This window comes from Protopterus annectens, chromosome 11.part0 (assembly GCF_019279795.1).
Source record: "Protopterus annectens isolate FY-2018-M chromosome 11.part0, PAN1.0, whole genome shotgun sequence".
NCBI classification, from domain to species: Eukaryota; Metazoa; Chordata; order Ceratodontiformes; family Protopteridae; genus Protopterus; species Protopterus annectens.
Window position 1 is genome coordinate 1,113,783,503 of NC_056745.1, and position 72,089 is coordinate 1,113,855,591.

General features: G+C 37.1%; 1 protein-coding gene across 2 annotated transcripts; it reads right to left on the minus strand.

Annotated features, from left to right (window-relative positions):
• Positions 1 to 4,559: 4,559 nt before the first annotated feature.
• Positions 4,560 to 29,239, minus strand: LOC122815722. Of its 2 annotated transcripts, XM_044088472.1 has the most exons (3): positions 27,648 to 29,239; positions 18,302 to 18,428; positions 4,560 to 8,233 (listed from the first exon to the last, which is right to left on the minus strand). In XM_044088472.1, exons 1-3 carry the CDS (start codon positions 29,178 to 29,180, stop codon positions 8,202 to 8,204), a joined length of 1,692 nt encoding a protein of 563 aa, XP_043944407.1. In that variant the 5' UTR covers positions 29,181 to 29,239; the 3' UTR covers positions 4,560 to 8,201. The 2 variants fall into 2 exon arrangements, with proteins under 2 accessions (XP_043944407.1, XP_043944408.1); XM_044088473.1 differs by lacking the exon at positions 18,302 to 18,428.
• Between the last annotated feature and the right edge of the window lie 42,850 nt (positions 29,240 to 72,089).

Below are 72,089 nucleotides of genomic sequence, written 5' to 3' on the forward strand. Positions count from 1 at the left end.
TCTTTGCCTCTCATTATGTTTTGCCTTTGTCCTTGATTCTTATGCTTAGAAATTGAGAGCTTAATCTTTTCTCTCAATTAGATGAGGTTTACACATCAAAGTGGCTATAACTGCATGGTGGAGGTGGGCCTTCCTGTGAATTAAGGTAACTTACACTCTTGTTTACTCAATTTAAATGATCTGGCTTTGTTGGAGTAATGTCCATTTATGTGAAATAAATTCTATTTTGAACACTGTCAGACATCTGAGGTGTACACCTTCCACAACGGTAGTATAATTGTTGGGTATGGGGGATATCTCTGGAAACTATGATCAGATTAAACAGTCATTAATCTGGCTTTTCATCACTAGTGTACATTTGCATAAAGCAAGTTGGAATACTTTGCTGTGGACATTTTTATCATCATAATCAGATACTTGAGGTGTATACAGTCAACTGGCTATACTTAATCGGTGCAGACACTGTTAGAATATAATAATAGCATAGACCTAAAAGTGTGTGTAACAGGCCCATGATTTTATAAACTGCCCAAGGTCCTAGATGTTCTTAACCTCCCACTGTCTGTAGCCATGTCTGACTGCCAAGAACACAAGGAGAAATGTCAATAACTCACCAAGTTTATTTTAGCTTTCCCTCCTTAAAAAATCACCTTGTTATATCTGAGCTGGAAAAACCCTTGATAATTGAGCTCAGATTTACAAACCAAGTCAGTCTGATCAGTATGCAGTGTCTATAATAATGAGCCATAACCAGATTATGTACTGCAAAACCAACATGCACATTTTTTATTTATTTATTTTTTACATAAACTAGTCATTCATCTCAAAATCATTCTGATCCTTCGCTTAAATCTTCAGTTAGCGTAGTGCATATTTTGAGGTGTGGCCTTCAAACTTAATACTATAGTCCATCCATGCTTTTCTTATAGCACCATAGTAGTCTTCTTCTTCATTCAGCTGCTCCTATTAGGGGGTCACCACAGCTGATCATCTGGTTCCCTTTCTTCCAGTCCTCTGCATCTTGCTGTGTCACACCAACCACCTGCATGTCCTCTCTCACCACATCCATAAACCTTCTCTTAGTCCTTCCTCTTTTCTTCCTGCCTGGCATTTCCATCCTTAGCATCCTTCTCCCAATAAGCCCAACATAACTCCTCTGGACATGTCCAAACCAACACAATCTCACCTTTCTGGCTTTATTTTCAAACCATCCAACCTGTGCTGACCCTCTGATATACTCATTCCTAATCCTGTCCATCTTTGTCACACCCAATGCAAATCTTAAACGCTTTAACTCTGCTACCTCCAACTCAGCATCTGTATTTTCATCAGAGCCACTGTTTCCAACCCATGTAACATAGCTGGTCTAACTACCATCTTGTAAACCTTCCCTTTCACTCTTGATGCACCTGTCTATCACAAATCACTCCTGAAACTCTTCTTCACCCACACTACCCTGCCTGCACTCTCTTCTTCACCTCTCTTCCATACTCCCCATTACTCTGTACTGTTGATCCCAAGTATTTAAACTCATCTACCTTAGCCAACTCTACTCCCTGCATCCTCACCATTCCTCCATTCTCCCTGTCATTTACACACATATATTCTGTTTTGGTCCTACTGACCTTCATTCCTTTCCTCTCTAGAGCATATCTCCAACTCTACAGGGTCTCCTCAACCTGCCTGCTCTCATTATAGATCACAATGTCATCTGCAAACATCATGGTCCAGGGAGACTCCTGTCTGATCTCATCTGTCAACCTGTCCATCACCATTGCAAATAAGAAAGGGCTCAGGGCTGATCCTTGATGTAATCCCACCTCCACCTTAAATGCATCCATCACTCCTACTGCAGACCTCACCATTATCACATTGCCCTCGTACATATTCTGTACCACTCTTGCATACTTCTCTGCCACTCCTGATTTCCTCATACAATACCACAACTCCTTTCTAGGCAGCCTGTCTTATGCTATATCTAAATCTACAAAAATACAACGGATCTCCTGCTGACCTTCTCTATACTTTTCCAGCAACACCCTCAGAGTAAACATTGCATCTGTAGTGCTCTTTCTCTGCATGAAACCATACTGCTGCTCACTAATCATCACCTTCCTTCTTAACCTAGCTTTCATTACTCTTTCCCATAACTTCATGCTGTTGCTGATCAATGTTATCCCTCTGTAGTTACTACAGATCTGCACATCACCCTTATTCTTAAAAATTGGTACCAGTGCACTTATTCTCCACTCCTCGGCATCCTCTCATTTCCAAGATTGTGTTAAATAATTTGGTTAAAAACTCCACTGCCATCTCTCCTAAACACCTCCATGCTTCCACAGGTATGTCATCTGGACCAACAACCTTTCCATTCTTCATCCTCTTCATGGCTGTCCTTACTTCCTCCTTGCTAATCTGTTGCACTTCCTGATTCACTATCCCCACATCATCCAACCTTCTCTCTCGCTCTCTCTCTCTCTCTCTCATTGTCTTCATTCATCGGCCACTCAGAGTACTCTTTGCATCTGTTCAATTCACTCTCCTTGCTTGTGAGTACATTTCCTTTGTTATCCTTTATCACCCTAATCTGCCTCACATCATTCCCAGCTCAGTCTGCTTCTTAGCCAATCGGTACAGGTCATTTCTCCCTCATTAGTGTCTAACCTTTCAGACAACTCACCATGTGCCCTATCCTTAGTCTTCCCAACCTCTCTCTTCACCTTATGCCTCATCTCCTTGTAGTCCTATCTACTTTCTTCATCTCTCTATCCCACTTCTTCTTCGCCAACCTCTTCCTCTGTATACTCTCATATACTTCCTCATTCCAGCACTAGGTCTCCTTGTCCTCCTTTCTCAATCCAGATGTCACACCAAGCACCTTTCTAGCTGACTGCATTACCACTTCTGCTGTAGTTGCCCAGGTATCTGGTAACTCTGCACTGCCACCCAATGCCTGTCTTAACTCTTCCCTAAACTCTACCTTACATTCTTCCTTTTTCCCCTTCCACCATTTGATCTTTGGCACTGTCCTCACTCTCCTCCTCCTCTTCTTGATCTCCAACTCATCCTACAGACCACCATCCTATGCTGCCTAACTATGTTTTCCTCTGTTACCACTTTGCAGTCTCCAATCTCCTTCAGACTAGCCCTCCTGCATAAGATATAATAAACTTGTGTGCATCTTCCTGCACTCTTGTATGTCACCCTATGCTCATCCCTCTTCTTAAAATATGTATTCACCACAGCCATGTCCATCCTTTTCACAAAATCAACTACCATCTGACCTCCTATAGTCCTCTCCTTGACACCATACCCATCATCTTCTCACCCCCTCTGTTCCCTTCAACATACCCATTAAAATCCACTCCAGTCACCACTCTGTCTCTCAATGGTACACTCCACCACTTCATCCAACTCACTCCAAAATTTTTCTTTCTCATCCATTGCACACCCAACTTGCGGAGCATATGCATGAACAACATTCATCATCATAACATCAATTTCCAGCTTCACAATCATCACTCTGTCTGATACTCTTTAAACACTCTTGACATACTGTTCTTTCAGGATAACCCCTACCCCATTTCTCCTCCCATCCCCACCATGGTAAAACAATTTGAAACTGCCTCTGATAGACCTGGCCTTACTCCCCTTCCATCTGGTCTCTTGCACTCACAACATATCAACCTTCCTTCTCTCCATCATATCTAGTGTGAGGCAATCATAGTAATCTAAGGCCATTAAAAGTCACCCAAATTTTTGAGGTTTTTCTTTCTGTTCTGGTCACTGCTTTTCAGTTCCTGGTAAATGATTCAGGTTGGGCAAGAAGGCAACTGTTAAATCCCATTCTCACCATGTTCTAACACAACCAAATCAAAGCTGTACTCCTTACTACTTTTCTGTCTGCTGCAGGCCACCTATTTCTAATTTTGACCCCCCCCCCCCCGCTTCTTGCTGCCTCCCTGTCTTAGTACTGGGCCTTTTCTCTATCTGTTTCCCCTGTCTCTGATGTTGACATGTCCCTCTGCTGCTCCTGTTCTCTACTACTTGCTCCTGGACCCCATCTTCTTTTGACTCCCCCACCACCTTGTTACAACCACTCTCCCTTACTAATTATCCTAACCTCTTGCTGTTGGCCCTACCCTCGGCTGCTCACCTTTTTCAAGATTTGTTCCTTAGTACTGGGAGTTATTTGTCAGGTGACATTAATTAGCTCATTGGCATATACTGATGAATAGTTTTCCCTGGTATTAAGGCCACCACAAGTCCCAGTTTATAAAATTTCTCCTATAGCGCACTTCATGTTTAACATGCAAGCACACATACTGCAAAAGCTTAGTATGTCTTTTCTTGTATTTTGTATATAAAGCTTTATTTATGTTTGTACATGGAGATTTTTTTCTCTGGGAATCTGTTGAAAAGTGTCTGTCATCCCTGTCAGGATATCTCAACACATAAAAATAAAGAAATAAACTGAAGAATGCAAAATGGAAAAATATCACAGTCTTAAAGCACATAAATTTAAGTGTGCACTTAGAGATGTAGTTCAACACAAAGGATATTTGCAAACTACTTTTTATTGCATCACTTAGATAAAAGTAACATGTTGACATAGTTTTCGCAATATGTGTCAAATATAATCAGCACATACATGAAGAAAAACAAAAAGAAAAAGGCAGTGCAAAATTAGCCTCAGTATCACAATATTTTTTTTTATAAATAGCAAAGAAAACATTTGCATACAACTCTAAACTGGCATCAGTTACACTGTTTCCTGGCAATAAAATGTATATACAGACCACCCATACATTTCCAAAAGTGATTTTCAAATGTACAGTTGTTAAACAGTTATGAAATTATACTGTAGGAAACAAATGAACATTCTAGATAAGTTTACAGACTTCATATAAATGATTATAGGAAACTACAAAACTGATTTTCTGATTTTAGCATTTCTTTTCTGTCTAATAAGCAAAATTATAAATGGGTGCAACTTCATTTGCCTTTTAATACAATTTAGTGTGGAAGCATGAACACATATATTTCATATCATTATCATACATCCATATCATGTAATACAATAAGTGTAAAATATTAGAAATGTTAATGTAATAATAAATATGCATTGGTAATAAATTAAAGTACCAGGCATTATTTTCAATAGTAATATTCACTGCCAGAATATCAACATATCCATTGTTGTTTTACATTTTGAAATTGATATACATTTATTTTCATTGCTTATCCTCGTGTTTATCTATTGTGAAAATAACAACTAAATTCCTGTGGTACTGTTTTAGTACATGGGCTCTTTTTTTTTTATTTTTCTCTGAAGACGACATACTTGTAAAAAAGTAATGTAAATGCTAACTTGCAATGGTAAACATAATAGCATGTATCCAGCAGAATCTGCTTGCTGCAAAAGCTCTTTTATCACTGCAATTCAAATAAGATAATAAAATGTCAATATTCTCCATTGTAATCTCTGAATCTATGTGTGCTCGCAGATTTAATTTAGTAAGACGATTTGAGCATAACCAATGTGTTTTTTAAGATTTGTATACCTTCGTACTCATTCAGAACCCTAATGGAATAGTTAGTGGCACTTATGTAATGGGAGTGAAAAAAAAAATCACTTTTTAGGGAATGACAGAAATTTGATGGGAATGGGCGTGCAAAGAGTCCCTGCCCTTCTCAGGGAAGGAGGAATCCAAAGGTGGGAACAGATTTGGCTCCTAGAAGATGAAAGAATGTGATATAGCAGCAGATCATGTTCCTAGTGCATGTATGATGTCATGAGGCACCAGATAATAACAGACTGAACATCCCATGAATAATAAAAACCTCTTCTGCAAGTTGCTGATTGTAACCCTGATTCTCCAGTTCCTCATTAGTGTTGTCGTAAGTATATAAAATTTAACATTTAAGATTCTGGCTTACTTTTATGCACATGTATTATTAATCTCTCAGCATAGTTATCAAGCTACAATTTCATTATTTATATAGTAAAACACATGGGAACTGTTTATATAAAATCATATTACTCTACCTTGCTACTTCGTTATTCTGAAAAACTGCACTCTACTTGAACTGTTGGTGTTATAGACAGGAATATCTGGGTTGTAAGGGGTAGCACAGACATTTAAAAATCTTTTGAAAATGACCAGATGTTTCAGTCCTCACAGAGTATCATACTGTATGTATGTCCTACCGTATATATTAAAATTGCATTATGGGAAGTGGCAAGTAATAGTACATTTAAACGTTGAAAAAATACAGAATATTCTGAGACAGGATTGTGAGAAAATGAAATAAGTTAATATGATACAATATGATATGAATGAGTTGGTGACAGAAAAGAAGATTACTAGTCATAATTCTTAAAGTCTAGGGTGTAATTTCTTCTTGAACCATTACAAACTAATAAATATTGTTTCTACACATTTTAAAACAAACTTTTATTCTTATTTTATTTGTTAGGGGTATAAATAGCTATACACTAAGTGTGTCTATACTTTAGACGGGTAGTAGTTGGATCAGAACCTTAAACGCCTGTTAATTACTGGATATGTACCATTCAATGGTAACTTTTGTTTGGCAGTCCAGCCTGAAAACTTCTTCATCTCCTGAATAATTATGATTCAAGGTGAAATACACAGAAATAAATATCTTCTTAATTTGGTTAATATGATTAACTGATGCAGTATTTTCAGTACACTGTTTAAAGGTATAATAAAACTACAACAGAAAGTATTCTCTTTTGTTGCAGTTTATCTTCTATAAGTGACTGACATTTTTTATGTTTCACTTTCAAAGCCTGAACCATAATAAAAGGGACTGGTACCAAGAAGTAGGGATGTAAACTGTATCCCACATGCAAACTCTTTCAGACCTTCAATGCATATTAAATGATTAGATAAAGTTCATCTTTTAAACAGATTGTTAAATATACCTTGCATCCTCTAAAACCCACCACATCTAAGGTAACTTCCTATCATTGGTTAAATTCTCACCTCATCACCAAATGCAGTTATTCTGCCACTTTAATGGAAATTTAAGTGCCATTGAATATGCTGTGCATGAATGTTACGTCTGAACAAAAATGAGATGGACCAGAGTAATATCAGCCATTCTTCCAGTGTATGTACAATCCCAGCCTTACTGGGGGAACTGTGTATAAAGCACAGTGTACTAAATATGATATACTGAGCCTTTGACCCTTAGTGTAGTTTGTTGACTGGAAACAACACACTGTGCCTTTAGTGCTTTTTTTGTGGATGTTCTAGGGAAATTCCTTGATCTTTATTGACAAGTGCTTGAGAATGTTAACATCCATGTGAATTACCTCCACAACAGAGGAAATCCCAAGTTTAACATCTCATCTCTAAGGCAACACTTCAGGTATACATCACATCCCCTCATATTAAATTGCAGTGTCTGTACTGGAACATGCAAGAAGCTGGTGTGGGGATAGAACCTTCAACCTGTTAATCTTTCAGCATTAAAGTAAAATATATAACCTGCTTTGCTACTGATACTGACATGTGTATATGAAAACATGACATATTGCATGAAACTTGTACAACATGAATTCTTATGTTGGCAGTAGTCCTTTAGGAGGTGCACATCCTAGCCATACCTGATCCTGCAGCTTACAGAGACCATGTATTATTTCACTGAGCTGTGTCATTCTGTATGAAGCAGTGTACATTACTGCCTTCCCAGGCTGGCTGCCACACAGCATGTGAGCATTTGAAAATATGGCATATACGTTATCCACAGCAATGGGTGATATATCTTCATGTTGGCTTCAGTCTGTGTGTGATACATCACTTTGTAAAATTGCACGCTTTATCTTCTAGTATAAATATGACACCACAGGTTATTTTTATCATCTTTTTTAAATGCTAAGTAGGAGAGGGTATCTGTAAATATATATAGCTTTTTCAAAAGAGACAAAGCTGGATGCAAATATAATGGCATATCTTAGCTGAATTGTACCATCTGTCCCAGGCAAATGCCATGTGCTGATGGATGTGGGTCCACACAGAAGAATAGGAAGAACAGACAAGTATAAAGACTTGGCTTAGAATTTCATTCATGCTTATTTACAAAAAGGCAGGATTCCAAGTTGTAGTGCAATAAGAAAGCTTTCTGTTTCAGTGCATATCCCAACAACACACAAAAGAGGAAGATAAGCTTCATGTGGTCAAAAGGCTCTGTTGAAACGAACCTGTAGGATATGTAAGAAAAAATTTAGACTATATTACACGAGGTGACATTTTTTTTTGCATAATAATCTGTTTAACTTTTCACATTTGTTTTTGAATGTACGGCTTTAGAATGATCTGACCCATGTAGACCAATGTTCAACCATGGTTAACAAATGCATACATACATAAATAAAAAAGTAAATAAATAAATCTAAAACTGTGGTAAACAGTTGCACTACATCTGTTTGAAGATACCCAAGCTTATAATACAAAAGCTTGGTGATAATTACTCATATTGCATGGGAGCTTGAGTATTCAGCAACTTATACAACAAATACTTCAACTCATGAGGAGTACCAGTAATATGAGCACAAGCAATAACTTTGTAACATTATTTTGGGTAGTAAGCACCCCCCACCCCCAAAGCTTAATTATTCTCATCCTCAGAGAAACAGTGATTGCTGTCAGGTGATATAACACTTCCCTTACTGTTTGTCTAGGAGACTGGAACAGTTATGCAGTGAACACATAGGGATATCTTGCATCTATGAGTCTTGGGGAAAAGATGGACAAGCATCTGAAAACATGAGCTTTTATGCTTCTTGTACAACTGCGACATGAGCTTGAGTGATCTAACCAATTGACTGTAGGCTGAAATAATCAGGTGCATAAGCATTAAATAAATATAACTAGGTAAATACAATTACTGATAAAGTGAAACTATCAATATCAAATATAATTCACACTATACTGTTCCTGGAAATCCACAGTCCCCAAACAATACCTGCCATGTTCCTCAGGGGTAACATGTTTGGCATATACAGGCTACCATTATGAGCAGATTATCAGAGAATGTGAGCTGAATTTACATTTCCTTACAGATGCCAAGTTTATATATATATATATATATATATATATATATATATATATATATATATATATATATATATATACATATTACATCATGAAAGTTAGAAAACTCAAAAATCCGAAATAGTAGGGCAAAAAAAAAGAGAGACTCACAAAACACTGAGTGACTCATAAGACTGAATCCTAAAACACTGAATACTTCTCTTCCACTAAAAAAATCCTTTATCAGTAAACTCCAGCTACAAACAAAGAGATCAAGTGTTGTCTTCGTAGTGATACTGTTAAGGCAAGGATTTTTACTAATGTAATGTGCAGGGTTAGGATTAGGGGCAGACCTAGGGTTAGGGTTATGGTTAAGGTTAGCACGATTGAGTAAGATAGTGCAGGGGAAGAAGCATTACTCTTTTAAAAATGTTATCCATATTTTACCTGATCCCACTTGAGAATTTGTCATCTGTGGTATGTAGCTTTGCCACCTCCTATCCGGATTAGGTCTGCTGCAGGTTCTTTGTGTGAGGTGTGACTGTTTGTCACTACTGCACATTTCTGCAGCATGGTTCCTAACTGGGAATGTGGCATACCCACACTGTGTATGTGTAGTCACTCCAAGCAATGCAGCAGATTACATTCTGGCTAACTAATTTAGCTTCTTAGGTCCTGTGTGAAATGGCACTGGATCTTTTGAAAGATCTGGTAATTCTTTATGCTTGTGCAGTATTGCAGTGATTCATTGGTAAGGGGAAGCTAGAGATATTCCAGATGTATTTGGAAACTTCAGGTTGTGGGTTATTTATATGTGCTGATACAGCTGTGACTTTTTTGCATTGGATAAGGGACTGTAACATTATTATTTCAGTCAAAAGTATTATAAAGACCTATTTGTATATTAAGGTCAAAGACATACCTGAATTTTTAGTTTCTAATATAATTTAATGTCGAATATTACATGGTAATTTTTAACTGATTTAGTATTTATGTGATATTATGTTTTATAAATTTGTGTCATCCTGAATTTATGCATTAAGCTTCTAGCAAAATTTTACATATGAGTCTGATTTTTAAAATAACTGTTGCCTTTTCACTCATGTTTTATGTAGTTGAACTATTTGAAAAGTTAGTTGTTACCTAGCTCAGATCAATGATCAGTTAGTGCAGATGATTCAGGCTGGGGGCTCTAGTTCCTACTGTACAGGGTTTGGTTCCTTCAGCTCTCATTTACCTACTGTGTGACCTTGAGCAAGTCACTTAACCAAACGTTGCTCTCAGATTGTCCCTGAAATGGTTCTGTGAATCCAGTGGGCATACCTGGTTAACAAATTGATGTTACTTATTAGTGCGGATTTAATGGTTATCGTTGCTTATTTAAACCTATGAAATGTCCATTTGGTTTCTCTTTTATTAACATTAGTGACATTCATTTAATGCTGTTCTTCCTTTTTTTCTTTTAATAGTCTCCATATGTATGAGCCTGCAAAGCAGATAATCTGAGTACATCACTGACTGTGAGAACTTTTTGACTTTATTAACAGAATTGGTTATGTTTTGGGTAGGTGCAGTGCATAAAAATGGCATCAAAACTGATCTCAAGATAGATTTTCTGTGCGCCGACAAATCTGGTATGTGATTTCATTTTGAGGACAGTATAAACTTTTTGTACAATGACAGTAGGCGGATGTTCTGCTGTGGCACCAAGATCTTGATTGTATGTACTGAGTTAAAGCACGGTAGTGAGTACACTGCCATCAAATGGCAAAATAATATTGTCTGGAGAGCAGTACATTTTCAGAACCATAGCACTAAAGTTATGTGACTCAGGGTTGTGTCAGTTGCCAAGCAAAGTAGGATCCTGTTTTGTTTACATTTCCATTTGGTTTCCCTTTCAATAATATCCGTGTCATTTGTTTTATGATGTTCTACTATTCCTCTGACTTTTTTATTCTCTATCAGTATAAGTGACTTTGCATAAAAGGTGATTCCAGTAGATTGCACTCTCTAATATGTTTCTGACTTCAGTCAGCAGAAGTGGCTATATACTGAGTGAGTGTGGTATCTAACAATGGCAGCACAATCCAGTCCTGACAGACTGTCATGCTACAGTTTCCTTAAAAGGACAACTATACCCCAAAAATTAATATTTCTTCTTCCTTGACTTTATTTCCCCCCTACAAAATTATTCCTCTACACGTCGGCATATTTATTTATTTATTTTTTACTTATGTATTTATCTTACATTTATTGACTGGGCTAGTCTATCTGGATATATGTCCATTTTCAGTAGAGGCCCAGGGAGAAAAGCTGCACATAAAAACAATGCAGAATATTGCAACTACAGATACAGTTCACTTGTCGTACATAAACAGCTGTTTACATGGTAACACAGTAGTCATGATAGATGTTGTTGTTTGTCTTTTGGATTTTTCCTGGTAAGGGGTCGCCACAGCGGAACTCCGGTCCGCTAATGATTTACAGTAGATTTTTACAAAACGCTGAGGTGCCAGTTCAATGCCCAGCCTTCAACAAAGGCACACCCATTTACGCATGCATGTATTTCAAACGCTACCCAACCGTGGGGAGGACATGCAGACTCCACACAGTCATGATAGATAATAAACAAAAAACAAAACAAAGTTGTTTTTTTTTTTTTTTTTTTACATTCCAATATCCAGGTTGTATATGTCAGAGAAGAACAGGTAATTATTTACAAGTCAGGGACACATTATATAAAAGGCAGTAACTCATCTATAAGGCAGTGACATATTCATATGGCCCTTGTTGGGTACGATCATCCTAACTTGTAATAGAATCTGAGAAGAATTGGTTTTGAACAGTCTCAAGTAGCTAACTGATAACAATAAGAGGATAACAGGATGAGGAATCTTAGTCTGGGTTGGTACAAGGACATAGCCAGTGGGTTGTAAGGTATATTTTGAATTTCTTTTTGAATAGTGGATTTGAAGAAAGAGATGTGAGTTCACCAGGAAGAAGGTTCCAGATTTTTCCCACAGAGTTAGAGAAAAGAGAATCTCCTGCTTTATTGTTGGGTTTTTGTCTAGATACAAGTAGTTTATTTGCTGAGCGTAGGTTTGTAAGATTTTTATATGGGGTAATTAGACTCATGAGTATAGGTGAATTGCTTGGATGATAAAGGGCCTTGTGGGCAATAATAAGTTGGTGGAATTGTATTTGATTTCACAGCTCAAGCCAACCCAGTAGTTTCAGATTTAGGCAGTGGTGGGTTTTAAAATGGGTGCTGGTTGCAAATCTGGCAATGTTATTGTAGGATGTTGCCAGCTTGTTGAAGTTGCTTTTTGATAGATTAGTGTATATAGGAGAGGCATAGAGGAGAGTTGAGATGAGGTGGGTGTGGGCAATAGTAGTTCTAACTATGTGAGTAAGGAAGGGTTTAATCTTATAGAGGGAGCCTAGTTTTCTGTTGAATGATTTTATTGTGGTATTGATATGAGTATCGTAGTTAAGGTTATGGTCTATTGTTACTCCTAAGAGTTTGGTGGTAGTGTCAGGAGATATGGCCGTGCCATTAATAGATTTGATAATGAAGTCAATTGGGGTGGACTTTTGTGTGGGAGTGATGAACAATAATTTAGTCTTCTTGGGGTTAAGGAGGAGACAGCACTGTAAGAACAATTTTTCTACTAATTCAAAGACATTTTGGGTGAGGGACTGCAGTTCAGATGGACAAGGAGCAGAGCATATTAATGTGGAGTTGTCTGCATATTGTATGCATGTAGCTTGAGGGATGTTTACATTCAGATCATTAATAAAAATTGAGAATAGAAGAGGGCCCAATATACAACCTTGGGGTACACCAAGGGTGACAGGAAGGTGGTTAGACTATTTTCCCAAAGCACTGCTTGTTGCTTGTTATCTAAGTAGGACTTGAACCACAGTAGTGCCTGTGTATCAAGGGAGAGGGACTTAAGTATATTTAACAGTAATTGACGGTTGACCATGTCAAATGCTTTTGAGAGATCAATAAAGATTGCAGAAGAAAAAGTGTTATTGTTACGTTTTTTGTTAATGTGGTCAGAAAATGATAGGAGGGCAGTGGTAGTGCTATGGAAAGGTCTAAAGCCATGCTGAGAGTTTGCTAATAGGCTATTTTGGAGAAGGTGGTCTAATAGTTGACGGTGGATGCATTTTTCCATAATTTTAGCTAAGGGAGAGAGTAGGGCAATTGGACAAATGTTAGAGAGTTCTGTTGCTTTACCATCTTTGTGTAAGGGGATTATATGGGAGATTTTCCAAATGGATGGGATGGTGCCTTCTGTTATGGTTCTATTTATTAGGATAGAAATGGGATAGGCTATTGATTTTGCTGCAATTTTAAGGTATTCGGCTGGTAATAGGTCAGCAGAGGGGGCAGATTGTTTAAGTTTTTGAAGAAGGGTACAGATTAGCTATGTAGGAACAGGTTGTGGTTGAAATGAAGGCGGTAGGTTAGTAGAGGAGGAAAGCAGATTGGAGGACACAAGTGGTAATGAGTTGGCAAGTGATTGAATGGCTTCAGTAAAGAAGGTGTTAAATATATATATTTATATAAATATAATATATTTATATAAATAAATATATATATATATATATATATATATATATATAAACTTAGTGTCTTCTTCCCCTCTGTTACATTTAGTTGCTATTCTGATTCCTCATATCACATGTTGGGTTTAGATGGCATTTTGAAATGTATTTTTAAAGAACTTATCTCTTGTGCTACTACATCTTACTAGCTATAACAGTTTAAGATTTTTAGCACAGGGAAAACTGTCACAGAAATGTGCTTGTACCACTGTAGCACCCTTTCCTCTGAATTTGTAGGATCAGAACAGATGGTAAAGGAGACAGCTAGAAAGGTGCTTGGTGTGACATCTGGACAGAGGAAGGAGGGCGGGGAGACCTGGTGATGGAATGAGGAAGTAGAGGAGAGTATACAGAGGAAGAGGCTGGCGAAGAAGAAGTGGGATTGTCAGAGAGATGAAGAAAGTAGACAGGAGTATAAGGAGATGAGAAGCATGGCAAAGAGAGGTGGTGAAGGCTAAGGATAAGGCATATGGAGAGTTGTATGAAGGGTTGGACACTAAAGAGGGAGAAAAGGACCTGCACTGATTGGCTAGACAGAGGGACCGAGCTGGGAAAGATGTGCAGCAGGTAAGGGTGATAAAGGATAGTGAGGAAAATGTACTCACAAGTTAGGAGAGTGTGTTGAGCAGATAGAAAGAGTAATTTGAGGGGTTGATGAATGAAGTGAATGAGAGCGAGAGAAGGTTGGATGATGTGGGGATAGTGAATCAGGAAGTGAAACAGATTAGCAAGGAGGAAGTATGGACAGCTATGAAGAAGATATAGAATGGAAAGGCTGTTGGTCCAGATGACATACCAGTGGAAGCATGGATGTGCTTAGGAGAAATGGCAGTGGAATTTTTAACCAGATTGTTTAATGAAATCTTGGAAAGTCAGAGGATGCCTAAGGAGTGGAGAAAAAGTCTTTTTGTACCTATTTTTAAGAATAAGGGTGATGTGCAGAGCTGTAGTAACTACAGAGGGGGTTATGGGAAAGTGTGGAGGAAGCTAGGTTAAGAAGGGAGGTGATGATTAATGATCAGCAGTATGGTTTCATGCCAGGAAGGAGCACTACAGATGCGATGTTTGCTCTGAGAGTGTTAATGGAGAAATATAGAGAAGGTCAGAAGGAGTTGCATTATGTCTTTGTGGACTTGGAGAAAGCATATGATAGGGTGCCTAGAGAGGAGTTGTGGTATTGTATGAGGAAGTCAGGAGTGACAGAAAAATATGTAAGAGTGGTACAGGATATGTAGGAGGGTAGTGTGACAGTGGTGAAGTCTGCAGTGGGAGTGACAGATGCATTTAAGGTGGAGGTGGGATTACATCAAGGATCAGCTCTGAGCCCTTCCTTATTTGTAATGGTGATGGACAGGTTGACAGACAAGATCAGACAGGAGGCCCCATGGACTATGATGTTTGCAGATGACATTGTGATCTGCAGCGGGAGTAGGGACCAGGTTGAGGAGCCCCTGGAGAGGTGGAGATATGCTCTAGAAAGGAGAGGAATGAAGGTCAGCAGGACTAAGACAGAATATGTGTGTGTGAATGACATGGAGGATAGAGAAATGGTGAGGATGCAGGGAGTAGAGTTGGCGAAGGTGGATGAGTTTAAGTACTTGGGATCAACAGTTCAAAGTAATGGTGAGTGTGGAAGAGAGGTGAAGAAGAGAGTACAAACAGGGTGGAATGGGTGGAGAAGAGTGTCAGGAGTGATTTGTGACAGACTGGTACCAGTAAGAGTGAAAGGAAAGGTCTACAAGAGAGTAGTGAGGCCAGCTATGTTGTATGGGTTGGAGATGGTGGCATTGACAATAAGGCAGGAGTCAGAACTGGAAGTGGCAGAGTTAAAGATGTTAAGATTTGCACTGGGTGTGACAAGGATGGACAGGATTAGGAATCAGTATATTAGAGGGTCGGGTCAGGTTGGACGGTTTGGAGACAAAGTCAGAGAGGCGAGATTGCATTGGTTTGGACATGTGCTGAGGAGGGATGCTGGGCATATTGGGAAAAGGATGCTAAGGATGGAGCTGCCATGTAAGAGGAAAAGAGGAAGGCCTAAGATAAGGTTTATGGATGTGGTGAGAGAGGACATGCAGGTGGTTGGTGTGACAGAGCAAGATACAGAGGACAGGAAGAAATGGAAAGAGATGATTTGCTGTGGCAACCTCTAACAGGAACAGCCGAAAGGGAAACAGAAGAAGAGAAGAGAAGAATCTGGGTTCTATTCCTACTCCAAGTGCTTGAACTCATTTTTAATACTGACACTGCAGTACCAATGCCAAATTCTGCTATATTATAGCAACTTTCTAAGTCTATCAGAACAACATTTAAAATCTGTTCTTGGCCTTTGCCCCCCCCCCCCCCCACACACACACACACACAGACATTATTTTTTGGCTTTGTCCAGCTTTCTTGCACTTAGCGGTATGTGCAGAAGAACACTTCATATATCAAGAAAGGTACTGAGATCAGTGACACCATTAAAAGGCATGCATGTGCAACGCATGTTTAAAGGTATATCGTAAAAATATATAATGTCAGAATCTTTTCAAGATTTTAAATTGCTGAATTTTGCCCACTGCCAACTTACTCGTGTACTAACCCTAACCCTAACCTTATCCCTACCCCTGCCCTTGTTCCTAACTCTGCACGTTACATTACTAAAACCCATTACCCATTTCTTTAACAGTATCACTAATCAAGGCAAATGGTTACAAAACATAGAACATGAAATTTATATGTTTGTGGCTTTTTCAATTTTTACCTGTTTCTGTGTGTTTTATTTCTTTATGAACTAATCTATAATAATGAGTGTAATGTTATTTGTAAATAGTGCTAGATTCTGCTTTCATTTGCTACTTTTTTTTATTTGTTTATTTATTCCATTGTCTTGATCAGGTAGACTTATGTCAATACACCAAAGGTAGTCTAGACAAATTCACATACTATAAATTAAAATCATTGAAAAAAACACTTTCAGCAGTCTATAAAGAAAGTTTTTTTTGTCTTTCTTGAGTGACTGCCCCTGCACCCCCTATGTGGTTAGAGAACTCCAACTAAAAATTCCAAGGCCACAGTACCAATAGGGAAAAGGGCAACGTCAATGATTGATGCAGGTTATTTTCAGTGAAGTTGACTCACGCTGTTTAGACTTACTGTAAAAGTTATCATATAGCTGTTATATTCCTGATAAGCCATTGCTGAAAATGGATACTTGTGACATGTCTGGTTAACTGCATGAATAAATTAATAAAATAACTTAAGCCCCCGATATGAAATGCAGTGAAAATTGTATGAATGACATATAGCTGTGCATTTTTTTTTTATTTTCTATTTATGTTAGCAATACAATTTAAATATACATTTGTATCAAATTATAATACAAATACATCATAAGCATATGACAATAATCGTCATGCTCATTTCAAACTAACTTGAATAATGACTGAAGGATCTTTACAGTCACCCCTCCCCCATAACAGTCTGTATACATTCAGCTGCTCTAGCTTGATATTTCCTGCACTGGGACATTTGATAGTAACCTCAGGTATCCTTATGTTTATTTCTTAACTAACCCTTATATATGCTATTTTTTAACTGCCAGAAACTCACTTTGTGGTTCAAGAACAAAGATTCAGTAGTCTTTCAGCATTTTGTCATCTTCTTCCTACATTTGTCTTCTGCATGTGGTCTGATAGAAGAAAGATCAAAACAATAAAAGAAAACACAATTCTAACCAAAGGTATGAAATATAATAGTACATCACCCTGGTGCCTATACATAACTTTTGCTAACCCTACCTGGAAGTGCCTAATTATCACCTCCAGTTTTCTATTAACATAATTACTTACTCTACTGATTCTATTTCCGTAATTTAACAAGTTTAACAAGTTTAAACAGGTCCAAAGTTAACTCAGCAGATCTCTGGGAATATTACAAGGGCATCATAGTTCATCAAGTTGAGTATCAAGTCTAATTCCCCAAACTTGTTTTTCTAGAAGAAGTTTTAATTAGTATAAACTATAACTCCTTGCTCCTATGGGAGCAGTGCTTCTTACCATTCGAATCCACGTATTTTTTTTTTTTTTTGCAGGAAATTTCACAGCTATAAGTGCCCATATTTAGTGAAGCAATCCTTGCATCCAGAATCACACAAGTGCTCAGTGAAATATGGCTTGATAAAGCATATTTCAGCAACCCAACCTGCTCCCTACTTTATTTCAGGTGTTACACTTGTTACTGTTAGAATTTTCACTGAAATAATACATTTTCCCAGTTTACTTTTTCAATTAAAATATGTTCTCCTGTCAACATTTACATATTTTTTATCTGATCAATTGTGTTTGTGTGCTTATTTTAAAACATAGCAAATCATTATATCGAAAAAGACATAAATTTCATTTTTGGTTTTCATGTCTGCCTGCCTTGTAAAAGCACACATCTGTTATTCAATTGTACAATGCTTATTGCTATACGCAATTGCCCCAATGTTTTATAAGCTAAACTGTAGGCTATGAAGTAATATACTCCCATAATTCTGCTCACCTGGCTGCACTTTGCGTATTTTTAAGGACACCCCCTCTTACTCATAACATTTGTCATCTACCTGAGAGAGGTTTTATCTTGAAACACAGTACCTGTGTTCCTGGTGACACTTTTGAAGTCACATTTTCCTTTGGAGATGTTGCAAGTATACAGGCCCAAGCATCCATCACAGTCTGAGTTTTTCCTACAAGACTTCATTTGAATCCCTGCACACAAGTGCTGCAAAAAAGGATAAAAATCAAAAGACAGGTCTGTTATAGTACTTGCTTATATGAATAAACAGAAAAGGTCAATCATAAATGTGAATTAAATGCAATTAATTTTCCTCGCAGATGAATATAACTGTCTATGCTCTATGGCAAGAAATCATTATTTCTAGCCTTTTTAACAATAATGTGTGAGCAAGCATAATTTCCAATAAAATGTTATTGTTCCCTTAAATTGCTTAAATACTGTAAAGACCATGCATGGAAAATGCTAATTATAACACATGAATGCTAAAATGTTGGACTGGATAATAACTGTTGCTGTAATTTGCTCTTGTATTACATGTTTACGCTTCCCCTGTATGATATATGACAAAGAACAGTTTTGTTCTGTTGTTGTACTTGAGCTGTGTCGCAACAACTAGCATACACTGAGTATTTTCCTGTAAAATGCAAGACCTGAACATGAAAATGAATGCTGCATAAATTTCTGTTCATGCTTAAGGTGATCACATATTTGAGTACAGCCAATGTGCAGGTCTTCTACTGGTCTATAAGCATTTATGTTCTGATTTGTTCTACCAGCTGTTTATCTGACTAATGACTGTGTATGCTCACATACGTTCAAGCACATGCATGCATGAACACACACTCACACACGCACACACATGCACTTGGACGCACACACACACACACACACACACACACACACACACACACACACACACACACACACACACACACACACATACACACACACACACACACACACACACACACACACAAACGTATACATCATATATTCATGTATACTTATCCGATACTGCCAGGCTAGTCTGGCAGATAGCAAACAGAATTAAGTCTTTAAGCTGCTTCCTCTAACCAAGGGTACAGGGTTTGATTTCTTCCATCTCCATTTGCCTTCTGTGTGACCCTGAGCAAGTAACTTATTCAGCCAGTGTTTCCCAGTTAGACCCTTAAAATGATCACCTTTGTCCAGTGAGCTCACCCAGTTAACAAATGCATAAACAAAATACATAAGCAAACTACAAGCAAAATGGGAATGCCTTTGTCAGTGCAGCCTGTTGTCTACATTCTCTCAGGAAGCATTTGCCTGTGCAGTGAAGAAGAGAATTGTATGGAAAAAAAAAAAAAAATATATATATATATATATATATATATATATATATATATATATATATATATATAAGGATCACGAGGCCCTGCTTTCACAGTCTGTATTCATGCTGAAAATCAAGATCAAGCGAGCTTTTGCCCTTCTGCTCCATGGGAGGTTTCTGTCCTCCCAGAGCTCGCCTTAGGACACCTGCATTACTCTTTGACAGGTGTACTGACCCAGTCAAACTCCCCACCTGACACTGCCTAGATATGTGTGTGTGTGTGTGTGTGTGTGTGTGTGTGTGTGTGTGTGTGTGTGTGTGCGCACGCATGTGTGTTTGTGTGTACATGTGTGTAAAACAGAGATCAGCAATGTCATGTATGTGAAGTGTGGAACAGTGTGTTATGATGATATCTCCTCCAATAAATTAAAACAACAGTTGTCAATCATCTATTAATCTTTATGGCCTTCATCAAATAATTTCTACCCCTAAAAAGATAGACAAAACATTAAACAAACATAGCCTACTTGACTGGATGTTTACAAGTAATCCTACCTATCTCTCTCTCTCTGGAGTTCTCTCTGACTTTGTTAGTGATCCCAACCCTACTTATGCTATCTGGTTACCTGTAAGACTACCAAAAACAAAAAAACACTTCTCTGCCACTTACTATAGTACCCTACTCAAGCAATGTAATTGGCAATCTATAAAAACCCTTCTCCTAGATGATCCTGTCACATTTTCTAACAGCACTTTTTTAACCATACTAAAATGTATAGCCCACCCCCTACACACATAATCACATACAAGGAAAGTTAAAAGCGACCCTCCCATGGGTGTCCTCAGATGTCAAAAACTGATGAAACTGAGAGACAAAGCTTGGAGAACATGGAAACTAAACAACTCTTCTGTAACCCTTCAGCAGTATAGATATCAAAAATGCAATACAGAATGAAAAGGAAAACGTGTTACCATAATCTATAAATGACTACCTCTAATAATCCTAAACAGTTCTGCATGACTATCAATAAACTCATGAAACCAGGAAAAAACAGTCAATAAAACCCAATCCTAGGTAAAACTAACTTTAACCTCACATGCAAAACCAAAGATTTCTTTACCTAGACAGCCAGCTTGTTACTTACACCACTAACTTTAGCAACAATAACCCACCTTTGGGAAACCACTAACAAATAGCTACAACCTCTAATAGACTAAATCCATATCACATTCTCACAAATAACTCCACCCTTCACCCTGTCCCCATTGTTCATATCAAGAGTCTTCTCAGCACACTGAAACCAACTACACTTGCCCCAGATCAATTCCCATCAGAATATATTTGAAATGCTCCTGACCCACTAGCCTATCCGATAGCCATCCTTATCAGTACAGTCATTGCAATGGAATGCAGTACCTTAGTTTGGAAAGAATCAAATATTATCTCTACTCTCAAACGTTGCCAAGACTATTCCATATCCAGTCACAGACCTATTGTCATTCTGTCCTCCTTCTCCAAAATACTAGAAACATTTATTCACAAGAAATTACTATACCATCTAATTGCCAACAATCTCCTCTGCCCCACACAAAATGGCTTTAGACCAGGCCAAAGCAAAGACACAGCCATCTTGTCATTCCTTAATGCACCTTACACTCACCTTGATCAGCACTCACTAACTGCATCCTTAACGACGTTTCTTAAGCATTCACCACTGTCTCCAAAAAACTTCTGCTGACAAAACTCACCACTTTTGGACTCTCTGTCTCAGTTATATCATGGCTCACCAGCTACCTCTTTAACAGGATTCAGTCTGTATTCTGGAAAGGCACCTACTTATCCTTCTTACCCAACAACCTAGGAGTCCCGCAAGGCTCAGTCCTCTGCCCCTTCTTTTCAACATTTTCATAAATTAAATAAATAAAGTAGTTGATTGTAGAACAATTATACAATACTTTGTTGATTCCACACTAATAACACATGCCCATTCCACTGAAAAAAAATACAAGAAATAACTCAAAATCTTTCTTTTAACTAGAAGCCTCACTAAAATCTGCAAAACTACTGCTAAATGCTAAAAAAACAAGTTTATGATGTTCACAAATAATAAACCATCTAACATCAAAAAGCCAACAGCAAAAGAATGATGATCTGAACCACCAGGCTGAGTAAAATCAGTAATTTAATATAATAATAATAATACTACAATAAAAATAAAATGAGAAAAAGACAAAAACTAATAAATACAAAAAGAGGCCAAAAAAAACCCACACCAAACCAGCTGAAAGTAAAGTTAGCGCTTTTGTTTACTTCATAAGCAAACTTCATCAGGCAACTTATATTGGAAATGTACAAGTGAGTGATAGGGTGGTAGATATGAGAAGGCAGCCCCTACAAGTTACTTTGAATTATAGTAACGATGTGGAAGGTGTAAGTAACATCATTCGCCAAAACTGGAAAATCTTACTAACAGATGATAAGGTTAAGGAATTAATAACTCAGGAACCCACATTCTGTTTTAAGCGTTATAAGAACTTAAAAGATTTGCTATATACTGCCCAACAGGGGGCTAGGAAACCTGTCATGGGACGACAGGGGACATTCCCCTGTAGACATTGTAAGGCTTGTCAATACATTAGACACAATAATGTATTTATTCATCCACTGTCTGGGAGGAGATATTCACTGAAACAATATACTGACTGACTAGTAATATTATATATTTGGCACATTATATGCAATGTTACTGAAAGATATGACCACATGTACTTTCCTTCAATGCCCAAGGAGATAAAAAAATATGCAGCAATACAGTCATATCTGAATGTTTCAGTCTTAATTGTAACAAGTAAGTAAAACAAAAACATCTGATATGACGTGTGTGATTTCCCAGATCAGAGTCATTTTGTGGCTAAAAAACAGCTTGGTGAGGAGACAGTTGTTACGTTTGAAGGTGAACATAAACACTGCTGGGAAACATTGCATAATAAGGAAAAAGACCTTGGTGTATTGATCACAGTGGGAATAAACCTCTCTGCTGCATATGTCAGAGCAATGGCATGAAGGAAGTGACTTTGCAAATGTACGTCTCTGCATGTATTTACTTACATGTCTATTTTTCTGTGAAAACCTGTCGAAATTCCAAGGCCCATAATTGCAATCCTCAGAAATGCAGAATTTCCAGAGTGTGTATGTACAGGCATGTGCACCAAGTCCTAAGTTGCCTTATTGTTGGAGTATTCTCCTTACTTTAAGATACAGTCATCTCTAAATTAGTAAATGAAAGAAGCAGGGGGTGCATGTGCATGTGTCTGTGTGTGGGGGGCTGCAAAAAGGATTTGAAAGTGCATCAGTGGATTTCCATTTTCTTTCCTTTTTTCAGAAGTGACAAGAATGACAATGTCAGCTGTATGTGCAAGGCACGTGTGAATGCATATGCAGTCACCCCCCCCCCCCAACATGCTCACATGCATGTGTGTACAAACGTTTAACCTACTGGTGGATGAAGACAGACCACTCGAGCTTCAGTTGCCCAAAGGTCAACCTGTCAATGATTGGAGCTCCCCCATTGGAAATCACTGTCAGTGAGTTGCACTGGAAGTGACTCCCTTTTGGGGAGAAATTCCCCTTTTTTGAGTTGGTGAGACCATAGAGTTGGTATATATAAGTTCAGGGTGTGTGAGGGTCTTGCCCCCCTGCAAAAAAAAAAACTTTAAAAAGTGTTTTTCGGCAGTTATTTATTTATTTTTTTGGCGAATGTAATTCAGAGATTCTGATCCTTAATACATTTGCCTTCATCCACTCATAGTGGAAGCCCACACATACACATGAACATGTGATGTAGATGTTTGGCATATATGTGTGTGTGGATGTACATAGGCATGTATGCCTAGATCTTTATACATACGTGTGTGTGCTTGTGCAGGAAGCATGAAGCTCTGAAGAGTGTCAAAGGCTTCTAGAATAAGTAAGAGGAGACCAAGGAACAATAATAAATACAATCAGGATAAGCCATTATAAAGGAGATATCAAACCTTGATCTGGTCCAACAGATTCATGACAGGAAAGGTAGAAAGAGTGGGACTCAAGAAGAGGGCTGTAAAAGGGAGGAGGGAGTATGACTGACAGAAACTAGCATCATAGGATCATACAAACTACAAGGCATGTAAGAATGAAGACCATGTGTGCCTTGCCAAAAGTCACCCTCAACACATACCCCCCCCCCCCCACACACACACACACACACATACTTCCAAGAGGGCAAACCATGGGAGGCCAAGAATGCCATCAGTCGTCAAGGGTAGTTTTGAAGGAGGGAAGCATGTCACTCTGCTTAACATGCTTTAGTAAGGTTGCTACCATTTCAAATTCACAAAGTGTGATTTTTAATGAAAATCTGAGATTTTGCAGGAAAAAACACATCTACAGCCAGTGCAAAAGAATGGACTTCACATTTATTGTCAAAATGGATGCTCATTCTTCTACAACTAAAATTGTATGTGCTGGTTCATGTACTAGTTGATGTTTCAGATGCAACTAATTGTTTTATATGGTTTGCTATCAAAATGTTGACATTCATATGGTCTAACATTCATTTGACCGACAGGTATGGTTGATACATGAATATTAAGTAGTTCATTTGGTCAACAGAAAGTGCATGCAAATTACCTGTCGACATTATGTTGACAACAGGCATGGATTTACCCATGTCAGTACTGTTGTGAGATCTCAAAGTTGTAATATATAAGTAGCAGGGGGTGTGGAGGGTGCAGGGAGGGTGCAGCCCCCCTGCAAAAACACTAGTGTTAGTTTGCAGGTGTTTGTCGACCATTTAAACTTTGACATTCTTATTTTCAGTATTTTGAATGTTCAATGTAATGATTTGACATTATGATCGTTGATTATATGAATTTCAACAGTAAACCGTTTTATGCTACCATTAAAGGAAACTCAAGAAATATATTTGTCATAGAATCTCTGCCATTTTTCATTGTTTCCAGGACATTGCTGCCCAAGCAGGGCTGACCTGCATAGAGAGGAACAGGTGGTAACACCAGTGCAGGAGCAATTATTTTCAAATCTGCAGCAACAGCTGGGTAATGCACAGATATCATCTCTTCCAAGACAGGGCTGAGGAGGATGTGTTCTTTTAATGTGTTATGGACTGTAATTCTGGAAAAGTAGTACCCAAAGGGTGGGATCTGTGAAATGTAAGAAGAAAGGCATAACTCCCACAAAAAAACTTGTGTGAATACTAACTGTAAAATCACTCAGACTCCTGTGGGCAAGGCAGCCAGTCATAGGTGCTATCTGTTTTCAGATGACTCTGGAACGCGTCTAGTTATGTTCGCATAGGTTTTTATACTTGGGGATTATAAATAACAATTGCTACAGAAAATTCATTGATAAATCTTTATTTTAGCTGATATCTAAAATTAATAATAATGTGTAGACAGAGTATGGTACAGTAATAAGCCATCCATTCAGATATCTGAAGTGGGATGTGTGCCTTATTTCTAAATGATAACTAAGAAGGTGATATAAGTTATTAGGTAGCAAAACCAGTTAGATTCTGGGTGATATAGTAATCAGCTTACTAAGGAATATCATATTAATGAGGCAAAAATCATTTTCCTATTTTATTCACACTTACTACATGAGTTACAGTGCGCTTTAATAAAAAGATGTCACAGCCTTGCCTTGTTTAAACAAGGATTTGAATCCATTTTGATACTCATCTTTAAACATTCAGCAGTGCCATCTGACCCCCTATTAAACAAGGGTTAATTATTTTAAGTATGGCGCTGTGGGTCTGGGTATTAAGTGGATGACTGTATTATTTGAAATTGCTAAAAATCAGAAGTCTAAAAAAATTAACTTTTAGAACTTCCCAATTTCCATCTGTCAACCACTCACAGATGTCATAGGCTTACTGGTAAGTTTTAATAGTAATACCTGCATATCTATTTGATTGTCTATGCTCTTTCACAGTAGACCTGCAGCATTCCTTCCTGGATATGCCACACCTTCTGTATCAGGGGTCCCAGATCCCTAACAAACTTGGAATGAAGAGACAAGTCTAAATTAGTCTGTGTTTTGGAATGAGTGTATAGTTGGTCACTACAGTATATGGAATACCTGGGTAGTGTCCATACATGAATATATCTATACACACAGACACATACATCATACCACTCAACCAGAAAACATCAAAAACAGGGAAAAAAGGAACAAAAGGTCCTTAAAAAGTAGGGACATCCAGCCAAAAATCGGAGTATCTGATTTGCATAAAAAGTGAATAGCACATAGCAAATAACTAGTCCTGCTTCCAGTAGTAATGTGGGATACTACTCAGAAACATGTTTAAAAACAGAGTGACAAAACAGATGAAAACAAATATTAGCAGATTATCAAAGAAAATGTAAAATCTGTAGTTGAATTAATTGTATTGCAAAATTCTACTACACAAGGACATTTATTTTTCCTTAATAAATGGATATGTAAGAAGTGTGTCCACTTGCTTAAAATTATAGTTGTCACTAATATGTTGGTCATGTAGTGGGATTTTCTGCATACTTGATAGTTTCAAAAATCATTTGTGATGAGGGGGATTCAGAAAATTGTTTGAAGGGGTAAATCAAGCCTGAAAATAGGGACATACCTATAGGTACATCCTGTGCAGGGGTAATCAGGCCTGAGAATAGGAGCATTCCTCCAAAATAGGGGCAGTTGAGAGGTCTTTTATAGTGTGTGTGTGTGTGTGTGTGCGTGTGTGTGTGTGTTGCAGTTGTTAGAAATGAGTGGCAATGTTCAAAAGGAATTAAAACATATGAAAAATAATGCAGGGTAATCATCCTACTTCCCATACCACTTTGATGCAATTCGTTTTTTTTTTTGTGGGGGGGGGGGGCTGCGTAGACACAACTGTCCAAGTACAAAAATAGTTACAGTCCTGCAAACATAGGAATAAGTGGTAACCCTAACAAGGTTGTGTTTATGTAATGCTCAAATTACAAATGCAGTAGCGTTCCACAACTTCCATTAGTAATCTGGGGATCCCAGCCTAGTGAGTAAAATAATTTATTTTAACACAGTCATCCTGTGAGAAACACATTATTTGCAGGTATAAGATAGAGTTCCGCTCTAAACGTTAGTAAGGAGCATAGTCAATGCCTCAGTGTAATACGTTTGGTTAATTGCAAATAAAAAAAATAGAAAGTTAATGATTCATAATTTAGCGTCCGTCCTCTTGTTATCTTAATCAGCACAAACTTCTAGTTAATGCTTTGGTGTAACACTGAATATCACAGTACATCATATAAACCCTATTCCCAGTTCAGTATGAAAACTCTTACCTGTGCGTCCACACACACACACACACACACACACCAACCTCTAACGTAATACTAACAAAGACTAAAATAATTGTGGGGGGTCCAAAAATAGTGTTAGATTTTAAATATTGTTCTTATAAACTTATAAAGTAGCTGGAATACCAGGATTTGTGTTACTTGCATTTTTTGAAGTATATGAAGGCTGAAACTCAAATGCAAGTTATTATTTAGTGACGTCAATCCTCAGTGATTTGCCAGAAAACCACACACTTTCTCAGGAACATACCAAAAATATGAGGCAAAAATCTGGACATTCTGCGAAAATCTGGACAGTTGAGAAGTCTCTCTCTCTCACACACACACACGCAGTGAAATCACATTCGGTTAGTTGTGTGTTGTTTTCATCTCTTCATCCCTCCTATGAAGTCAAGGCCATGAATGTACAGCATTCAAGCACTGTAAATAAATGTCACTTTTCAACTTGCTTTGTCTTTAATGTCTAAAATAATGTAGTATATCATAATAACGTATCCCTTCTGCTGTAATCGTTTTCAAGATACAGAATTACACGTTTGTCCACACACACACACACACACACACACACAAGTAGGGAGTCCCCATGCGAATTTCATAGAGTACATATTTTGAAGTTTAAAATAGACTTGTAAGGCATAACGCTTTATTATAAGGTCCTATGCATTATAAAAGTTACAACTTAGACCCTGAACAGGCAGTGCTTTGTAGGAATATTATTCCCAGACCAGCTTGGTACTTACTGTGTCCGAGTTGAATTTCCCGTGGCCTGCCAGGTAGTTGGAAGATCGTTGGTTTTTCTTCTTGCTGAGTTGTTGACTGCTGCTGTCGTGACTCTGACCTGGTCTCTGATCACCGAAAAACCCGAATCCGAGAGTGTGCCTCCCCCGACTTTGCTGTGTGCTCTCCACTACTGACGCGGTGACTGTGGCCCCAGTGGTCAGAGGTTCACCTTTTGATGTGCTGCCTGCGCCCTTGATGCGTGCTTGGCGCAGTCTGCCCCTCCACTTGTCCACTGTTGCAGTTGTGATTTCTGCAGGAGTAAAAACGGCTGTCGAGTGTTCTGTCCTGACCCAACCATCACTGAATTCTCTTCTTACCTGCTGGTTGCACTTCTTGTGGCTCTGGACATCACGTTCATTGATGCTGCCGTTCTGGTCGATGGGGTATTGATGCTCTGTGCTGTCTATAGCAGCATCCTTTCGGTTAGGCAGTTCATGTCTGCTATCTGTGTCATTTCTTTCAGTGACGCACCTGGTCCCTCTACTGCCTTCAAGGCATCCTCTCTGCTTTGGGTGTAGCTGGGTGCTAAAGCAGGGAAGATTCCGCCTTGGGTAGTCGATGATCTGATCGACTTTCTTGTCACTGGTGCCAGTAGTGCTGTTTGTTTTCCTCCAGGTTTGGTTGATTAGTGTGTGGTTCACACTGAGTTTACTGTCCCTATTATGGCCGATTCCCCACCCTTCACTACTGTCGGTGGTGTTTTGCCTTCCGTGTTTCTGCTGCCTGGTGACGTACTCCAGGATACCCTGGGCATCGGACGCATGACGACTGAGATTTGGCTGCCCCACACTGGTAGAACTGTCGGCATGCCTCCTGCCTCGCAGCTTCGATAATATAAGGGGTCTCGAAGGATAATCTGAACTGATCTTTTGACTGTTATGCTGTTCACGCCCTGTTTCTGTTTTACTGCCATACCCTTTACTCCCCTCACTGATGAAGCTAGAGGTGCTAGCAGAACCGCTGATACCCCTATGCCTTCCAGCGCTGATAGTTTTTACGTTTTGTTTCTGATAAGCAGCAGCGTTATCATGTAATACCTGACTGTTAAAATGATAATGATTTGTAACTGCACAGCTAACCTTTCCCCTGCTTTTCTTCTGAGTTTTGTTACAGGGGTAATACTGCCTAGGGATGCTGGTAGTATTCTGATTGCTGAAACTGCTACTGTCACTCTCTTTCTGGGGACTTACCCGAGGTTTACCGGACTCAGTGTCTTTATTGTGACTGGTGTCCCGTAAATAACTGCCTTTAGTGCTGGAAATCCCAGACCGGTGCTTGATAATTGGCACACAAAGAACGTTGAAGGGCTTTTTAGCGCGGGTATTTGTAGTAGTAGTTTGCGCTCCCCGCAGGACAATAAGCTTGGTGCCTTTTTGAACATCATATATGGTGTTCAGTTTCATTTCACTCTGGCCCTTGGGACCTTCTTGACTTGTAGTTCCAGTTATCAGCATGGTTAGCATCACTGCAACTATCATGCAAAGACAGGTCATGATGGAGAGCTACCTTATTTGCCTTCCTTCGGAGTAGTAAGTGCACTGTTCCTGACAGTTTTCACTCTGGTATGACAAAGGTGTTTTGTAAGGTTACCACCTGGCCCCTTCCCTTTATATATAATTGACATCCTTAGATCTTGAGGGAGGTCCTACCTCGCTTTTTGAGACACACACAGGAATTAAGTACAGGCTTCACCTTACACTTTCAGTCTGACACACCTCACACCAGGCACTTTCAAGCAATTGCAGAATGTCCTGGCTGTTGCAGAGTTTGCAATAAGATAAAAAAACGTAGCACAAATGTATCATTGTTGCCTAGGATTAAAATATGTGTGTTGGGGGTCCTGGCCACATAATGCAATAAGGTATAATTTTCTGAAAGTACACAAGCCCTTAATTTGTTGCTGAAATGAAGCCTCAATATTCCTTTTGCTCACATTATTTTTAAATACCCAAAGTTCATCTCTGATACATTTTAAATGTATATCTTATTTTAGTTTACTCAAGATCTCGGAACACCCTCAAGGTATCCCATTCTTTCCAGTTTTATCTCTGATCACATGTAACCCTTTTGTCCACAAAATTTGAGAATTAATGTTTTACACCAGTTCATTAGCAGTACCTCTCCCCCCATTTTACTTTCCTGTTGGGGGAATTCCACACTGACCTTAAATCGTGATCGTAAAGGACCGGACAAACATAGAAGGCATGGACTTCTTTGGGCCTGGTGATCTTTTTGTGACTTTATTAAACTACCAGTCTTTGGACTTTGTGCTGTCCAGGGCCCAAGGTGCTGATGTATATTTCCCAGTCGCTCTCCCTTGCCACAACCCCGGTGACACGCCGTTATCCCAGTGTTAGAGCACAATAAATTATGCTGAAATGTTATCTTACACCACAAAAGGGTCTCCCAGCACAATCAAGGTCCATTTCAAGCAACTTCAGCCAGTCTGCGACTCAGGTTGCTTGCTCAGTAACACATTACACGCAGGAAACATCAGATTTAAAGTGATTTCAGATAGCAGAATGTCATATGTTAAGTACCTAACTGCCACTGTTATCTGTGCTGTTTTATGTATAGAGGTAATATTGTTTCTGAAACATCTGATATTACACGCAACGATAAATACATTTTTTTCGTTTTTTATTTCGTACGCAGCAGTGTGATATATTCTACCAATAGGTTCATAAGTGTTTACTGGGCTAATGACCACAAGGGCCAAGACTAATCATGCATCCTAAATCTCTGACAAGTTCTTGTACCCTTGATAAGTGTAAGCAGGGGATTGGGAGATGAAACATTTGCATGCAGGGGTCTGGGAGACGAACTATTTACATTTACAACTCTGTACATTAAAGACATAGGTGCCATGCCAGCGATGAATTTCCTGTTCCCCATCCAATTGTCCAAGTTACACGTGAACTGGGTTAGGGAGGAGCTCTGCTTCACATGGATGGAGAGCCTATTCCAGAGACTAGGTAGTCTCTTGGATACCTTTCTCTCCAACAGGTCCTATTTATATCACAGGTAAGGTTTAAGTCTTCAGAATGGGTAATTTTGGTGCTGTTTATGTTGGGGATATTTAGGAGGGCCATCTATGTGGGGTCTGCCAATGCTCTGTATGTCAGGCATATATCTCCCCTCAACAGCTTGTAGGAGACAGAATACAGGGATAGGGTATCGAGGCGGTCTGCATAGGATATTTTACCTACGCCTTGTAAATAGACTGTAGCATTTGACATTACATTTTCTCAAGCATTATATTGACTGTCATATTGTATGCACAGAGTATTTACCGTGACAAGAAGCAGTTGAAGTGTGCTTATTTGCTTTCCTCTATATGTAGACGTTTGCCTTAGGGCCTTCTGCTCTGAAAGGGGTACTCGGATTAGTTCACTAACCACTTTAACAAGTAATAATGACGTGGTACTAGGAAAACCTCGAGAAAGGTGGCAAAGAATATCGTAGTTTCTTTTTGAATTTAATCAGTTTTGCAAATTACTTTGATAAGAAAGCACTGAATTGAGTTGAGCTGAACATCACCCATATGTTATTTTTATATTTACTAAGGTAGAGGGTCGCGATTAGTAAAAATCAACGGGAATGACAATTTCCACAAAACGTACCACAAATCTGTACCTAACCTCAACCTGAAACGCTTGTTCATCTGCTAACATCAACCTGACTGCTCCACAGCTAAAAAAAAAATAGAGCAGAATCGTCTCCAAAATCTTGTTTTATAATACTACACATGCAATTACTTCACTGGACCCAGGATGCAACGACCTGAAAGTAAAGCAATGTTCGAGCTCTTCAGGGTCAGTATTTTAGGTTCTGACTAACTTAAACGTGCAAAGCCCCTGGCCCACTCCTGACAGCTGTGTGAATATGTGTGTGTGTGTGTGGGGGGGGGGGGGCTTTGCTCTGGAATTGTAGACAAAGCTAAGCTGTAGAGAGACAAAGACCCACAATCGGGGATATGCTTTTACATACTACCCCTTTTCCCTTAGAAAGTTAATAGACTATTATGTTCTGATAGAACAAGCGTTGTTTGGACCATTAAGAACCATGGAACTTTAATGTCTGGCATTAATTATTGCAATCCTCGTTGATTTATCACAAAATCAAACTTCGCAACGGACAAGGGAAAAACATAAGACAAAAAGCAGGGACATTATGCAAAATCAAATATACTTGAGAAGTAAGTGTGTGTGTGTGTTATGTGCTGGCGTGGGCTGACAGTTAAGAGTTTTCATACTGACCTGGAGATAGCATTTATGTAATGTACTGTAATATTTCCAACAGTGTTACACCAAAGCATTGCCTGACAGTTTGTGCTGATTAATATAAAAGAGGACGGATGCTAAAGTACTGAACATTGGCTTTTTTCGTTTTTTTATTTGCAGTTAACCAAACATGTTACACAGAGGGATCTGCTATGCTCCTTATTAACGTTTAGAGCGGAGCTGTATCTTGTACTTACTAATGCACTGACATCTCATTAGAAATTGATTCCTCTGCTTTACCCATAGTGTGCCAGGATATACTAGGATGGGCGCCAGCTCCTTGCGACCCGGAATTGGCTAAAACCCTTGTTCATTTGAAAGCTATGCAGTGTATAAACAGCTGGTGGTGAGGAACTGGACAACAAGGGAGAAATCTCTACAGAATTAGGGACAAATCCAGAAATAATAACGCCAATCAAAAACACTTAAAAGATTAATATTGCGAACTTGAGGCATTGATAAAAAAGAGAATGCAAATGAATATACCTTTTCTAAAGTAAAATAAAAAGTTTATAACTCTAATTATTGTAATTAATTCAACCACATTTTTCTCCAAAAGTCGCAGTTTTAGGAATGATTAAGAGGAGGGCCATAGCTAAAATCTGAGTCAAAATCACATTCCTGAAATCACGGACAGCTGAGATGCATAAGACATGGTCAACAGTCTCAACTGCCAAAGTCTTTCTTTGTAAATCAGCCTCCACAGTCAGTTCCTTAAACAACAGAAAAATTCACTGCTCACTCTATGCTTCCTGATTCCATATTCAGAATCTACTTATTGGGAGGGCAGTAAATAACCAACGTGAAAAGTCAACATGAATCAGCTATTTAGCTAGCTAGCTATAAAGCTTTCGTTATAGCAAAAGACCTTTCTGATCACTCTTCAGTCAATTGGGAAAAATGTAATCGGAATTCGAAATCTCCAGTGCTACAGCGACAACTTACCCGTTTCTTGAAATCACATATTGGATTTTACAGCTGCCACTTGTGATATGCGGCGTATTTTGTTTTTGTTATTTTTTTCTTAACAGCAATACAGAGTAGTTTTTCATTTAGTGTGTATATTCGTATTTGTAGTAAGATATACGCCAGGTCAATATCTTTTGTTGAGAACACAAACAGCACTTGACAATTTCCTACGAGCAGTGGAAGTCCCTTAAGAGTTTGGTATTACTTCGGGGAGCGTAACCTCTCAGATTCATTCATTCATTCGGGTCAGACTCTGTAGTTCTGGGTCAGTGGGTACAGAAGTCAATACCTATCCTGGCACTCACAAGACTCAAGGCAGTAAACTTATCCTGAAGGGTATCTCAGCCCTTCACAGGACACATACACACAAACTTCTCAACTTCACTGCTCATACTTCTTGAGAGAACCAAAAAATAACAGGGTGGGGTGGTGGTGGAGGGAGACGAATCAGGTGCAAATTCTGAATATTACCTTAAAATAAATTACTTAAAAAAAGTTAATAGAACAACAAGTTTTGCATCTGTACGCGTTTTCTCAATAGAAAACTCTATAATGTTTGGATGTCTGGCAATACTTACTGACTGCATTTCTGAGAGATTTACTAGCAAATCAAAAAATGTAGGAAGGACAGGACAGAAATATGACGCAAAATCAAGGGATGTTTTCCGAAATCAGGAGCAGAGAGGGGGTATCACTTCCTCTCAGTCTTTCAGTCTCTCTCTCTCTCACACACACACACACACACACACACAAGCAATTTGGAGGATTGCTAGTTTCGGATGTGGGCACTGAAGGGGGTAGACAATCGTCAGTTTCGGATGTAGGCACAGAAGGGGTTACCCAGCAAAAACAACAATTGAAGGGGGTAGCACACTCTGTACCACTCTAGTGATTACACTTCAGTTTTCATTTTCTGGACTGTTTTGTCATACCATTCAATAGCAGGCATAATGTCTTGTGTTGGCAAAAGTTTGTTTTGGAATATTTACTGCTCTAGGTCTCAACCTCTTAGCGCAAGAAATCTGGATAAAGCTTGAAACAATGGGGTGTATATCCTCAAAAATAGGGACATATTTTAAATATTGCTCTTACAAACTTAGAAAATTACCATACTGATATGATTCGTGTTAGCCTGCTTTTTCTGAAGGATATGAAGTCTGAAACTCAAATGCATGTCATTATTTAGTGACTTCCGTCCTCAGTGGTTTGCCAGAAAACTTTCTGAGAGAATCTCGATAGTTGAGAGGTATGTAGCGTGTGTGTGTGTGTGTGTGTGTGTGTGTGTGTGTGTGTGTGTGTGTGTGTGTGTGTGTTGGTAGGGATTTAGGGTGGCTATACTACTACCAACCGGTTGTGCGCACGAAGACTGTGATTGCGACCCTCGGCTTCTCGGAAGTTGATGACATTTAAATAAAATTACCGGGAAATACTTAACTACATATTTGTCATATGAAGGATCATTCCCTCTTTATCTATACCGGTGTCTCGGGGATGGTAACCATGAGTTCCAGAGTGTGGAGGAGGTACAGCTGTCACAGACATACTGTATGTAAGGTAGCAGGGTGTGGGGTTCACCCCTCACAGGAGGGGGTGGGCATGCTTTACAAGTACCAGAAACAGAAATATTTGACTCTCCAAACAACATTCCCGAGGGAAACTAACAACCAATGTACTATGTATTGACTAGTTAACAATGGAAGTACACTCATTGCTTTTAGCAGTTTTATACTGCAAAATATTAAGTAAAGTGTACGAACAATAATTTTTCATTTAGAAGAAACGTTAACTACGAATACTAAATCATACGCAGCTAACGGCAACAAACGAACAGTAATGTAAAAAAAAAACTTTCATTTGTAACTGGGTAAGTAAACTTGTTCTTTTCGGACTGTTTTCAGGATAAATATAAAAAATTTTTACCGAGGCCAGTCAAGCAACATGCTTTGTAGAAGATGGAATACAAACACAATACCAACTTTGGAAGACTTCTACAGCCTACTGAAGACCACAGCATTATTGGAAATTAAAATTAAAGAACTAAGAATTTATCCAAAGCCATTTATCAACAACCCTTGGAGAAGTCTTATCGTTGATTGACACTATAGCAATAACCCAAGCCTGGGTGTGGGTAATGCTGGATTTACCCACGGTTGGTGTGGTTTGGTCATGAGGGTCAAGCCCGAGTGGCCAAACAAAGCCAACCGTGGGTAAATCCAGCATTAACCATATCCGGAAGTGGGTTATTGCTATTATACAATGACATTATTTAAGAAAAAAAAAATAATTGCTTTTCTTAAATAATGGCATTGTATAATGCCTCCTTGCTGCCCTTCTGCAGCTGTCTGGGATTCTGCGGCAGTTCTGATGTACTGCGCATGCGTATGTCTACACAGTACATCAGAGCTGTGGGCAAAAGCAACAGAGAAAGCAAGATCTCCATTGCTTTTTACAAACTGTCTCGCTATGTTAGAGTTTAACATAGCGAGACAGCTTTAAAAAAAGCAACAGAGAATCTCCATTGCTTTTTTTTAAAGCTGTCTCACTGTGTTAAACTCGTTTAACATAGCAAAGACAGTGTGAAGCAATGGAGATCTTGCATTCTCCGTTGCTGTAAAAAAAGTTATAGTAATAAAAAAAGTCCGGGTGACCGGACCTTTTTCCATTACTATAACTCTGATTTACAACATGCACGCTGACCAATCAGTGTGCATGTTTTTGAATATTAATGGGGGGGGGGTCGTTGTATAATATACAATAATTGATCAGACACTCTGATAATGGATTGGACATACTTATAAAGTGACTATACATTAAGATCTGTTATAGTGTCAGCTAATGTAAATAGCGTACATAGTTATTTAAGATGTTATGTATAAATACTATGGAATTAGCATTTGAAAAATAAAAAAAAAAATGAGGAAAAGAAAAAAAAAGCAACATGCTTTGAGAGACAGGAGATAGCTTGATTTTGAGTAACCAAAGCAAAGCCAAGCGCACAGCAGAGAGCCCACAACTGGAGGGGAGATTGAACCCCGCAAGGCCAAAAGTATATCACCTGTTGCCTTGTTTAGTTAATGTTTAAAAAAATAAAAAAAAAAGAAAATAAAAAAGCTGTAGCTGTATATGTCTTTTGTCTTTGTTGACCTAGAAAGTCCGATGGGGTAAACCCTATTTTCAGCAGAGGCACATGAAGAAAAGTTCCACATTTAGGTTATATGTTGTAATTGCAGAATAAAATCAGCTATGCATGAGCTTATTTGCATGATTTGTAAATATTTTTAAATATTTCTTATATGAACGTTACATCTTAACACAAAAAGACAGACATTAACTTAAATTGGCTAATTATTCACTAGAAAAAAATAATATACAATAACAATTAATGTATTTATAGCATGATGGCTGCAGGGAAAAGATCAAACTGGGGTGTTTTTGAATTTAGTAATATTTTACAGCCAGACAAGTAGTGATGTAGCTTAAAAATTGATAAGAGAGATATGAAAGGAGAAATTATGGAAATGAACTGGAAGATAAATGTACAGAGGAGAAGCTGTAGTTAGTGGCTCAGTGTGAGAGTCGGAGGAAAAGTTAAAACTTTAGGAAATTAGTGCAGTTTGAGGGTGAGCGATAAGGTACCAAAAGATTGGGAAGCAAAGTGGCTGTAAGAGTTAGAGAAAAGTAATCTGGGTAGAGATAGCCAGGTGATCAGGAAGAGAAAAGTTAAAATGGACAATGCATACCTCTTAACTGTCCAAAATTTCACAGAATGTTTAGTTTTTTTTCTTCTTCCTATTTTTGGTCTGTTCCTTATAAAATTTGTGTTTTCTAGCAAATCCACTAAAGCTTGAGGTGACTAAATAATACCATACATGTGAGTTTCTGGATTCATATCCTTCACAATGTGTATACTAACACAAATCCTGTTATTCTAACAACTTTCCAAGTTTATAAGAGCAATATTTAAAATCTGTCCCTATTTTTGGGTCCTTTTCCCTCATTATTTTAAGCTTAGTCCAGATTTCGTGCTCCAAGTGGTTGAGAGATATGAAACTATAAGGGTTTATGACTGCTTTTATAATTTATAACCAAGTAATTATTCCTTAAATGGTGTGTTACTATATAAATATAGTGACCCTGAGAATAGTCAAACTTCAGACAGCAGTGAGAAGATGTAATTGTGAGGTTAGGTATGTCAGAGCTGTCATTTGTTGTAACCAAGTAGCATACACTGGAAAATAAAACATATCTTAAAATGTTTGTTAATCATTCAGGTCAGTTTACCAAAGTGCATATTTGTTCGCATTCTGGACCGTGCACTTTTTTAAAATTAAGTAAAACGTTCTGTGGGACTGAAAAAAAAAGAAGTTGTAGTTCTACTGCATTTTAACAAAATTGACCCTGTTCCTAGAGGCAGTGATTAAAGTTTTAGTATGGCTTGGTTATAATGCTGTCTTACTGTGCTATCAAACGTTTAGTGCAAAGATGAAAAAAAAAAGTTTTTAAAACAATAGGTGTCCTGTCTTTCTTGGCATGGACAGCACAACCACCAAGACTATCAGTACTTTATGTGCAAATTAGTAGAAGACGGTAAATGTATACCATATATATATATATATATATATATATATATATATATATATATATATAAAATTCGGGAAAAGTGCTACAGGTTTGGGGGCAAAGAGGAGGGGATAAAATAGTTCAAGTTCAAGATAAAGTGATACAACAAATGGAAAAATACCATGAAATGTTGTCTCAAAAAGAAACACTTCTTTTGTCTTGCAAAACAACTGACCCAGTTCACCTTTCTACCCTCTAATGCTATAAAGTATCTGAATCCTATCGAGACTGAAGTATGTTCACTTACTTGTAGTTTTATACTAGGTGAGTAATGATTTTTTTGCTTGAATGACTGTGTAATGTATTGAGACAGAGAGGGAGAGAGAGAGAGAGACAGGGGGAAGGGAAAAGAGATGGAGGGACAGAAAGACCGAGACATATAATGTTAATAGTTAGCTGTGAACCCATATTTTAAGCTCTGTGGACATGTGCCATACCATAAATGATTGATGTGTGTGGTAGTACATTATTGCTCATCCTACATAGAAGCTAACCGCTATGGTACTATTGTGCTGTACTCCTGTAGGGTGGACAGAGCAACATATATTTTCTGCCTGACAGTTAATTTCCCTAGTACTGCTGTGCTGTACCTATTTTATTTATTTTTTTATTTACTTATACTTTATTGACTGGATTAGTCCCACTAGGCTAGTGGTCTGTTTTCAGGGGAATCCTAAGATGGTATTGATACTGACTAGGTGAAATTTGTTCTAGGCACCAGGGAAATTCCTACATGTTTTTGGTCTGAACTACTAGGTGGCACCAGAGAGTTGCTACTGGGGTAGGAAATTTCTAGCATGGGGGGGTGCATACCAGTCACAGAAGTAAGAGTGCTGCAGGGCGTGTGGGGCCTGATACAGAAATGGCAAGACAATAGTGACAGATTTGAAGGTGAAGGACTTGCAGTGCAAGTCTTTATAGATTTAATCCAGAAGGAAGAGCCAAAGGATGGAGAGGAGGCTGGCTGGAATGCAATGGTGGAAAGAGTGCTACAGGAACAGGATATTTCTAAAAATGCTTGTAAGAATCCAGAAGAGAAGGAAACAAATGTTGGAATTGACTATATAAGTCTGGGTGTATGTTCAGCTGGTGGAGAAGCCAGTTTTTAAGAATGTATATGTGAAACAGGGTGAAGTGGGGGAAAAATACTGAAAGGAGAACTACAAAGACTTAAACTGAATTTGTGAGTCAGGCAGGCAGAAGAGGAGGAAGAGGGAAGCACAGGCCTGCAAAGGAACACTGAAGGACTGGATTTGCAGAGAAAATGGTCAGTGGTAAGATTCAGAGGAAAAGACAAAATTATTAACAGGTATGGCATTATGGATGATATTTTGCCACTGGGATTTTATTTAAAATACATAAGAGCATTAATTCACTTAGGTAATGAAAACTTACATGAAGTGACATTTGAAACTTATTTGATAGCAGAATAATTTATGAGTGAAGCAGAAAAAAAGCATGCAGTCACCATGGAAATACTTCCTGTTTCAGAAATTAAGAATGTGAGTAAAGAGACAACAAAATATAGATTTCAGAACAAGATGTAGAAGAATATGAGCTAAGAACATTTTTTTCTGTTTTTAGTAAAGTGGGTGATGTTACGAAAGTTTATGATGGAAAAAAGAACAACACATTTGGATAGGTGCATGGGAAGTTTGGGTGACACTGAATGTAAGTGAAGGAAAAAATACAACATGTACCAAGCATTAATAATGTTAAATGGGGGAATATGCACAGTTAGATAGAAGGGATAGCCCAAAGCTTATTAATGAATGAATGAATTACTTAATTAATTTTTGAGAAACATGTTTGGTGCAAAAGACAATGTGGTCAATGTGGGAGAGGAACATACTGAAACAAATTGTAAACTAGTATGAGGAAAACGTGATGAGAGTGGATATTTCTGGTTGGACTGTCCTTTGTTTGAACAAGAAAGGGAAAATGAAGGAGAAATTGGTAGAGAAGGTGGACCATCTGTTGAAAATGCTATTGAAGATATCTGTGCAGATGAAACTACTTTGGGGAAATAAGTAAAGATAATGTAGAAAATACTGGAAAGGATGGTATAAAAGAAAAGGAGGAATGGTCTACAGACAGGTATCAGCTACAAGTTCAAATAAGTATGCAGCATTAGAAAGTGATGAAGGAGAGGAGGGAGAATTGGAGACAGAGGAAGATCAAGAACAAAATGTTGAAAATCATTTGGGGTGGTTAGGAGAAGAAAGACAAAATTAAAAATATGGAAGTAAAATAGATAAAATATAAAGAATAGAACTATATAGGAACATTGGCATTAAATGTAAACAGTATAGAGGGTGGCCTAATGGTGAAGGTGTTTGCCTTACAAACACAAGGTGCAGGGTTTGAGTCTCACAAGGGATAATGGGCTAGGCTTAAAATGACTCGCAAGGGCAGTTAGCTTAGTACTAACCTATGAACCTATAAGTTTGTGAGTGCTTGAATCGTGTAAGAAATTACGTGTAGATTTGATATGCTTGTTGGATGCAAGGTGTATGAAGAAGGAAAAAAAAGAGAAAGAACTGAGACAATATGGCGAAGGAAGATTACATGGTCAGAAGAAAAGAGCCATGTTCTGGGATAGGGTATCTGATAAGATGCGAGGAAATAAAATATTAGTAGTACCTGGAAGGATGGTAATGTGTGATATGAAAAGAAGAAAAATATGTGTCAGACTTATAGTGATATATTTATACACACATATGTATGAAAGGAAAACATATGCTTGAAGAAATAAATATATATGCAATGGCAAATATATCAATGATTATGGTGAGAGACTTTAAATGTAACTTAAGTAAAGAACAAGGAAAGAATGCGAGATATTGAGATGATGACAACACTGATAAAATATGGAGGGTTGAAAAATGGAGAAATAGATAATGGACATTCAGAAAAGGAATTTGTAAAACTGAAATTGCTTATGTCATGTATTCAAAAGATATGAAGGAAGTGAAAGATGTGATAGAAATGGTTGAATTTTCAGATAATAGAGCAGTATGGGCTAGAATAGATGATAAAGAAATCGTAAAGAAAGGAAAAGGAATAAAAAAGGTTCACTGGTGAGATTAACAAAAAGGAAAAAATGGGGAAAGAATTTAGAAAACTATGGAAAGAATATATGATGAATGTGCACAATGAAAACTGGACATGGTGGTGGTACATAAGGAAACATATAAGCATTTTTTTATTTACAAATTAAGAACAGAATAAAAAGAAGAGATAAAATGGAATATATATATATATATATATATATATATATATATATATATATATATGTGTGTGTAGGTTCACTTTATAATCCCAAAATCCTGAAATATTGAATCTCAGAATCTTGAGAACATAAAGCCTAAACCTTAATATCCCAAAACCCCAGAAGCGCGAATTTCAAAATCGCGACTCCTGCACTAACCATATACCACACACATACACATACACTCACCTTCCCCCCACACACAAATACACAAACTTGCACTAAATACAAGCAAGGGGGCAAGTCCACCTGCACCCCCCCATGTGGGGGGGGGGGCTCTACCCCCCACATCCTCCCTACTTAAATATACTAACTCCAAGGTCACACTACACAGACAAACACACAAAAACACCACCATACAAGCTACATTCCCTGCGCTCACACACACATCACGGTAACAAAACACACTGACACACACTAAAGCCCCTGACCAAAACCCTTAAACATAAATACTTACATGAACTTCCAGCTATCCATTCACACAGTGCAACACCAGAAGCATTAATTCAACATCTCTGGACTTGGGGATTTTGAAATTCGTGCTTCTGGGGGTTTCGGAGTTTTGAGCTTTCGGCTTTATAATCTCGGGATTCTGAAATTCGATATTTCAGAATTTCCAGATTATAAAGTGTTCCTATACATACATATATATATATATATATATATATATATATATATATATATATATATATTTGTTGCATCACAATAAAAACTGGAACTTCCAGATATAAACCTACATGAAGAACAGCTTAAACATTTAAAAGTACCCCTTCAAATATTCTTTATAATCTCTCTCAGCTTTATTTTTTCTTTTTAATGTCAATTATTGTCATAGACAATCAGAATGTAGGCACAAACAGAGTGGTCAGTGGCTATGCCTGTTGTGTTTTTCTTAGATAATCAGTTGATTAGGGACATTGTGAAGAGTAATTGGAAAATTTTAACTGGGAATGATAAAGTTTCTAATCTGGTTGGGAAGAAACCTCTATTCATTAATAAGAAGTGTAGAAATTTAAAAGATATTTTTGATGAACAATCAAAGTTGTAATGTATAGTCAACAACATTATAAAGTGGGTACTTTTAAATGCTTAAGTTGTTCTTCATGTAAAACCAACCAAGCCACAGCTTCAGGGATAAAGCCAATAGATATCCGAAAAACCAAGTGGTAAAAATATGCTTAGATGTAAAAACCTTCTTTTATTAACGCATACAATTCCAACAAGTAGACACGTTTTCGTTTTTAGCTTAGATACATATACCATTACATTCCTTACATTCTGTAGGGAGTTTTTAACTTGTTTTTATGATTATTGTTGAAGAAAGTTGATTTTATGTACCATGGTACTAATTGTGGTCCATAAAATGTTTATATTTATACATTTTTATATTAGTTAATTTTTGTAGACCAATTTTTATTCCACAAGTGCAAAACGTTATACTGTTCAGTACACAGCACTTTTAAGGTCTGTTCCTTTAATCAGTTAATTGGAATTATATGTGGTTAATTATTCATGTATTTAAACCATGCATTCAGTTGTCTGTTTTATCTGATGAAGTTGCATTCAGCAACGAAAACGTGTCTACTTGTTGGAATTGTATGCGTTAATAAAAGAAGGTTTTTACATCTCAGCGTATTTTTACCACTTGGTTTTTCGGATATCTATTGGCTTTATCCCTGAAGCTGTGGCTTGGTTGGTTTTATTTGTGCTTATACAGCTTTCCTCTTTACGTTTTTGTTTGTTCTTCATGTAGGTTTATATCTGAACATTCTAGTTTTTATTGGATGCTAAAAATCATGCAGTATTCAGGGTTATTTTAAATGAAATTCTGAATTTGTGGTTTACTATACACAGTATCTACTATGTGATTCCTTTTATGTTGGAAAGACCAACAGACCACTAAAAAACAATATATGAACATAATTACGCTATTAAACATAAAAATTAATTGACTGTGTTCCTAAGGACTTTAATGGTAATATAAATGATGAATTAGATTGTTTAGAAATTAAGTGGCTAGTCATTTTAAATGCTTAAGTAACTCCAGGACTTGCAGTTCCTTCTCTTTATAGGCTTTCTTATATACCTCCCTCCCTTTACCTTTAACTCTATTCCTATACTCTACCTATCTGTTCGGTATATCTTAATAATATCAGCCTGTTTACTTACCTCTACTTCTTTCTCACTTTCTACCTTACCTGCTACATTCTCTCATTCCACTGATTGTCTCCCTTTGTACTTCACTCTCTTGTCTCTACCCGCTCCGTTCGCCCTGCGGGCTCACTCCGCTCCCCTACCCTGCCCCCAATTTCCACCCGCCCCCAGAGGTCCTACATTTATACTAATAATAGCCACACCCTATTCAGTTCACTCCAATCAAATTTCTAGCATCCCTAACTAACCCACCCTGCTTTCTCAACACCACACCCACTAATTTAACCTAGCTCCTCCCCTATCTTAACACCTCTCCCACTACTTTACAAACACACCTTATCCCCTATCTTTCTGCTCTCACATCCACCCCACACCACACTTTTAAACTACATCTCACCTAAGTACTAACCTCCACATAACATAATATGCCTATATCATCCATACATCCACAACTTAAAATACTTATCTGTCTGCTACTTATATCTTCTCTTATATCTACTTACCTCTTAACCTCTTATGAACATCCACTTAATTCTTCTCTTTCAATTCCTTCAAAACACACCTCTACCTCTACAACACATTTACCTCCTACCTTCTTAAACCCAACCATACATGCCAACTACCTATTAGCCAAATACCATAGATTAGCACACTTCAAATTCAAAAAACCTAGAACCAGGAAAATATTTGACTACTCCTATAAACTTCCACAACAAAATATCTCGTACTCCTCCACCTTCTACAGGATGGAGATATTCATCCTAATCCAGGCCCACATCATAATGAAACCATTACACACAAAATACAAAACAAAACTACATCTCTCTCATTCTCTATACCCACTCATTCTCTGTCTATTGCCCATCTCAATATAAGTATCTGTAACAAAACTAGTCAACTTCATGCCCTTCTAGAAGTCTATCAATTTGATATTTTATGTTTAACTGAAACTTGGCTAAAACCTTCAATTAATGACAGTGAAATCACCCCACCTGGTTATAACATCATTAGACTCGCCCATACTGCCAAAAAGGGAGGAGGGGTAGCAATTCTGTATAAAACAAAACTCCAAATTAGTACCTTAAATCTGACTATTACCAATGACAATAATGTTGAAGTTATCAGTTCTAAACTTCAAATCAATACTACTAAATCCATAAATATCATCTGTGCTTATCTACCTCCTGGAAATAATATCAACACCCTTCAACATATCCTTTACCTACTATCAACCAAATTCTCTCAAGAGACACTAGTCTTAGGAGACTTTAACATAGATTGGCATTCCTGTAACAGTAATAACCCCACTTCCCATATCAACCTATTTGGCTTCAAACAACTCATCAATGGTCCTACTAGAACTAATAAAACCAATAATACTGAAACCACATTGGACTGGATTCTTACTAATACTCCTTGCAAACCTACAACACAGGCATCCTTCCAGATGACCTTAGTGACCACTCTCTAACCTACATCATTAGATACAAAACTAACCTAACCTTACCTACCACATATAAAACTCTACGTACAAAAAAACATTTTAACTCTGCACATTTTCTAGCTGAACTAATACATTGTAATTGGGCCCCACTGAAACATCTCCCACTTAATGAAGCAGTTGAATACTTCAACTTTACATTCCTATCGATCCTAGATCACCATGCCCCAAGCCGTACCATTAGAACCAAAACAAAAACAGCACCCTGGCTAACCAAGAATACGAAGCAAAAAATTATTCTCAGAAATAAATACTGGGATAAATGGCGGGCTACCTAAAACCAAATTGGCCACCAAAACTTTAAGGAACTGAGAAACAGCACCAAAAAAGCTATTCTATCAGATAAAAAGAACTATTACTTTCAACTACAGAGAAACACCATAAAAGAACCCCAAAAATTTTGGACTAGTATTAATAATCTTCTATCCCCTGGCCAAGCAATCACACCAAACCCTCAGGATTCTGACCCAGATAATCACACACAAATAGCCAATGACTTCAACTCTTTCTTCACCAATGCCATCCAAACTCTTGCAAACCACCTTTCTCCTGACACTACTAAACTACTCTCACCTAGTTCAAAAACTACTCTTCCTCCCCTTCACCTACAACCTGTATCTACCTCCTATATCCAATCTCTACTCCAAAAACTTAAACCTACCACCCCATCTGCCGACAAGCTTCCTGCAGAGTACCTGCAAATAGGAGCTAAAGCCACTGCCTATCCCATTTCTATCCTAATAAATAGATCTATAAAGGAGGGTATTGTCCCTTCTATCTGGAAAATATCCCATATCATTCCCTTCACAAAGGGGGCAAATCTAATGACTTCTCTAACTTTCGTCCCATAGCACTATTATCACCTATAGCTAAAATCATGGAAAAATGTATCCATAAACAACTACTAAACCACCTTCTCCATAATAACCTACTTGCCAATAGTCAACATGGATTCAGACCTTCCCACAGCACCACTACTGCATTACTCTCCTTTACCAACTCCATCAACTATAACCGCAACATCAATAAACTCTCATCTTCTCTCTTTATTGACCTATCAAAAGCCTTTGATATGGTTAATCATAAACTTCTTCTGTACATACTAAAATCTCAAGCACTAGATCCCTCCTCCTTAACTTGGTTTACTTCTTATCTTGAAAATCGTCAGCAAGCAGGACTCTGGAAAAGTTCACTATCTACCCTCCTTCCTATTTCTATAGGAGTACCTCAAGAGTCTATCTTAGGCCCACTTCTATTTTCTATCTTTATTAATGACCTCCAGTCAGCTATACCTAACACCACTTGCATACAATATGCAGACGATTCCACTATAATCTGTACTGCTTCTTCTCAAACAGAACTTCAACCTCTCACCCAAGAAACCTTTACCACTGTTGAAAAGTGGTTCTCTGACTGTTGTCTACTCCTTAACCCCAAAAAAAACAAATAACTACTGTTTGCACCTACCTGCAAAACTACTTCCCTAAACTTCTCTATTACTTTCACTGACAACACTCATATTACTCCTGATTCTTCTACAAAACTACTAGGTATTACTATTGACAATAATCTTAATTTTGACTGTCACATCAATAACACAATAAAAGTAGTTAACAAAAAGATTGGATCCCTTTACATAATCAAATCCTTCCTTACACCTGAAGCCCTGACCACCTTAGCTCAATCTCACCTCCTCTCTACCCTTCTATATGCTTCCCCTATTTACACAAATCTCTCTAAATGTAACCTTAAGAAACTTGCTTCATCTTACCATAATATTGCTCGATTTGCCACAGGATCCCAGTTTAGAACTCACCACTGTCTGAACTTAAAACAACTAAACTGGCTTGAACTTCCTAACAAACTTACTTATCAACAGCTCTCAATAGCTCACAACATTCTATATCAACCATCCAAAACACCAATACTCTCTAACCTCCTTACTCCCTACAACAATCTGAAACAACTACGATCTTCAAATAAACTACTAGTTAATAGTACCAAACCCAATAATGCTGCAGGAGATTGTCTTTTTTCCAACTCAGTTGGCAAAATGTGGAACAAACTTCCACTTAATATCTCATCTTTGTCCACTCTTCCACTCTTTAAAAAACAACTGAAAATCCATCTTAATAAACACTGGCTTTGCTCCTGTACCAATCCTGATTAACCTTTCTTCCTCCTTTCCTCTACCTCAATATTTCCTTCTCACTATAACACATCCTGACTGATCCCCATGGACATAATATCCTTGTAGATACAACTTATCTCATATATACTATGAAAAAAAAAAAAAATTATGACTATGTATTATTTTAGACTAGGGTATGATATTATAAATTGCGTATTGCAATTATTTGTTTTGTTTTGATATGTGTATCTTCTATGTATTTTTTCTGTATTCCCCTTACTTGTTATAACCTTTGGAGCTTTTCTCCCCGGGCCTCCACTGAAAATGGACATATATCCAGCTGGACTAGCCCGGTCAACAAATGTAAAATAAAATAAAATAAATAAATAATGGAATGGTTAATTATTCAGTAGTGATGGAAAAAAGGAACAAAAGAAGATGTTAATGAATAAGTAATTTGATATTAATAATGTAATTATGTGATTAGGTTAATGTGTTTAAAAAGGACCATGTTGTGAGAGTTAGCTATTCTGATGAAAACCTACTGTTTGGTCGAAAGCACTTAATGGTCTGTTTTTTTGTAATAAAATTATTTATTCACGTCAGCCTCCCCTAATATTTTTGTTGGTTGTTTTTGCTGAATTTTTTGTATACAACCTTGTAGCCTCCTGTGGATTTTTGATTTGAAATACTCTAGAACTGTTGCACTACACCCCTCTTGGGTGCAAAGGGCCACCATGCATATCTTATAAACCTCCTCCAACTGCTGTGTTGTATCCCATTAAGTCATTGAATGCTATCCTGCTGTGGACCCTATCTGAGGCTGAACCCCTTAGTACTGTTGTACTGAAGCCTTCTAAGTTGATTCATTCTGTTTTGCTGCATTCTCCAACCTTACAAATACATGAACCCCTCAGGTGTGAAATAGTGTCTGATTACCTATATAAGTGACACACTGAAGGCATTTATGGAGAGTGGCAGGATATTGGAGGCACAGTCTACTCACTGAAAAAAAATAATTCTTTACTTCTATGCAATAACAACTGAGACAGAATTGAAATAATTTAAAAAAATGGTAGTGACTAGCTTTTCTACAGATAGAAAAGGAATAACATTGACCACTGTTTTCTTATTAATCAATTTATTGTGAGGTTTGTTTTACATTAGTCTTTGTTTTCTTTTTAGTGAATAAGGCCACTGTAGCACAAATTACATACTGGAGTAGTGGCTAACCCAGGCAGGAAGAAACAAGATGAAAAGTTGAAAAAGTATACAGTGACCACGGACAAAGATTTACATTTCAGAATGGAATTCTACTTTAATGAGATGACATCTTGGAATTATATTCATGATTTTTAGTGTATTTTCCTGTCATATATGTGTGCATTAGAACAGTCAGTAAATCAAAGTGACAGTATTATAATTAACAATTATAAGGGAAAAAAGTGCAAGTTATTGTGATTAAGTGCTTTGGCTTAAAATGTCAAATTCAACAAAACTTTTGTTATTTTATTTTTTTTTAGTGCTCAGGCAGTCCACAATTGGGATTTTCCATCATTTTTTCTCCAAAATGGAGGATCAGCACTATTAAAATGACACTGCTTTTGGTTGGTACTAGAGCTTTGTTGTACATGTTGTTACGGGTTTCTACATTGTGCTTTCATCCACTTTTATTACTAGATTGCTAGAAATGGTATTTGGATTTCTTGTTTTTGCTGACTGTGCTGCACTGATATTGTTGCCAAGAGGAGTGGCTCAGCCACAACTATTAGATTAAGTATTTTTGTAATTTTGTAATTGAGGGCAGGTACTGAGAAATGACAATTATTAGTATTACTATTTCTCATGTAATGTACACTCTTCAGTTCTTTATCACTATTACACATTGGATAGTTAATGTTCCACTTTTATAGTATAAGTTTTTACTGAAGCTGTCATTTATAACAGCAGAAAAAAGTCAACACAAGATAAACTCTTAACTACAGATTGTCCCTGGGATTCGTTAGCAATTGTGTAGGCTTTGTGCGCAGCCTCCGTGATTACAGGATGTTAGGGCAATAAGCGGCTGCACTCATTGCGTATGCTTCTCATTGTTCTTTCACATTTCCTAGCACAATTTCATGGCCAGCAGCAGTGTTAGCAGCCATGAAATGGTGCTGGGAGCATAGCATACAAGGTAAACAACACTTCCTATCTGCAGGCAACCATATTATGTGAGCATGCTTGGACAGCTTATATGAAATAAGGGCAAGTGACTTCTAATTATGTAGATGCAGGAACATCACATTGGGATAATTTACACAGAATACAATGTCAATAGTGCAGGGATAAGTACAAAGGGATGGTAAATGGAAAAATATTTACTCAGTTAATGCCTTTAAAAGAGATGATGTCACAAAAAAAAATTTCAACAGAAATACCACCATAATGGTGGCAATAATAAATAAACCTGTTTCCAATTGTTTACCCATGTACACAACTTAAAAATGGACACACTAACGATGGATGTGAGAGGGACACAATGCAACATTGTAAAAAAGGGGAGTGAATGTGATATTAATGTTGATAACATGATGGGATAATAGTTAGCAAGGACAGAGGATACATTACAGGCCATTTGCGTACAATTCAGTTATTGATTATGACATGTATTCATAGGGAATGTGTGTGTGTGTGTGTGTGTGTGTGCGCACATGATAACTGACTGTAGTGGTGTATCCTCCACTTCGTCCTGTATAAACAAGGCATGAGCTATATAGCAGCTGTGTCATGCACAGCAGAAAGGGACATGCTTTAAGAATTGTTGCCATTGGACAGCCTTAGATAGGGGGAGTTTATTACATTGACACATGTCTTTGACAAGCATGAATTTTATATACATGTGCATCATAAACAGTAATATCATAGCAATGAAAATACATAAGTGACAAATAACAACATAGATCTGATGACATTGCAATAGTTCAAGGTGTTTGTAAATGGAGCACATCTAATACAGGGTTCTATTGGGCATGCTTATAATACACTACAGTGAATACTGCTATAGCAGTATGTAAACAACACAAGCACACAAGAAAATACTCAAACACAGACCTAATCACAGTTTATGATAATTTGATATCATGCCATACAGTAAGCCATATTATATAAGTCCTCATGTTCAATAAAGCTGTTCAATGTGAAGAAAGCATCACAGTTTTGTTTGTGTCTTTTGGCTTTTCCCGGTTAGGGGTTGCCACAGCGGAACTCCGGTCCGCTAATGATTGGCAGTTGATTTTTACGTACCGGCTTGCCAGGCCTGACGCACAACCTTCAATGAAGGTACACCCATTTACACGTCTCCACGCAGAAGATGCTCTAGCTGAGAATTGAACCGGACAGCGTCTTACTGTGAGGCGACAATGCTACTGCAGCACCACCATTACAGTAATACATAAAAATTTGAATGAAGACATGCAATATAATCCATTCTTATTTGGAAATTAAGTAATGCCTGTGAACATTCCATGACATGCACAACATCTGCATCTTCCCAGAACAGATATCAGAAAGATGTATACCGGTCTACGATATCATAGGAATAGGCATACTGTGTGTGTCATGACAAACACACTTGAAGGGCTTAGAGCACTTTCCTATTGTAATGGGTATGGATCCCCTACTATGGAGGGTTGTTGTATCTTTCAGCTTTTCCCGGTTAGGGGTCGCCACAGCGGAACTCCGGTCCGCTAATGATTGGTAGCAGATTTTTACGTGCCGAATTGCCAGCTCTGATGCAGAACCTTCAACGAAGGTAGCCCATTCATGCATGTCTCCAGACAGAAGATGGTCTAGCTGAGAATCAAACGGGACAACATCTTACTGTGAGGCGACAGCACTACTGATACCTTAAAAATGTTGCCCTCTGACTGTGCAATAAATTCTTCCTTTGCCTAACCCATTCCTGTCTAACACAGTTATGTGGGGTCTACTACACTTAAACAAAATCCCACAACACCGACTTTTAAAACACAGAGTCCACAACACTGACACTACACAAAACCGACATCTCACATACCCAACACACACAATCCTGACAAACTTCCCTACAATATACAAACAACAACACAAACAACATATAAAAGAAAAAACAACATTCCAAATAAAATTATCTACTTCCCCTCACCCACACTCTGCCCACCATCTAAACCAATTTAACCCCTTACCATTAACACATAAAATACACTATAACTAAAAAACCTTACATACAAACCTGCAAATTTCTTGTTTTTGAAGGGGGCAATGCCCCCCTGCACCACCCCAACCCCTCTGTTACTTATAGATACCAACTCCGAGATCGCACTACAATGTACACAAGACTGAATTTCCCATTCCGCTTAACTTGGACTGTCAAGCATTTGGAAGATGGCATTCTGCAGTTTCGCTCATGTGAAACGTCAAGCTTTTCAGCTCAGTGTTTTAAATGTTGGTGTTGTGGGATTTCATTTAAGTGTAGTAGACCCGTTATGTGACAGACAGATGTTACCAGATTCAAACCCTTGCCTATCATACTAAGCACTGTACAAAGCTGTAGATTGACTACATCTGTCATGTGACATAGCACTGGATCTTTTCACAAATAAATTAAATTAATGTGTTAAGTAATAAAGGACATTTGAGGATAATCTGTAAAATATGATTTTATCAGGATGTTGACAATGTTAATGTTCACACAATTGTGACCATTGCAATATTATATGTTTCTTGGCTAAGGAAACTGTTCTTGTTGTTTTGTACAATAACATTGTCCCAGATCTGAGACGCACTGTATCTGTGTAGATATGTTATACAAGTCATTACTGAATGCATGTGATGCAAGAGCACTCACACTACAAGATTTGTAGAATGACTGCTTCACTAGCATAGGATATTACAAATGACTTGAAATGTTTTTCTACAAATTAAAAATGGAAAATAATAACTTAACACAGTGTTGTTTGTGGAATGTGAGTACATTCATAGAATGTTGCTCTTGGCTGGAATTGAACACCAAGCTATGTACATCCACTGATTTCAAACATTTGCATGAATTACAGGTGCCACAGTGGAAGACTTAACAAAGCTGTGAGACTCCACCTATGTGAAGTCATTACATCATGTGATTGTGTTGCAATTTGTATAAGATAAAAGGGGTGTGGGAGGTTACTCCCACTGTAATTGCACACATTATAACACTTGTGGATGTCATTCATCCATAACAGCATTAGGGCACGCAATGTTTACAGTCACTTAATGTGGACTTTGAACACCTGACTATGTGATGACAGAAGCTATATGATATTGAGAAGAATGAATGTATCATGGTGTCACTGGTGTTGAAATTGTGAGATATTTTGTTCTTTGAAGCTGTGATATATTATTGCTGCAAGTGATATGTGTGCCTGTAATTTCTTTAAAGTAATGTTGCTATATGTGTGTTTCTCATACAACATTGCATGTTGATAGGTATACGCAGACAGACATGATGCGTAATACAGTCGTCACTGTGATGGGAAAATGGCAATCATGTACAATGTGTGGATAATCATGTATTCAAGCACATAGGTTATTAAGCCAACAGCATACAGAATGGTTTACTATCAAAAGTTTGAAAGTTAACTTACTGTCGATTAGATGGTTGAGGGTACAGGTGCAAAATTTGAAAATTCCGACTTGAAATTACATCGCCTCCGGAACTTTGAGACACAGCTTGTATTCATAGTTTTGAATATGACTGTTTACAATGGATTGCACTACAGTGGGGATCAGGAAAATTACCCTTTTCTTCACTGTAGTATGATCGCAAATTTGGAATATATAATTAGCACAGGGTGTGTGGGGTGCAGGGGTGTTTGCCCCCCTGCAAAATGTGTGTAGGACATCTCCATATGTGAAGGTAAGTTGGGTAATGTTGACAATACTGAAGTCAACGTTATCAACATTACTGCATTCAATGGTGTAGGACTCACTGGATGTCTGTTTTGCTCATTTGGTTTGGTTAAGTAATAACTCGACGAGGAGATTTTCACACCATTGATAGTAAACCTTCAGAACATAGTCTCATGTCCTCACTCCACAGGAAAAGCCTTAGTAGTTCCCATGGGAAAGCCAAATGTCATCCCATGACATCATCATTATCCAATAAAGCATTTCTGTGAAAATGAGCAGAAATCATTGTAATAGGAATTCCCAGCCATACATGTATACAGCAGATATCTGGCTGACAACATTACCTACCTGCACATTCACGGACATACTGACACAAGTGAGTCTAAGGAGTGAAGGCTAGATTTGAATAGACTACCTAAGATCACAAGCTACTGAACACTGAATCACATGCACCACACAAGATATTCTTTTACAATTGTCGACTCAAGAATTTTTTATTGATTTTCTTCAAAAATGTAATAAATTACTTATATATATTTTTCTAATGAAACAAGCAAGTTAACAAACTATATACAATAACCAAACAAAACGTGGAGAACACAGACCATAAAACTGGTAACTAGTAACTGAAAAAATGGTCTGGATGCACTGGAAAGCAATAAATAATTTATTCCACAGATAAATACAAGCGCTTTCACCCGACCATAGTGTTGGGCTTTTTCAAGTTACTTGAAAAAGCCCAGCACTACGGCCAGGTGAAAGCGCTTGTATTTATCTGTGGAATAAATTATTTATTGCTTTCCGGTGCATCCAGACCATTTTTTCAGTTACAAACTATATACAATACTTACATTTGGTCTGAAATTGGATTATAAAATGAACCAATCGGAGTCAATCTTATAAAACATTTGAACAAAAATTCTTCTTTTACAATTGTGAGAGTGCACATTTGAATGGATGGCATCACCATTCTTTCATGTGTTGCTGCTCTTCTAAACATGTATGAAACTGGTTGAAGTGCACAGTAACACTACACAGCTACATGCATTAGAAGCCTTCTCTATACAACACAACAGACAAACATACATGATTGGTAGCCAATCATTTCTGGATTCAAACCTCCTTCAACTGTAGTTATGAAGTCTAGTGAGCACAGTATCAACAGCCAGTGCCACGTGATAACTTATATGATCACTTTGATGTGGTTCATTTTTGATGGTGTTTATTGCTTAGGGATAATACAAATCTATAGGGCAATCTTCTGCCAGTAAAGAATATGTCTTCTAAGTGGAAGTTTATATAAGGAGTGTTGTTAGGGAAACAATTGTATATGACAGTAGACACACTCACATTAGTTACTAAATGTTGGATTTGAACACCTTACCTATTTACACAATCTATGCACCATAGAATTAGCCATAAGTACAACAGGAGACATCTCAACTGTAAGGTGCAGTGTGCACTTTTGACATGCTGACCTTATCAGTGGGATGCAGAGAAGATATTGTGTTAAAAGTGGGATAAGCAGATGGTAGCATCTTATTCCATGTTAAAATCTTCCCCTGAATGTAAGTTAATGCAGCATGTCTGTTCAGGAAGCTATATGTTCCTGACATTGAAGCCACAAGAAAAGTTCACCACTGTAAGCTTTGAACCTCCTATCTATCTAGTTATATAATTGAGAGACCACAGTATTAGCCCAAGTGCCAAAGGACAAGTACAACTCTTTAGAGGAGTGAGTGCACTTTTGACAGGATGACCTCATCATTGTATGGCAGAGAAAAAGTTTGTGTTAAAAGTGGGATAAACTGAGGGAGCTGTTAAGTTTTCTTCTGAGTTGAAGTGGACATAGCACATCTGTTGTTGAAGCTTTACTTCCATTACACTAAAACTGCACAGATACAGGAATTCACTACTGTTAGATTCAAATCACACAATGTAGCGAACACGTTAGCCACAAGTAGCTCAAGAGAAGTCTGACTCTTAAGGGGAGAGAGTGCACTTTTGACAGGGTGACCTCATAAGTGTGTTGCAGAGAAGATGTTTGTAGTAAAACAGGGATAACAGAATGGTCAAATACTCACATTTTGCCCTGACTGGAAGTTGATACAGCATGTCTGATCAGGAAGCTAGATATGCCTGATATTACAGCTACAAACACACAAGTTCACCACTGTGAGATTTGAACCTCCTGCTGATCTTGTTTCACAATCTAGATAATACAATATTGGTTGCATGCACTACAGAAGAAGTCTGACTCTTAAAAAGAGGAAAGAGTGCCCTTTTGATATGATGACTCAGTGCATTGCAGAAAATATGTTTATGTTAAAAGTGGGATAAAGTGCAGAGGGAGCTGTGTCAAAAGTTAAATGTATTCTCCTCCAAGCAAGTAGGCACATCACATTTGACATTGAGGTCTTACTTACCTATCACTAGAACCCCACCCACACAGACATTTCTCACAGTAAAATTGAACCTCCTATATATCTAGTTACATAATCTAGAGAACACAGTATTAGTTGCAAGTTCCACAGGAGAAGTCTGAATTTTAAGTGACAGAGTACACTTTTGACATGATGATCTCATCAGTGTGTTGCAGAGAGGATATTTCTGTTAAAAGTGGGATAAAGTCCAGAGGGAACTCTGTCCAAATTTAAATGTATTCCTCTAGGTGGATGTGGACACAGCACATTTGACATTAAGGTGCTAGTTACCTACACTAGACCTCCCTCACACAAGTTACCCACTGTGAGAATTGAATCTCCTACCTATCTAGTACACAATCTAGAGAGCGCAGTATTAGTAGCAAGCTCTGCAGGAGAAGTCTAACTTTAATGATGTGAAAAAGCACATTTGTAATTAGTAAAACTTAACTGTTGGAAACATCTGCTACTGTGCATCACAAGTTTTGGGACAAATACCTGTGTGTGGACAGGCCAGTGTAACAGCACTGTGCTTTTCTCATGTAATGACATAGTTCTCTGCTTGATTTATATACTGTCCTTCATGTATATTACATTACTGTGAGGGACTGAGGGACATGTACCTGTTTCACAGTATGTGATGCCAATGACAATCACAATTGTAAACCACTGGATTATCATTCAAGCATTCCAGTTCATTCCAGGATGATTGCATGAAAATAGTAAACATTTATAGTGTCACAATCACTTGTCTCATGCTTGCACAATGTGCACTGACAGTACAGACACTTCTTAAACATGAGAGTGCACTCCTGCATAATAGTGATGCATGGTTGTTGAACAGATTACTCAAAATTGTAACACAGTTGCAAATGCAATCATTGGAGAGCAGACATACATTAACAGACTAATGTAACTGAGCCAGCATCACTTTGAAATACAGATTCCTTATTTTCCAAGTTCAGTAAAGACATACAGACATTGTACAACCTAAATTAATTATTTCTTGCAAATCTTTCTTTTACTCTCTTGTCTGAAGTGTAGCACTGGCAAGCTGAATTGTGCTGCTGATGGCAAAGTATTCGCATATGCATAATCAAATCTTGAGGTGTTGAACTTAGAATGGGAATTAGCAGTAGTGTATGGTGCTCTGTGCTGACTTTCGCACAAAGAGGCAGTATACACATACATCTCTGAATCTGATGTAATAGAGAACAGATATGTGATATAGTCATGTTTCAGGTGTCATGATTTTATGCATTTGTCATGATAGCTGCACTTTTTCAATCCTTATACATATGCTACAGGTGTATTATGATACACACAAGGGACCAAGTATGGAATTGCTGGTGGAAACATGGCTTATGGAAACATTTTGGAATCAATGAGTTTTATTTTATGACACAGAAGGGGTAGGAAGAGGTGGACAACTGGTGACAGGAATACACATATAGAGATAATATGTGATTATTCTAGTGTTCATTTTTGTACATATATGTGTTGTGTTACTGATGGCTTTATCATACTAATTATTCATGCAAGATCTGTACAAGACAGGCTTTGCAATAGGGAGCAATCACATTAATACAGCAGCAGGGTAATGGTGTGTTAAGAAAAAGTGTAGCCAACAGTTACACTCACAGGAGTCATATAAAACATTCAGAAACACTTTGGCATACATCTGGATTCAAACCGGTATTCCAAAACAACTCTACAGACCTGAGTATTATCTAACCACACCACATAGGAACTCCTACATCACAAAGTTCAAAGAGGATAATAGATTGCAGAAAAGCATAATGTATGTACTGCTCTTCATTAATTTCATGACAACTGTATGCTATACATTCAACTCTTCAGCTTGCTCAAGAGAAGATTAGCCTGACTATATAAAACTAAGCACATTAGCATGAAGGGCATCAGAGTAATTCAGCCGAAGGCAATAACTCACAAAAATTTGTCATATGCTATGTACTTCCATTTATCCTGAGTTGCAGCTAGTGCTTGGTGCCAGACTTTCAGCAAATGCATAGGAAGACAAATGACACAGAAGGGAGAAGATACTTAGACAGGGTAGAGGGAGGCAGGGACCAAGTAGCTTATGACAGAAGCAGGATAATGCTGGATAATAACAATATGTCAACAACAGCTACACATAAAATAATGTATTAAAACATTTAGTAACACTTAGCTAATGCCTGGATTAGAGCCCTTGAAATTATGCAAACATCCGTTTATAGATCTGAATATTATGTCATCATGCCACAAAGAAAGTCCTACTTCAAACACTTTAAATCAAACAATTGAATTATAGTGACAAGTTACTGAAGCAGCAAGGGTGAACAGAGAGAGAGAGAGAGAGAGAGAGAGAGAGAGAGAGAGAGAGTGTGATGGAGAGAGGAAGAACAACGGTATTTTTGTGGGACATGTAGAATCATCTATATGGTGTGTTACTCTTACTTCTTTCCTCATTGTTAGTATGTTATGCTCTGTACAATAAAGTGCTTGTGATAAGGACCAATAAATGGTAGGAGAGTACAACCAACATTAAGACATAAGCAGGATAAAGGTGCCTTACAAATATAATAGAAAAAAGCATATCAGGACCAAGACAAAATCCAAAATAGATAATAATAAAGGAAAAAGATGTCCACCAGGCTGAAATAAGGATATCAATTTACTTTAATAAGACAGAAACAATAAAAAATTGGTAAGCGCTTTCACGGCACTTCCGCTTCATCAGACCATAAAAACAACAATCACTCCCAGTTGTTTAAATAAAACACCTCTACCAATCAAAGAAATGAGGCACAAACACATGACATTCTTCAGTGATGTAAGCTCTTCTTCTTCAGAGCTGGCTTTAAAGACACAGCATTACTAAGGCCAGGATAAACACCTGCCTCAAAATCTAAGATCCATCTTAATTCTATATACTCTGTCTCATTGATAACGTCACCTTCTCTAATGTCTTTACTAACTTTTTGTAAAACCAAGAATTTAAAGTGGTGGGTATCGCCTAATTCTAAAATGTGTTTGGCTAATGCATTAGTATGCTTACTGTTATGTATGTCATTAATATGTTCCAAAACACTTTCCTTCAATGTACGGTTGGTTTTCCCAATATAAAACATGTCACAAGCTGTGCACTGTGCCTGATTTATAAGATTCTTATCAGTACAGTCTGCATAGAATTGAAACTCGAGTTTTTTGGGTCCAGGGGTGTATTGCAGATGTCACTGACCAGGTGTATTTACACGCCTTACATGATCTGCAGGCATAAGTTCCTCTGTGCTCAGAGTGAACCCTATCATAGTTGGTACGCTTATAATATAGTCATTGCTTAAGGGTTTTATTATTCTTAAATGTAAAGTGTGGGGCCTCACCAACCACTTTACTAATACTGTTATCTGCCTTTACTATACTTTACTATATCACATACTCTCTTTATGTCATTAGAATATGTTAAAGCTACTTTACTCAAGCCATTCTCCTCTCTAATTTGCATACTCTATGTTTGGTGTACCAATCTACTTGAAAAATAGGGTTTAACACTACTACTATTGGCTTGTTCAATTGCTCACTCTATGACTCCTATTTTGTAACCACGCTCCAGTAGTTCAACACACAAAGTATCTAGTGCTTTCCTTAAAGAAACTGCATCTGTATGCAACCACATTACCCTAACGACTTGGTTCTTGACCACATTTCTAGGGATATGCCTAGGCTGCATCCTGGTGTTATGCAGGATGTTGTTTTTCCTGCAGGTTTTCCTATGCATACTAGTCGACATTGAATCCAATCCTTCCTTACTCACACATGTATTTAGGAAATCAATACTTTCCATGGAATGATGCATGAAATGTACAAAAAGTGGTGGTATGCTGTAGGTAATCAATAAACTGAACCAACAAATCATACGGACCTTGCCAAACAAGAAAAACATCATCCACAAAATGTTTGTAGAACGTCACATGTTCAACAAAATGAGAGTTCGTAAATACTGATTGTGACTCCCAATGGCCTAGGACTATGTTGGCATATGAATTGGCACAGGCCGTGCCCATGCAACTGCTAGTTTCTGTAGGAAACAGTCTGTCTCAAAAATAAAAACATTGTTCTCTAGTATTAGGTCTAATAATGCACATATCAACTCCACCTTTGAGTTAGAGAATGTACTGTTTGTTGTCAAAAGCATCCTAATACTTTCTATCCCTACATCATTGGGGATAACAGTAAAGAGCGAATTAACATCCAATGTTACAAAAATAGCATTATATAGATCTTTAGACTTATTGGACCACTGATATAAATCTTGCAGAAACTGCTTGGAATCTTTCAGGACACTAGTAATGGATTCCAGAACCAACCTAAGTTGCTTCTCTACATATATAAAAATTGGTTCTGCTAACCAACCTCTACCTGAAACTATGGGTCGAAAGGGAGGATTAACACCATCTTTAGGGATTTTCGGCAACCATAGATGATGGGTATCTTAGCATGTTCAACTTGAAAAAGAGGTATATAAAACATAATCAATCTGATTCATCATTAATAAATCATAAAGATAAAAATTATACCTATTTATAATCCCTGTAACCTGAAACCTTTGCAAGTTCATGTACACAGCTTCATCATTCAACATATTTTTTCATTATACATACTTTTGTCCAATAACAATATCCCACCACCTTTGTCAGCGGGCCTAATCATAAGTTGTTGCACTTTAGTCAATTCATTAAGTGCTTAAATTTCTTTGGGTGTCAAATTGTAGAAAATAGTACCATTGTATTAATTTAAAATCATTCCCTCAGGTCCTTCTCACATAAATTAAAAGCCTCTAAAGAGGGTAAGAATTCAAGAGTAAAAACACTTGTTTTTTAAAAAATATCATGTACAAAAGTTTTCTCTGGAAAAAAATAACTTTAAGCATTAAATTTCTCACAAATAACTTGAGGTCCAAAAGAACATCCGTTAAAGTTGTCCTAACTGCAGGTACAAATGAAAGCCCTTTGTTTAAAACTGCAGCCTGTTCATCAGTCAGTAAAAACGATGAGAGATTAAAAATTAAGTCACCTGTCACCAGTTTCTCTGAAGAATCTGACCCTATCCTGGGTCTGCACTGTCTGCTGTGTGAGTGCCCTTTCCGTTTCTCTTTACATACAGGTAGCACTTTTTCTAAAAAAATGGAATCCTTAGATTTGGAACATACTAGGCACTCTACATTTTCAGTTAAAAGATCAGTACTCAGTCCTGCATGCACTTTAGGTTTTACAATTGGGGCTGTTTCTTTCTCTGGTGTCTTTTCACCAACAGAGTTAACTTCAGTTTGATATCTAGCATTCTCTTGATTAGTGATGCTCTGAACAATAGCATTTAAATTTGGATTAGGTTCTTTATCCATGCTCAGCATCCTATTTGCTGGCATACTATCTATCTGACTCTCCTGGACATGCGCATCCATCATATCACGCCATGCAGGTAGGGAACTCCCTCCTTGATGCGACACATTCGCTATAGGATGAGCAATGCCTTCAGAACTTCCTCCTTGACTCCTCATTGGCTCATTCTCCTTAGGCCAATAAATACGTGGCCTTTTTGAAAGTCCATGGAGTGTCTTATTAATTTCTTGAGCTTATCACTCTGTAGCTTACGTTCATACAAAGATATGCTATAGAGTAGCTCATCAATTAACTCTGCATAGATATTCCCCTGGAAGGAATCGCATAGTGCAAAGAACATTTCATCTATCTCTTTAGCTAGCGTTTTCCCTTCCAGAAGGAAAAATTCATTGATTAGGTGCATATAATGAAGACTGGGTTGCAGATTAAGTACCTGCCATTTTGCTTCAACAATTCAGGAAAACTATCTCCATATGAGGGCATTTTCAGAACACGTAGCCCTCTGGGGATAATTTTATGGTGCAGAGCTCCTTCCATATGAAAACACTGCCACTGCAGGTGCTTAAATTTGTATAGTTTGCCCTCCTGCACCCTAAGTGACATGTGAAACTCATTCATTTTGGAAACATCAGTTCTAACTTCATTAGAAAGTTCTTTTTGAAAACACATGTCCATAAATGGATTACAAGTTGTTTTTAACAATGAGGATATTTCCAGCATTGTCAGTCCATTATTAGTGGTTACATTGAAGCCATTATCCTTAATACTAGAGGCTCCTTAAATAGGGTTATAGCCCAGTTCAATATCCAGTCTCCCATTCATGGTCCTTATAACAACCAACAACAAACAGTAATAGAAAAAGTGTATCAGGACCAAGACAAAATCCAAAATAGATAATAATAAAGGAAAAAGATGTCCACCAGGCTGAAATAAGGATATCAATTTTCTTTAATAACGCAGAAACAATAAAAAATTGGTAAGCGCTTTCACAGCACTTCCACTTCATCAGACCATAAAAACAACAATCACTCCCAGTTGTTTAAATAAAACACCTCTACCAATCAAAGAAATGAGGCACAAACACATGACATTCTTCAGTGATGCAAGCTCCTCTTCTTCAGAGCTGGCTTTAAAGACACAGCCTTATTAAGGCCAGAATAAGCACTTGCCTTAAAATCTAAGATCCATCTTAATTCTATATTCTCTGTCTCATTGATAATGTCACCTTCTCTAATGTCTTTACTAACTTTTTGTAAAACCAAGAATTTAAAGTGGTGAGTATTGCCTAATTCTAAAATGTGTTTGCCTAATGTACTAGTATGCTTACTGTTACGTATGTCATTAATATGTTTCAGAACTCTTTCCTTCAATATAAGGTTGGTTTTCCCAGTATAAAACATGTCACAAGCTGTGCACTGTGCCCAATATACAAGGTTCTTATCAGTTCAGTCTGCATAGAATTGAAACTCAAGTTTTTGGGTCCAGGGGTATATTGCAGATGTCACTGACCAGATGTATTTCAAGCCTTACATGATCTGCAGGCATAAGTTCCTCTATGTTCAGAGTGTGCCCATTTGGCATGCTTATAACACAGTTGTTGCTTAAGGGTTTTATTATTCTTAAATGTAAAGTGTGGGGCCTCACCAACCACTTTACTAATACTATCATTCACCAGGAGTATTGGCCAGTTTTTCTTTACTATATCACATACTCTATTTATGTCACTAGAATATGTGAAAGCTACTCTACTCAAGCCATTCTCATCTCTAATTTGCATACTCTCTGTTTGATGTGAAAAATTAATTTTCAAGGTGCTGCTTACTGTGATGGATCCAAAGTCTTCTTAAGACACTAAGGTCTTGCTGGCTGGATTCTGCTGAAATCAAAGTCTAGTTATCACAGTCTGTTGCCCTCAGAAACTTGCAGAGTATACACTGATACAGCACCAAACTCTAAGCAGTAAGCAATAAATAACTTTTTATAACAAATCACACAAACTACTGTTGCAGCTTTAGTTACACTGTACTACTTTACTTCTCAAACAGCATGAATGATATGAGAGATACAATACAAAAATATCTCTAACAATGTTATCTGCTATAGTCTCTTTATAGTAGTTTTACATCCTGTTTTTCTCCATGGTACTCTATTTTGGACTTTGTATGAGAAAATCTGTTTGCTGGTGTTTGCAGAAAAAATATGTTTTCATCCTGTAATGCTGATATTGTCTTTTAAGGAAACACCCTGTGGAAAAACACATACAAATGCTGACTTGATCATTCAAACCTCCTTAGTTAACAGTGTCATATGATAGAAACGTGTGCAGATTGTTTTCCTGTTGCCCATTCTTTACAGAAGCAGGTTACCTTTCTTACCGACAATGTGAAATGCATACATACTGTTTTTTACATTCTTGCTAAGTCTGTAAGAGGCCAGCTTTTTTGCTGACAGTGTGAAATGCATACTGATTCTGAAGGAAAACATGTCCATTAAGCAAATTCCTTATTTTCCAGGCCACAGCCATTTTAGTATGGATGCTAATCACATATTGCTAAACTCTATTTCTACATTTAAGCAAGCTTTATTTTATACCTTATTTATGTTGCATATTTGTAACAGAATTGCTTTCATCCTTTTATTCACTGTTAAAACACTCTAATTCTTTCTTTTTATTTTTAAATGTACTCAAAACACTTTATACTGATATGCATTTCTGATCAGATTATACAGAAAACACACTAAGAAACAAAACCTTTAGTCTTCTTTTGATATAAGTCAAAATGCAATTTTACATAGTTAATACAATGATATCAAGTATTACTACTAAAACCAAATGTATTTAACAACTTTTTCTTTTGCAGACCATTCTGTGAAAATATTGTATCAATTATGAGACATGTCTTCTTTAGTTTTATTTTTTAACTTGATTAATTTATTCTTTTGCAATCACAGAATTTCATTTATGACTTAGTACTGTTTCATTAACTCTTTTCAGCTGTTGAATTAACTGTTTACTTTTATTAACCATTTTATACCAAAAGATTAGGAATAGACTAATACAGATAAGAGACAAGAACTATGTGCTACTGCAAATGTTATTTAGTGCTATAAATATACAGTTTCAATGTAATTTTAACCATAACACTGCGGTCATATCTCTGAACTGCTCATTAACACCTTGGTTGACAGTGAAGTGAACATATTAAACTCCTTGCTAATACTTGATGATTTAAAAAAAAAACATGATTTATACACTAAAGAATGCTATGTACATATTAGTCTAGTAGCTGTATGAGTACAATATTTTAATATAATTTTCCTCTAACTGGGTTAACCAGTACTGGTATTGATAAAATTATGGTCCAAAAAACAGTGATAAAATTACAATTAGTAATAAAATTACAACTTGCCAAATTACTTTTGAACTTGTTACTTTACAATGTGTCCTACACAGTATATATCTATACATACTGTTTGCTACTCATGCATTTCAGTCTAGTAGGTACCCTGGACTCATTTTTTAACATGATTCTCCACACATATTCATTGCTATTCATTAATTTCATTTGTACTGAATTTTATTGTATTTGTACATACAAAGACTGTAAAGTATATTTAGTCTAATCTTACAAATTTAGTAACATTAACATCAAAAGCAAAATCTTGGAAAATTCTTATATCTCTTTAGAAGTATCTAGTAGAATTGCCACCAGAGGCAACTACATACCCAACAATTAAAAACATTCATGATTTTACATACCAACATTGTCTTACCAAAAAATATTAAAAAATAGTGACTAGTCTTGCTCACTTTTCCACATTTCTTTACTTTCTCTTGTATAGCTTTAATAAAGCAATGTTAAACCATCTCTTGTATAGCTTTACAGTTTAGCAGGTTATAAATACAATTTAATACTAAACAATACAATAATAACTAGCATAATAGCTATTAGCAACTTGTAAAATATATTATCCTGTCAGGTTTAAATCAGTATTTCTAATGCACTAATACCTGTCCCCCCCAAAAGAGTATTGTCAAGAAGGAATGATGTATTATTTCTTTCTGTAACTTTATTGTAGACCCTTTTGCAATACATGCTACTTACACAATGTAAAACTGAGAAAGTACCCTCCTCCTGTAGTATTGCACTATTGTTTATCTGCTTTATGCTGTGAGAATAGAATGTATGCCAGCCCAACACTTTGGTTACACATTTGTTTTATTATGTTACTAACAAACTATGGACCTTTGTCTAATTTGATAATTTTTTGGCTGTTTTCAATGACAGAATATATTTTTTTCAGTTGTCTTTGCTGTCTACTACTACTAGTAGTTATTTGTACCCCCCTGTATACTTTATTTGAACTGTATGTATACTGTAGCCCATCTACTGGCTATACTTGATGTAACTGAGTTTTTTTTACTTTTAACACTTACTTGCAAACAGATTATCAGTGACATATATGCACAATTGTGATGTTTTATTATAATTACCAGTGTTGCATGCAAACATTTAACAATTATGTTTTAATAACAATAATGTTTTAGAAAAACTCAAGCCACTTGTCTGCCAATCAGTCTTGTTTTTTACTTTATCTGCCCAACATTTCCTGTAACTATTCATTAAGACTGGCAAGGTCTGAGCTCACATTTTAGATTATGTAGACCATAGTTAATTTTTGTAGCATTTTTCTTTAAATCATTTGTTAATACATGTACAGTTTGATATTAGAATGTAGTTGTAAAACATTTTGAAATATAATAAGTATTTGTGATTTGCATAACTATGCATTTATACTAAATAACTAGACTTTACTTTACAATTAGCTTACATATTTTTAACTTTGATTTCAGTTTTTTTTATGTAACTAACTTTGATTTCAGTTTTTTTTATGTAACTGCCATTCATTTTACAAAGACTGCTTGACTAATACCATCTGTAATTTTATTTCTTTTTAAAATTCAGAACTTTTAACTGTTTGGTGTGGTGTTACTATACAATTATAAAAAAATGTAAAAAAATAAAACAAAAAAAAAAACAAAATAGATATTGGCTTAACTAACACGTTTATATTTACATGATTTATATTCGCTGTTGTCTGCCTTTCATTCTTGTGCATTTTAACAGATGTACTTTAGATGAAAAGAAAATACATGCATGTCAGTCTTGTGACTTTAGATTTTTACTATTAACTATTTTTTTTTAATTTTATGCACTAAAACTGTTTTGTTTACCCTTTGACTATGCTAAAAATGGCAGTCATATGCTCTACTTTACTCTAGTACTGATAAATGTTTTGCCTTAATTAAATGAAAGTCTTAAAGCATTTGAGAATGATTTGTCCATACATCAGATTGTAGCATGTATGCTTAACCATTTTCAAAACACAAATATATTATAAAATATATTTCTTTTATATAGATCAGCTGTAGTTTCCTCCTGTTTTGCCATGTGTTTTAAGCTCAGTTATTGTATGCAGGAAGTCAGTCTTTGTCAGTTTAGCTAATTTAATTTCTTTATCCTGTAACTGCTGTTCAAGAGTTTCCTGTAATGTTGCATGGTTTTCCTGATATATTTTAGTAACCTGTTCTGCTGAATCTAAAACTCTTATGCACTTTTGAAAAATTGTTTGTATAACTTGTCTAAACTTCCTGAACTCATTGTGTCTGTCTTTTAGAAGTTTATTACATTCTTTTGTAACAAGATATACTGGAGGTTCTGTCAGTAAGTGATATGGCCCATGTTGTAAGTCTGAATTAAACCTTTTACATGTGTTGACAGGACATAACTGTTTAACATCTGAATATAATGGAAACACTTTACCCTTAGTTAATTTTTTATCATGAAAAGGTCTGTCTTCACAGTCTATTTTTTAGCAATATCATGCAAAACTTTTTATGGCATGGCACACAAAATGCAGTTTCTGTTGAATCACACAATAAGCATTTGTCATACCACATATAATTTTCTATGAGATACCAGTCCAATATTGTAATCCATTTGCATAATGTCTCACTATCAACTTGCCCTAATAAGGTTTTACATTTACTAATGTGCTGTGTATACCAACATTGCAATTTAAAGCTTGGCTTACACCTGCTTGAATTCTCTCTAATAGCATCCATACTATAAATATATCACAGAAAAAGGTCTTACCACTTAGCAAGAGAACAGGTGATCAGGCTGTTGCATATGGCTGGAAATTTTTCGGAGTCACTCGAGAAGTTGGTGAAACACAACAGGCAGCGAACTGATGTGCAAAGTAGATGTCCACCTTTCTTGGAGGTTGTATGGCACTGCAACTTTCCTGCACTGCAGGCTCAATCTGGATTCAGACGTCTGAGAAACTTTACTACTACAAGCTGCATAAACTGGAATACTTCTGTTTAGGATTTACACATATGTACAAATGTTAGTTATTGCAATTTGACTGAAGTGACCCTCTGCAGGGATTACCACTCCCTCTGTGTTCGAATGCAGATAGGCTCACCGTTGAAAAAATAATTTTCATGGTGCTAATCACGGTGCCGTTACTGTGATGGATCTGAAGTCTTCTTAAGACACTAAGGTCTTGCTGGCTGAATTCCACTGAAATCAAAGTCTAGTTATCACAGTCTGTTGCCCACAGAAACTTGAAGAATGTACACTGATACAGCACCAAACTCTGAGCAGTAACCAATAAATAACTTTTTATAACAAATCACACAAACTACTGTTGCAGCTTTAGTTACACTGTACTACTTTACTTCTCAAACAGCATGGATGATATGAGAGATGCAATACAAAAAATATCTCTAACACTGTTATCTGCTATAGTCTCTTTATAGTAGTTTTACATCCTGTTTTTCTCCATGGTACTCTATTTTTGACTTTGTATGAGAACATCTGTTTGCTGGTGTTTGCAGAAAAATATGTTTTCATCCTGTAATGCTGATATTGTCTTTTAAGGAAACACCTTGTGGAAAAACACACACAAATGCTGACTTATCATTCAAACTTCCTTAGTTAACAATGTCATATGATAGAAACATGTACAGATTGTTTTCCTGTTGTTCATTTTTTACAGAAGCAGGTTAGCTTTCTTACTGACAATGTGAAATACATACATCCTGTTTTTTACATTCTTGCCAAGTCTGTAAGAGGCCATCTTTTTTCCTGACAGTGTGAATGAAATGCATACTGATTCTGTAGGAAAACATGTCCATTAAGCAAATTCTTTATTTTCCAGGCCACAGTCATTTTAGTATGGATGCTAATCACATATTGCTAAACTCTATTTCTACATTTAAGCAAACTTTATTTTATACCTTATTTATGTTGCATATTTGTAACAGAATTACTTTCAGCCTTTTATTCACTGTTAAATACACTCTAACATGATGTATCAATCTACTTGAAAAATAGGGTTTAACACTACTACTATTGGCTTGTTCAATTGCTCGCTCTATGACTCCTATTAAGTAACCACACTCTAGTAGTTCAACATGCAAAGTATCTAGTGCTTTCCTTGGTTGGAGGAAAAATGGTATGATTTGTGATATATTGGCATGTTGGGTGTTAGACAGTGGTAAGTCTGAGAAGTACCACTTGAGAATCGAACCCAAGAGAATAAAAAAGGATAAAATATGAAACTTTGCTCATTAATTGTCACTGCCAAAGGAGAACTTACTTGCAAACATGGCAATTAAAGGTATACTAATTTAAGATTAAACATAAAAATACTTAAAAGATACCTGTGTGTCTGTGACATTACTTAGTCATGGGACTGGATTTCTATGTAAAAGTCAGTGTTTGTGTTTGTAAATACATCTCAGATGCATGCAGTAGCATGATCTGATTGTTACATGGTGGGTTAGGTTATGTACATACTTTATAACATATACTGTTATAAACACATAGTTATGAAATGTGATAACTCAGTACTGAGAACAAAAATATTGTGAACATCATATTTATATATGTGCATTCTACATTAAATATCATCATTGTCATGTTTAGCATAATTTGCCCACATTATATTGGGCTTCTATAGCAAGCAGTAATTATAGATGTTTTGCAATAAACATAGCTATGATACTCATGTGCATTTACTGTGACATTCCTAATCAAAATGTTGTGACGAATGGAATTCGGAAATCCTCTGTAAAAGTATCTATCAACTGGATTTGGACTCTGCATCAGCTGTCTTTGCTATTTAAGATCACTGCACTCATACATTGTGCCACAGGGAAAGTTACCTGACAGACGGAAATTATTCACTGAGTACTATCTAGACTGCTGATGGGCATGCACTGACACCAGGCTCATTTTTACTACACAAGGTAGCCTAAATTAAATTTTACTTTTTTTTTTCATTAGGGAGCAAACCATGGTTGCATGGTGCAGAGTGGAGCACAAATGCAAAATGCATTAGAAAACACTATAGAGAAAAAAAAGCTGATAGGAAAAGGAAAAGGAATTAAATCAATGATTATACATAGCAATGACCAGAAGACCTGCATTACAGTGACACTTTCATCCTTTTCACATGCCCTTGATACATCACAAATTTAATTTCTGGCACATATTATCAGACTTGGAGTTAATGCTAAATAATGTGAAACTGGACAGACAACACCTCACATGTTGTTAGCAATACTGGGAATAGTTGAGGTTTTAAACAACACAGTGATAGAAGAAAACTGTGTTTAAATGTATATTCAGACCCAATGTGTAAAAAGTATCAGTTTACCTGATTCAAACCTTGCATCAGCTTTTTTTTCTAGGCTGACTGTACTTACACATTGTGCCACAGAGAAAGCTACCTGACATGTGCATTTTCTTCACTGGGTACTATCCAAAGTGTTGAAGGCTGTGAATCACCACCACCAGGCTTGCTTGCACTAAAGAAGGCAGACTAAATTAAATGGTTCACTTTTTTCCTTAGGCAGTGAAGTATAGCTCACTGCTAGAGACCACTGCCAGTCCAGAGTGTTCAATGCCAAATGACAGGTAAACAGTGAAGACAAAAGAAAAAGGCTACTGAAGTAGAAGAAACATTATGAAACAATTACTTAAAATGTATAGTTCTGATAGCTCCTCAACTTTCTTGTGTTTCAACAAACACATATGCTCCTTAAACACAATTCTCTTCACACAAACATAACCATCTCTGGATTAGAACCTGAGAACACCAGGGCATTTACAAAACACACTTGTAATTCTTATCAGTATATGACCCCCACACACAGCTAGACTGTGAATATAGAAATGAGGTTACAGATAATCAAGATGTAACACTGTGTCAATTGACATTACCAAGTACAACTGAAACAATTTCTGACCTTTGTCCTGTGTAATTTGCAGTTAGATATGTGGATGACTGTGATACTGGCAACAGTAAGGATAAATCCTTCTTCACACAATACCAAATGAAAAATTCAAACACTGCACCTCTTTTCTTCTCTTTATTTTGCGAACATCATTCACACATCTATGCTTCTATAACAGGGCTGCTATGTGTGTTGCCCTGCAGTTGACATATGTTTCATTGATTAATCCATTTCATTAGAATTGCAGACACAATTGTATTCAGAGGCAGAAACTGTTGTCATAAACAATTCATATAAACGTTTGAAATGTTGATCTCCTAAGACAGCCAATGACAGTCACAAAATGTCTTGCAAGTTCCTTCTCCCTGACACATCCTCAGTAAGTATATATCAAAGAAGAATGACTGTGCAAAACTGAGTGATACTGTAGGCAGACTAATCATTCACAACTGCAAGCAGTTAGCAGCTAACCTTTCTCAGTGCTCCTCCTTGCAGAGGTAGGGCATGTGTATGCAGTCATGTAGGACCTTACACCATGTTTACATTCCATTCACTTAATCTAGATTGTGGAATTTATAAATGTTAATTAGTACACATTTCATCTGCATGCTCACAGTGTTGAGAAAGCTGAATCTTCACTATGTAAAAGTAATAGTGTAGCTAAGGAACTTGTATTTTAGTAGGGGACACTGGATTCAGAGAGCTTGATATTGCTACTTACTGCTACTTGGTTTGAAAACTAGTTGCTACATTCACAACTGATGCTGCAAAGGTAGGTTTCTGTTATGAACAAATTTATGTATTTAAACCTTAGTTATGGATCGCATTTCACAATACAAGTATTGCTTTACTATCTACATTATTCTCAGTAGCTGTGGCTTGAGTATGTATACCACAGTTATTTATGGATGATGCAGTATTTTTCTACATAATTATGACAGTTTAATGGAAATTTCAATCTTGAAAGCTGACTACTTTGATCAGAATATGGTTGCATTAATTATTATTAATGGAGTAATGGGGTCTTGCATTAGTAGCAGTGACAGTTTTGTTAAAGAAGAACTCCACCCAAATGTCAAGTGTTTCTTTCAAAAAAGTGATTTTCCTTCTCTCTAATTCAGCACTAAACATATCATATTCAGAAAAGCATAACTTAATAATTATTCCATTTGTTTTATGTCTGAACTTATTTATGTTTGTCTTTCTTTCCTGTTTGTCTCATCTTATGTTACATTATGAAGGCTACTAAGAGTGGCAGACTAATTAGGTTAGGTCTCTTATTCAAATGCAAAGTCATTAACAAAACAGTGGCTTGTAAACAATGGCATTTAAATATGCCTTATCAGTCACAGATGGCCAGCATCAACCTCATATGAATAGTATAGCTTGAAGTCTGAACAAAAGCAAAACTTTCAAATGTAGATTTCAGATGTAAATGAACAAGAAAACAGCTTATACTTGATTTTTCTTCTTTTCCTTTAACCAAAAATATGAGTGCCACAAACAAAGAAAGAAAAATAAATTTAACTTTTCTTATTTTCTGTCAGTATTTGATTTTTCATTTGTCTTTAGTGTATTTTCTGTAAAAGTGCATTTCTTCTTGTGTTTTGGTACAACATTTTTGCATTGCATACAGTTTTTTTGACACAAGTCAATGAGTCGGAAAAGGAAGATTAACATCAAAGACTCCAATAATAGCTACAGTATTAAAAAACTGTGAATACAACACAAACCACCTCAACCCAAGTCTTCTTCTCTTTTGGCTGTTCCCGTTCGGGGTCACCACAGCAGATAATCTGTTTCCATTTCTTTCTGTCCTCTACATATTGCTCAGTCACACCATCCGCCTGCATGTCCTCTCTCACCACATCCATAAACCTTATCTTAGGCCTTCCTCTTTTCCTCTTACCTGGCAGCTCCATCCTTAGCATCCTTTTCCCAATATACCTATCATCTCTCCTCAGCACATGTCCAAACCAACGCAATCTCGCCTCTCTGACTTTGTCTCCAAACCTTCCAACCTGAGCTGACCCTCTAATATACTGATTCCTAATCCTGTCCATCCTTGTCACACCCAGTGCAAATCTTAACATCTTTAACTCTGCCACTTCCAGCTCTGACTCCTGCCTTTTTGTCAATGCCACTGTCTCCAACTCATGCAACATAGCTGGTCTCTCTACCCTCTTGTAGACCTTCCCTTTCACTCTTACTGGTACCCGTCTGTCACAAATCACTCCTGCTACTCTTCTTCACCCATTCCATCCTGCCTGTACTTTATTCTTCACCTCTCTTCCACACTCACCATTACTCTGAACTGTTGATCCTAAGTACTTAAACTCATCCACCTTCACCAACTCTACTCCCTGCATCCTCACCATTCCTCTATCCTCCCTCTCATTCATACACACATATTCTGTCTTAGCCCTGC

What these genes read in the sequence shown, in the direction of transcription:
- LOC122815722 (XM_044088472.1), bottom strand. Translation starts at nt 29,180, where the DNA reads ATGACCTGTCTTTGCATGATAGTTGCAGTGATGCTAACCATGCTGATA. An exon ending in GGAAATTCAACTCGGACACA is followed by an intron (nt 18,429 to 27,647) that starts GTAAGTACCAAG and finishes CCTTTTTTGCAG; the next exon opens with CACTTGTGTGCAGGGATTCA. An exon ending in AAGTGTCACCAGGAACACAG is followed by an intron (nt 8,234 to 18,301) that starts GTACTGTGTTTC and finishes CATATCCTACAG; the next exon opens with GTTCGTTTCAACAGAGCCTT.